Source organism: Glycine max, chromosome 1 (genome assembly GCF_000004515.6).
Source record: "Glycine max cultivar Williams 82 chromosome 1, Glycine_max_v4.0, whole genome shotgun sequence".
In the NCBI taxonomy this organism is placed as follows: domain Eukaryota; kingdom Viridiplantae; phylum Streptophyta; class Magnoliopsida; order Fabales; family Fabaceae; genus Glycine; species Glycine max.
The window spans coordinates 16,049,204-16,121,292 of record NC_016088.4 but is presented as its reverse complement, the minus strand read 5'-3'; the positions used below and the strand labels follow the sequence as shown (position 1 = coordinate 16,121,292).

Below are 72,089 nucleotides of genomic sequence, written 5' to 3'. Positions count from 1 at the left end.
CTCTCATCCACATGGATTGCCATTCTGCTTCTAGTCATCACAGCTTTACACTCCTCCTTGGGATTTTTCTCTATATTAGTTGTAAAAATGCTTGATGATCTATCCGCCAGTTGCTTTGCAAACTATCCCACTTGTACCTCTAGATTCTTTATGGCAGACTCTGTGCTCTTCTGGTTGGACATAGAAACCTGCATGAACTGAGCTAGAGTCTCTTCCAGCTTCGTTGTGTGATCATAGATACTAGGCCCTTGTTGTTGTGGCCTTAGGGATGGTCCACCTTGATCTCTATTGAATTGATTCCCAAGGTGGTTCCTCCATTGTCCTTGTTGTTGATTGTATTGTTGGCCATGTTAGAATCCAGAAAATCCTCATTCATTAAAATTGTTTTTGGGCTGATTTCCCATGTAATTGACTTCATGAGTGGATTGTTCTTCAATAGGGATACAGAGTCCAGATTCATGAGCTCCCCCACAGATGGTACATCCTACAACCTGCAAAATAGAAGCATGTGAAGTATGTGCAAAATGAATTTGAGTTGGCAACTTACTTAGTGTTTCAGTCAATGCCTCAAGTTGCTTAGACAACAACTTATTTTGTGCCAAGAATGCATCATGCGAGGTTAGCTCCAATAAACTCTTTTTAGTAGGAATGTGAGCTCTATCTCTCAAAATAGCAATGTCACTTGCAGCCATTTTCAATGAGATCCATGGCTTCATCAGGGGTCTTCAATTTGATTTTTCCACCTGTAGAAGCGTCCAATAGCTGCTTGGACTGCGGTCTTAACCCATCTATAAAAATGTTGAGATGTGTCGGTTCTGAGAATCCATGAGTGGGAGTCTTTCTCAATAAACCACGGAATCTTTCCAAGGCCTCACTCAAAGATTCATTGGGAAATTGGTGAAAAGAAGGGATGGTGGCTTTGCCTTCTGTAGACTTAGACTCGGGAAAATATTTCTTGAGAAATTTCTCCACAACTTCATCCCATGTCTTAACACTATTGCCTTTAAATGAGTAAAGCCACCTCTTAGCTTCTCCCGATAAAGAAAATGAAAACAAACTCAATCAGATTGCATCTTTAGGCACTCCAACCAACCTAATAGTATTGCATATTTCTATGTAGGTGGCTAAGTGTGCATATAGGTCTTCGTTTGGTAAACCATGAAACAAATTATTTTGAATCAACTGAATCAATGATGGTGGATATGTAATGGTTTATGCTTGAACTTCTGGTTGAGCAATGCTGGTGAAAAATTATGGCACATTAGAACTTGAATAATCTTCCAAGGTGACTCTTCTTGGCTCTTCTACCATGATGTGGTCTTCGATATGATCTGAATGAGAATGTCTTACAATAGGAAAACTAGAAGATGCCTCAGAAGATTGAGGTTCTTCCTCTGGAATTGCTACTGCTTCTAAATCCTGGAAAAAATTTCTAATTCTCTCTTGATTTCGTCTCCTACAAGTTGCCTTAATCTCCAAATCAATGGGGATCAAATCACCTGCAGTATATCTTTTTTGCATACAAGAAAATAGACCAGCAGTTATCCCAATCAAAAGAACAATGAATGTGCTATAACTACTATGTTAGTCAAAAGAATCAATAAATAAAAGAAAGCAAAAATAAAGCAATGTTGCAAAACTGAACTAAACTCTACTAACAGCTTAGTTCCCCGGCAATGGCGCCATAAATACTTTGTTGGATTTCCCCTGTAGTTGCTTTTTGTTCCACTTTTTCTACGTTCAAATATATTCAAGGGAAATCCAGTTTTCCGGAAAGCGCACCGGATCGTCAAGTATTTAAAAATTAAAACGGATGAATCCGAGTATCGAACACAAGGAACTAACGTTAGCCTAAATTAAGTTTAGAAATGAAGCATTGTTGAGAGAACATGTATGATTCATAATTTCAAACAGAATTCAAACTAAACTTTTATGCTAAATCTGTAAAATACAAAGTAAGTAAAAGTGACAGCAATAGGTAGAAATGTTGGGTCTTACTCACAAACAAGCTGATGCATATAAATATATTTCTCTAATCAATCATGCTCTTGTGTTCTATGTTGTAGCCTAAATTACTAAACCTCGATCCCTCGTCAGACCGAATCAATCCAAGCTTCATCCTCAGATCCCTCGTCAGACCGAATCAATCCAAGCTTCATCCTCAGATCCCTCTTGTTACACTAAGCCCAATTGAGACAGCCCTCTTAGGTTTAGACTAACTTAAACTGAGTTTTGTCAACAGATTCCTATTGTAAGACTAGACTCATCTTAAGCAGCTTACGAAAGTTTAGCCTAAGCTTCGTCCGCAGATCCCTCTTGTAAGACTAGGCCTAGACTAAATACATTATTATAACAGCATAATTAAAACCAAAACTTAATCCGCAGATCCCTCTTGTAAGATTAAGTTTCGATCCTGCTTCAATCAAGTTCTAAGGCAACAGTACATTTCCCAATGCTCAAGTCACCTAACTATGCACACAAATGGATGATCAGACCAAAAGCATACAAACATTAAGCATTGAAGGAAGCATTGAACACAGAAAACATAATCAATTACATATTAGGTATTTACATCAGTTTTTCATTAGAAATCCCCAACTAGGGTGCTTAGCCAACCATTACAAAGAAACCCAAACAATAATAATCTTACAAAACCTAGGTTTCAATGCACAAGCTGCTCCTCTTGATGCTTCTATGGCTCTTTTCCCCAAATAGGCATTGTGGTGTGCTCTAGAATCTGTGCCTTTTCTTCTGCCTACAATCTGTCTAAAAGTCTATAAAAGTGTGTGTCAAAGTGTACCCTAATTCTGCACAAGACAGACTTTAAATAGGCTCTGAATTTGTGACGTTGAGCTTAGTGCCACCCTCGTGCTTAGCGCGGGTAAGTGGATTCAAGCTTAGTGCCAGTTGTGTGCTAAGCCTGGCTGAAGACACCTGTTGTGCCTAGCACACTAATCGCGCGCTTAGCGCGCGACCTTGATGCTGATGCCCTACTACATTCTCCTTCACGCTAAGTGCACTGAAGCTGCGCTTAGCGGTGGATGCGCACTTAGTCCAATTGTTGAGCTAAGCTCAACTGTCACTTTTTGCACTTCATGACTTAGCCTTTTTTTTACCTGAAAATGCACAGATTTCATCATTAAATCCATTGGACATATTCTAAAGGCATCTTTAACCATAAAACAAGATTTATTTACAAGATTACTCCAAAACAACCATAAATTGGGGAACTATACAAGTTTTGGAAAATAATTTTTATGCAAAAGTTAGTCGTATAAGGCAACTAAAAATGTTCGTTGGACACTGGTGACATGGGACTTATATATGCTTTTGCAAAGAGGTAGCATAAGGACACTAGCAGTTTACATCTTCCCATCGTTGCTACATCTGTCCATCATAGGCACCTTCCATACCTTTGATGCTCTTCATGTAGACCAAGTCGAGGAGTTGTTAGTTGACTTGCTTGAAGTCAGTTCACAAGAAGCAAGAGATGAGACATTTCAATGTCATGGGACATATGTTCAGCTATCCTGGCTACGAGACATTTATCGTAACAAATGTGACGTAGGACAATGGGTTGTAGCAACTCAAGCATATCTTTTGCATCTAGTAGGTTGCGCACTCTTTGCTAACAAGAGTGCCATACACATGCATGTGGTATTATAAGATGCATTTTGTGACCTCAGCCAAACTAGAAGCTACTCATGGGGAGCTGCTGCACTAGTCCATACGTATGAGAATTTGAATGATGCATCAAAGAGAACCACCAGGCAACTTGCAGGATATATCACACTTTTTACAGGTATTTATAATTTATTTTAAATTTAATTTTTAGTTTTGTAGTTTATATTGAGTATTGTTTTGAATTTTGTTTTGTTTTTTAAATATGTGCAGTGTTGGATCTATGAGCATTTTCCTATTGTGGCCTCTGTTATTGTTGTTGAAGATTATCATTAAAGGAAACCACATGCTTGTCGTTGGAAGTCTAGGAAGGCAACACCATTGTCGATGTATTGTAAGTGGTTGGATAGATTGACGTCGAATGTTGTGTGCTAGATCCCTTATGGTAACCACCATGCATTCAGAGAATTTGAGCTGATCTCATTATTTTGCGGACAAATCAGATGAGGTCCATTCCTCCAACCAGCACACCATAACAAGATCCTACTTTATATCAATCAGTGGTTAGGGCACTGCAGTATGCCACCATAAAAAGACCAAAAATCAGTTTTTTTTGTCAACAAGGTGTGCCAGTTTATGTCAAATCCTTCATAACAGCATTGGACAACTGTAAAAAGAATTCATCGATACTTAAATGGCACTCTTAACTTTGGATTATGACTTCAGCCATCCAGTTCCTTAAATTTTATGTACAAGCATACTATGATGTTGATTGGGCTTCGGGTCCAAATGATAGAAGATCAATATCAGGAGCAAATTACATGCATTACATAACTTCACTGTATTAGGGTGACACCAAAAGATATCATGTACCACATCTTCATCCTTTAATCTATGCCAATGAATATATTGATCCCATTCAATAAGCTTCATTAGATGTTGCATTTCAATATCACTTCTTCTAATGGAAGAACGATATGCACTACTTGCATTGTATATTTGTTTGATTGTTGTACAACTATTGGCATTGTGCTGCTTCAAGGTTAGCATAATGTTTCTTGGTTTAACCATTGACTTTGTCATATCAGCAATAATTATTTTTTCATCCTTAGTCAATTGCTCAGCATATGGATGTCCAACTAATGACTTCGCCAATTCATGATTATGACTTCCACACGTCAACTTCACCATCCAACCTTGCCCTTCAACCACTGGTTTCCCACAAAGCTTGAAGGGACACCCACATTTCCTACTCCCAGTATCTCTTCTAACAAAATGTTTCTTCCTAGACCTATATTGGTCATTCCTTTCACAACCAATTAACACAAATGAAGTTCTTCCTCTAATACCAGTGTTTGTGTCTGACCTCATAATCACTGCCACAAATTCGTTTTCATAAGCAACTGATCGACCCCACTGCAAAATATCATCTCGGGTAGCAAACACCTACAACGTAACCCACACAATTTTAGTCTTCAAAGGGACATTCAGTTTATCAATTTAATAAAAATAATGAAGATTATTACCTAAGAAGTATTGAACGCATCCGAACAATCAACATGTTCATTCACACCACATTCTTGTTCATTTTCATCATCCATATCAACTTCTTCAGACATTATATTGTCATACATCCATTGATCTTCGTCCATCTTAACAATAAATCAAAAATTTCAACATCACAAACATACAACACCTAACCACATTATACATATAATATCATACAAAACTCTACATAATCTTTTACTACATACCATTTTATAAACACTACAATTCATAACCATATATATTAAAAACCCAAAACCCTATATCAATCTACATACAAATTATTTCAAATACACATATAAACAAATAATTTTTTTTACAAATTTACATACAAACATTAATAATTATAAAAAATAAAACTTTAAACAATTTTTACAAATTTCAAAATCTGTAAACCATACGGATCAAGTTGATCCGTATAAACCATACAGATCAAGTTGATCCATATAAACCTTATGCATCAACTTGATCCGTATGTTGAAATTACACATATGAATCAACTCACTCACCCAGCAACGCAACTTGCGTACCTGGTGTACCTCTGACGACGAACCAATCACTGCAACAACCACCACCCACGGGTAACACTTTCACCTCCACCCAAGCGGCACCTCACTCAACGACCAAAACCAACAAAGCACAAAGCGGAGCACAAAAGCCACAATCCAGTAAAAACAACTTAAAAAGGCTAAAAACAACTTAAAAAGGAAGAAGAAGACTCATAGTGGTAATTCTAGAATTACCACAAAATGTTGGGTGCACAAACAATAATGTTGGTGCATCTAGCATCACCCTCCAGTAGCATGAAACCTGGCCCAAAATCTATTTTTTTTACTTTTTTTTTTAAAAAAAAGCACCCCATCTCAATGAGGGAACTTGAAGCCTACCACCAGAAGTTACACTAAGTCACACAAACTGTATAATGAAATGTGTTATTTTATTATTAAGCCTATAACTCCTTTATACAATGGAGATAATAAAATAAATGTGAGTATTTATAAAAAAAATATAGTGTAGTAAGGTGTATAGTTTAAGTTTATACTAACCAGTGAGTTGCTTACTACACCAAAGTTGCAGCATTTGATTGCAACTGATTCGCACTCACTTGGCAAGCTCTCGTTCAGTGTAAAGTGATTTATTGTAATATTTTAAATATTATATGATTATTCTGTATCATATATTTTAAATGATATTATAAATATTTTATATTCATTACTTATTTTGGTGCACTTTATAAACTGTGTTAAAAATAAATAATTTATTAACACATTGTTTTATTATATTCTTTTAGTGCTTTAAAATTCAAGCTCGTGTGAAAGAGAATATTATCAAGGATTTTGAAACTATTCTTGAAGAAGGTCTGGTGATCTTATACAAAAAATTGTTGGCTGCTGATAATGTTCCTAAGTTCCAATAAATTAATCATAAGAACAAGTCGAGTTTTCTAAGAAACACTACATGAATGAAGACTGATGGTATTGGCATTCTAGTTTATTAACTTTATGTTGTAAACAAAGTCCATTGCACAGTCCTTAATTTCTTTTATTTACATGTTTATTTTAGACACGTTGGAAAATTTGATTTAAAAGTGATGGAGAAAAATGGGATAACTAATAAACTGATGAAGAAAATAAATAATTAATAAAAATAGATGAACTGATATGATAAAACATAAAATTATACACAATGAGACATATAAGATTAAACTTACTTATTTTAAGTTCTGATAAACTTGCTTATATACAACATTTCAAGCTTGATTAGTGATATCACATTCCTAAGAAATATCATGTATATGAAGATTGGTGGTATTGACATTGTCTAATATGATGTTTTTTAAGGTTAAAATATGTTTTTTCCTTATAAATATTGAAAAGTTTGGAATTCGTTCCTGCAAAATTTCGATATGTTTTTTGTCCCACAAAATTAAAATGTATTATTTTTTGGCTCGGAACTAGACTTAGGTTATCCGAACCTATGTGTCAATTTTTTTGGACGTTTTATTTGAGAAAGGCTTTGCCTTCTGGTTCATCTTCTTTGACCTTCACCTTCATCTTCTTTCTCCTAACTTCAACCTTTCTCTTCCACCTCCAAACTGCAACTTTCACCTGCCACCTACGACCCGCCAATGGACAGATCTTGAACCCGTAGGCAATGGGGTGCTCCAAGTTCGTCGGCATCTTCATCTGTGACAAATGACAAGTGCCCTGCAAACTACCCATGTTGTTGTTGACTTCAAGGAGCATCGACAATCTCGGAAGACATTTTTGGAGATGTTGGAATTGGGCGATAAGTGTTCTACTTGCTGTATTTTTATGTTCTCCATGTTCCTTTTTTATGTTCTTCATGATCCTGATTTGTTGATGGATATAGAGTTCAAGTACCTACAACTTGTTTTACTAGGCTGAGGGTCCTATCAATGTTGGAGGAGCAAATGTTGATGGAAGGCAAGCGGTTGGTGCTGATCCAAGCCAAGGCACATTTCATAGAACAGAACAACAATAGGAGCAACATTTAGAGGAGCCTCAAAGGAAGATTATTAAATCACATAAGAAAGTTGTTAGTGAAAGAAAGAATGCATATTTGTTGATGAGTCTTTTTGTGATGTGTTTGTCCATGTTAAGGGCGTTGATTTTCATTTTTTTGCTAAATGTAATAGGTTAAGGTGATGTTGTTAGCAATGAACAAGTTGTTCTTTCATATTGATGGAGTTTTACATTCTTCATCTTTAAATACTTTTAAATAAGAGTTTTCAACATGTCTGATAACATCTACTAGATATTTTTAAAATAAACATGCAAATAAAATAAATTATAGATTGTGCTATAGACTTTATTCCCCAACTAAAGTTAACAAAGGATTAGATAAACTACTTATCAAGTAAGTCAATACTATCAATTCTAATATGCAAATGTTTCTTAGGATCTCAGCTTGTTCTTATCATTAATTGCTCTGAACATGGGACCATTATCAACAACCAACAAATTTTGAATAAGAAAACAAGACCCTTCTTCAAGAATAGTCTAAAAATGTTTTCTTTCCCATGAGCACGAATCTTAGAGCACTAAAAGAATATAATAAAATAATGTGTTAAGAAATTATAATGTCAAATACTTATAATATCAATTAAAATATAATATACAAAATAATCATAATAATTTAACACATGATTCATAAAGTATACCAAATAAATGATAAACATAAAATATTTATAATATCAATTAAAATGTTATAAAAAATAATCATATAATAATTTGAATAGTATTTAATTATTGTAGTATAGATAGCAACATGAAGGATCACGAATTTCAATAAAAAAATTATTGTATTTTTTGATACATAAGAAGAATGACTAACTAAATTAATGAAATTGAGTCTGATACACAAATTAAAGTAGACAATTACCTTCCCATTGAAAAATATCATTTCTAATGATCTAGTTATTACTGGGTTATAGTATTTAGGAACTCATCACAAACGTATCAAGAGAACCTTAATATGCTAATTTCACTACTAAAAATTCTTCTTTTACGACGCACATTCTAAGATCGTCTTAGAATGTCACACGATGGCAATTATGTAATTAATGAAAATGAATTTTTTTTATGGCGCACATTCTAAGATGGTTTTACGGAACCGTCTAAGAATGTACGATGGTGTAATTAGAAGGAACAAAAATGACGACCGTTTTATGTGTAAAAACGTCGTTGTTTTTTTCCCGTAATCACAGAATTGCCACTGTGTGTCCTTTGAAATTCCTTTCATTTCTCCCTCCACTCTCTCGCACTTCCTCTTTGACTCACTTCCATGGCTTGAGGTTAGTACAACACACTATATGGTTTCATACGCATGATTGTACTTTAGCGTAGAAGAAGACCTTTCACCACTGTTATTCAACATTCGAAGACATAAACTCACGCACTAATCACTACTACACAAATCACACACACATAGTTGCAAGAGAAAGAGAGCGAGATTCCGATGGCGACTCTAGATTTCGACGTTCCTATGGTTCCTACCGGCGAGCCCTCAAGTAACGTCGGTCCTTCTTCCAAGAAGCCCAAGCACTTCGAGATCAAGAAGTGGAACGTCGTCACTCTCTGGGCTTGGGGTATTTACTTTTTTCTCCCTCCTTAAACCCTAATTTTTCCGATTTTTTTTTTTGAAATTCACTTTTTCATTTTTTTTTTGTAGACATCGTTGTCGATAACTGTGCTATATGTTGGAACCACATCATGGATCTCTGTAAGAAATTTCACTTTTTCCAATTGAAAACAGTTCTTTTATTTGAAGCATTTCGTTCCGCTTCTTGAAAATTCTGGTTCGCTTATTTTAGGCATCTAGTGCTACTAGCGAGGAATGCACTGTGGCATGGGGTATGATCCAAACCCCTCTTATTTCTAATTTGATTTTATGTAAAATAGCTTTTAGAATCCTTTATGCTTATCTGTCTTCTTTTTAGGGTTAAAGAAGATAGATATAAGGTGTCAGAATATTATAATTTTAATTTAAATATATATATAGAATTTATATTTAAAATATTGTTTAGTTAGAATGCTTCAGTCTCAACTGCAAGGTAATGTGTTTGGAGTTGTTGTTCGTAATTAGAGGTTAACTTGTTAGTGCAATGCTTAAAGTGTGTTAATCATGAATATTTTATAAAGTAACTATACTTCCCTTACAGGCTTTAGTATTTGAGTCAAATCCATTGTTTGAACACATTAAGTTATAATCTTGAAGGAACACAGCTTTTTTATCCTTCGATTCTTCCTGGTGTTGTTTATGTATCTTGTGTTGTGTAAGGTTGTTATTGGGCTATGGTGGCTGCCATTGTCTCCGTGATCTTGTTGAGTAAGGCAAATGGGGTGATTCACTATTAGGGTTAGGCTTGGATGTAGTTGCTAGTCTGAGTTAATCTTTTAATATTTCTTTGTTTAATATTATCTAGGACACTTATTTTTCCTCCTTTGTTGTATTTTCCCCTTTTTATATCTTTTTTCATTTCTTCAATTGAAGCAAATTCAGTATCTTATGCATACTGTAGCACTACACTCTACACTTAGTGTTTTCTTTCTATTGGGCTCCTTAACCTTGGGTCACTGCCTCACTCACATTGATGTGGCTTTTTAGGTTATTAGATTTGGTATCTTTTTTCATTTCACTCTAATTGATGTGGCTTCACTCACATTGATTTGTCTCTACCTGGGCCCATCTAGTAATTTCAATTTAAATTGGGCCCATCTATTAGGGATGGAGCAATACTGCAAGAATTACGATGAAACCATAAATTTTACCTTTTTAGGTTAATTTAGGATTTTTCATTTGAAGGTACTAATATAATATTTATTTAAAAGGCTAACATCTTCTATCATATTATCAACTACAATTATGTGTATCAAAATTTAAAAAAAAATACACATATTGTTATTTCATTTTGTTTTTTTTTCTCAAGAAAGTGAGGTAGAGGAACACTCAATTTTTTGCATCAATTTCTAATTCCACTCTTTACTCTTCTACACTCACTTTTCAATTTCTCTGTAGGGCACTGGTCTTTCTCCAAAGGAAATTGAGATATGCGACTTTTTTGGAGGTGGCATTGCTTCCTTGAATGTTACTGTAGTTGCTTTCATTGTTGTCCATCATTTTGGAGGTTTCTTTTTCCCCTCATTAGTGTGTATTAAAATAAGGATTGACTTATTTTATTTATAATTTACCCTTCTTTGAGGCTTATGCCAACCCTATTTCCATTAGTAGGTTAAACTATTTATTTCATCCTTATATTTCTATTCCCATTTTAAGTTTTAGTCTCTATATGAGAATGTATAAGTTTATGCATGTCTAACTAAGTTCTGGTCTCCTTCACAAATACAGGAAGACTTTCCTGCAGTATAAAATGGCTACGAAAATTTTTTGGGTGATAAAGGTTGTTTCTTTTTGTTGAATGCCCTGTTTGGAAAGGAAACCAAAAAAATTGTGTTTATTGATTATGCATGTAGTTTGTATTTGCAGCCACCTCATTCAATCTACCTCTTGCCTGAGTACGTGATCATCAATTCAAAATTTATTTATGTGAAGGACCACCAACAAGGACAACTGGAGTATACCTAGCTTATGCTTATTTGGTGATCTCTTTATGCATGGGTGTTCGAACCCGGCAAGTGCACCGGATCGTGAGAGTAGTATAAAACGGTAAGAATCGAGTATCAAACTCTCGAGGAACTTGTGTTATTTGGTAAAACTATATTCGGCAAATTTCCCCATTTGGGGTCCTTTTGCAAGCTTATTCCCCAAATGGGGTCATTTTTGAACAATTTCTGCCATGGTGCTGTTTTCTACGTGGTCTGCATGCAAAATGCATGCAAAACACAAGCTCCATTGGCGACTTCGTGGGCATTGGACACGTGGAAGGCCAACCCGCCACTACTACTGGCGACTTCACGTGGAAGCGCGTCCCGCCAGGTCTTCTGGCGATTTCAAGCCTCTGCTGAAATTGCAGCTTTGACTGGCGATTTCCAAGGGCTACGAGGCTAGGGTGCAGGACGCACGGAAGCCATTTTCGAGGGAGCTGCAGACTGAAGTTGCAGAGCAGGGAATCGCCAACAGCACCTGCGATTTTGGTGAGGTCCTTAAACCGCCAACAGCACCAGCGATTTGGTTTCGTTAAATCCCCCCTTCCCCCGTAGACCATCACGCGAAAAAAAGGCAGAAAGAACGTGTGAGTGTTGTTGTTGTTCGTGTGTTGTTGTTCGTGTGTCTTAGAGCATCCAACAGGAAAGAAAAAGGAAGCTAGAGGAAGCTGTTGGTTCTTAAGTTTGAGAAGCTTTCTCCCAAAACAAATTCAATTGTAGTAAGTTTGTTTAATTAAATTTTTTTTATTTATATTCTGATTATAATTAGTAATGTATGTTATTAGTTTTGTATCTTAAGTTAGTTTTAGTTAGAAATAGTTTTGTGCAATAAATTTATTTTTAGTTTTAAATAATATTAGGTTTAGGTTTAGTTAAATATATTTATTTTATTTGTATTCTGATTATAATTAATAATGTATGTTATTAGTTTTGTATTTTAAGTTAGTTTTAGTTAGAAATGATAAATTAAGTTTAGTTTGATAATTATAGTTTTGTACAATAGATTTATTTTTAGTTTTAAATAATATTAGGTTTAGTTAAATATATTTAAATTTTGTATGCTAATTTAGGTTTATATGATACATTGTATAAATTTTTTATGTTAGATTACGTTACATTAGTTGTAGGTTTAGTTTTAGTGAAATATATTTAAATTTTGTATGGTAATTTAAGTTTATATGATACATTGTATAAATTTTTTATGATAGATTATGTTAGATTAGTTTTCTATATGAGATTTATATGATATTAGGTTTAGTTTTAATTTTGTATATATATTATGTTAACTTTTTTTGGTAAATATATATATTACGTTATATATTACATTACATTAAATATATATATTATGTGAAGTTATAGTTAGTTAGTTTTTGTAGGTAAATATATATGTTACGTTATATATTACGTTATATATTACATGGTATTAAATATATATATTACTTTATATATTTATATTTAGTTAGTTTTATTTTTAAATGGTAATCTATGTTATTTATTTAAATTTGTGTTTACTTAGTTTTAATTAAAAATGATAAATGATGTTATTTAAAAAAATTGTGTTTAGTTAGTTTTAGTTTTAAATGCTAAATTAGGTTTAATTTGTTAATTTAAATTATTTAGTGTAGGTTTAGTTTTAATTACAAATATTTAAATTTTCTATGCTAGGTTAGTTATATAATTTTGTATATGTATTATATAAATTTATGGCTATAAATATATATATATATGATGTTATTTTTTAAAATTTGTTTTTGCATGTAATTTATTTTATTTACGGAATAGATTTAAATAATTTTTTTATATATTTAAATAAATTTTTGTATATATTTAAATTTTGTTATATATTTAAATAAATTTTTTATATATTTTGTTATTTATTAAAATTTAAATTGTGTGGGATATATAATTAATTATTTTATTGTAAATGTAGTTAGTTTTATTTCTTTATAACTAATGTATAAATTATTATGTGAATTTATTGTTTTTTTTTTTTGCAGTATCAATGGCATCTTCGTCATCATCTTCATCAAATATTAAAATTAAGTCTGGTCCGATTGATTGAGACGTACTATGGATGCAAGCTAAACATGTTTGGAACGGGGAAGAAGACCACAAATTACACATAAGACGAGTTGTCCCCACGTATCAAGGGGAAGAAGAAATTCCAGAGGAAATTATTCCTCTTCTTCGGCAATGCGGTTTTTATTGGATAATCAAGATGGGCTATTTAAAAATAAATGCTTCATTAATTACTGCTTTGATTGAAAGATGGAGGCCCGAAACACATACCTTTCACATGAGATGTGGAGAGTGTACGATTACTCTTCAAGATGTCTCAGTATTATTAGGTATGCGTGTTGGCGGGGCACCATTAATTGGTCAAACGAATCTTGATTGGGCTGAATTGTGTGAAGAATTATTGGGAGTCAGACAATAGGAAGGTGAACTCCAAGGCAGTGTTGTTAAATTAAGCTGGCTGGCTCATCATTTTTCACACATCAATAACCATGACGGGAACGCAGAATAATTACAAAGGTTTACCCGTGCATGGATTCTTAGGTTCATAGGAGGAGTCCTATTTGTTGATAAAAGCAGCAACAAAGTTTCCCTACGGTACCTACAATTTTTACGGGACTTTGAGTAGTGCAGCACTTATGCATAGGGACCTGCCGTGCTTGCCTATTTATATAGAGAGATGTGCAGCGCCACCGATTACAAAATAAAATCAATCGGAGGTATGTGCATCTTAATCCAAATGTGGGCATGGAAACGATGCACGACTTTGGCTCCAAAGAGGACTCCTCCCGTGATCCAAAATAAGCCACTCGGACACAGGTTAGTTGTTTTAAAAATAAGATTTCATTTGAATAGGTCTAATAATGTAACGCGTGTCCACTGATGATTTCATATTTTTGTTAGGTGGTTGCGACGTGGAAATCAGCATATTGGGAATGATGATCTGATTGTATTTCGTCGCAAGTTGGATATCATGAAACGACATGAGGTAAGAAGATCATAATGAATTCGTTAAACAATTAATACAATGTCATGTTTAAGTGAAAATTAACAACTTTGTTATTGTATGCAGTTTCTGTGGGAGTCTTACACAGCAACTGTTATGTCGTCGTTGCCTCTGATATGTTTGGTTGGTAGCGTAGCATGGTGCGCGGTGGTGCCACTAATTTGTTTCCATGTTGTTGAGTGGCACCAACCCGATAGAGTGTTGTGACAATTTGGGATGCAACAACCTATTCCCGAGTGTATACAACATCTATATATTGGTAGTAGTTCATGCTCACGTAACCACAAGCTGCAATAATGTGTGAACATGGATAGTGAAGCGCAAAATACCTTCCGCATTGACAATAATGACCATTCAAGTTAACAGCCCATTTTTGTCTACCACATTGCGTAATAGGATTGAAGGTCTCCTCAACTTCGCACCTTGTCGAGTGGATATCATACACACGAACGACGTGCGAACAAGCTTGTTCTTGATTTTTTCTAAGTTCTTTAACAAGCTTTGAACAATATACTTGTCCTTCATTTAACTGTTTTTGGGCTTGGCGGCCACGCTCAACAAAGTATTTTCGACACCTACTGTACATTGATTTGACCAACGTTGTTATGGGAATGTTGTGACAATCCTTCAAAACCTTATTGATACATTCTGAGAGGTTGGTTGTCATGTGGCCATATCGACGTCCTTCTCTATCATAAGCCATCATCCATTTTTCTTTTTAAATGCGATCAATCCATGTTGCTATGGATGGACTCAGTTCACAAAATTTTTCTAGATTTTGATCAAAAATGTGCTTGCAAGGAGTGTAGGTTGCATAAAATTAGTTATGAATAAAAATTTTAAGTATATATCAAAGTTAAATAAATGTGACCATGAAATATGAAATCTTACCCAATTTATTCAACATATCTTTTTGTTTGGCATTATTGAATTTCCGATTGAAGTTGCTTGCTATGTGTCGCACGCAGTAGACATGATAACCGTGGGGAGGTTGCCAACCAAGTACTTCATTAGCGACAGCAGACTTTATACTCGCGTGTCGATCAGATATTAGACAAATACCATTTTTATCTGTGACGTGTTCACGCAAGTGTGTCAAAAACCATGACCATGCTGTCAATGTCTCACCTTCCACCACCGCGAATGCTAGAGGAAGGACACCACCATTTCTATCTTGTGATGTGGCCATCAAGAGGGTCCCACGGTATTTGCCGTACAAATGTGTCCCGTCAACTTGTATGATTGGCTTACAGTACTTGAAAGCCTCTTTACATTGGCCAAAAGTCCAAAAAACTCTATGAAATTGACGATGTTCGCGACTAACCGTATTCCCAACGATAAAATCGTCATGTAGTATTTGAAAATGTGATCCAGGGGAATGATTTTGCATGTGTGTTAGCCACGATCCAAGTTTCGCATATGACTCATCCCAATCGCCATATTCAATTGCAATGGCTTTTTGTTTGGCCAACCAAGCTTTTTTGTATGACACCTTGTAGGCAAATTCACTGTTAATCCTCTCTTGAATCAAAGAAATTTTTATTGATGGATCTTCTCTGATCATGCCTGTCAATAACATAACAAAATTTAAATGACAATTAACAAAAAATTAACATAATATGAACATAAAATACGTACCTACTACACAAGTGGCGATTAAATCAGAATCAAGTTTCTCGTGATCTTGTGTGATGGTCATATTCAAACATGTGTGTGGTCCACCCCATTGTGTGACTTTCCACGTATCTGTTTTTTTAGATAAAATTCCCCTCATATAGAAAGGGCAAGGACACTCTGCACTTTTATTCAAGCAACAAACCACATACTTGTTCGATTTGCTTTCAACAACTTTGAAACTTTGATGCACCTTCATAACATATTGTTTGATTGCATTTTTTACCGCATCTTTACTATCAAATTCCATGCCAACATATAATTCTTGGCCAATATTAAAGGTCGAAGGCAACTCCAAACCGCAAATGTCCTCCTCATCAGGATAACTCCAGTTGATATTGTTATAATGCATAGCATCATTCCAAAATGGATTTTCAATTCGTTGTGCACCTAACAGTTCAAAATAAAAATTCAAATCATACTTATTTAGCATTAAATAGAATTTCCATCAAATAATAAATGTATTGTCTAATTTTTTTGTACAGCAAATTATACCTTCTGCTAGGTGAACAATCCTTACTGGTTGAGGAATGTTGGTGACTTCATCGTCGGTATCAGATATACCGTCAACACTGTCATCTTCGTCTAAAGACTCTTCAACGTATGAGTTAGACACAAGATCATCATCGTCTTCGTCAATATGTAAATTGCTCATATTTTTTGTCGGTTGTGTCTCATCATTAGATAAATAATTTCCACATGATGTAAGCGAATTTGCAGAATGAAACATTGAACCACCAGCCACATCCTTTTCTATGTACAATTCCAGAATTGACATTTGTTCTTGTTGTTTAAAACTTTCCAACATCGTTTTAACGTCTTCGTCATCACAAATTTGCAAGGCAATATATTTTCCTGACACTAAAAATCTACAACTAATAGCATAAATAATTTCATTATTTTGTAACTTTACCTTGTCTCCAATTTTTTTCTTCAAAGCATTGAAACTAATTCCACGTTTAATCTGAATGGCTTTTTTACTGCCTTCAAATATTACACCATCATTATCTTCATATACCCTTCCATTGAAATACAACACTGTTATAACTGAATTCACCGTGTACCTACAAAAACAATATTTTAACACGTCAAATAATTTATAAAATGGGTATCACAAAAAAAATTTGCTTGAACTTCAAAATAAAACTTTATTTTTTAAAAAAATTTCACTTCAAATCAATTTCACATTAAGACACTTTAAATAATTAAGATGTAGTAATTTTAATGTAGTAATTTTAAACTAATCAAGATGTAATCAAAATTATTATCTTTAAATAAATTAAACATCAACACACTTAAATAAGACAAACAATTTTATAAAACTTTAAATCCTAACTAATAAAATGTAATCACACAAAAGGTTCCTTTATTGGAACTTCACATTCAATTTTTGTTTTAAAAAAATTTAATTAACCATTTCAAGATACTAATTTTAAAGACAAAATAAAATACATCATACTTCATATTGGAATTTTTTTCTACACTAACATACTTACTATAAATAAATATAATGCCAAACAAAATTTATTTTAGACACCATTCAACTTCAACGCTTATAAATTTTTAACACATACCAACAAACCATAAACATAAACCTAATCTAATTAAAAAATTACTACAACTTCATATTTAAAAAAAATTACTACAACTTCATATTAGAAAAAAAAATTACACTCAAAATACTTACTTCAAATAAATATGATGCTATAAATATTTTTTATTTTAAACACAGTTAAAAGTATAATATTCAACAATTTTTATTTTACATACACAAATTTTTAATATTGATAAAAAAAATTTATTTTACATACACAAACGAATAGGCATATAACATAAAACTAATTTATAAAAAAATTAATTCAACAAAATACTGAGCAAATTTAAACGAGGCTAACAGTGCTTGGTTGGGACTTTCAAACCTTGAATAAAACTTTGAAGATTGATAAATTTAAACGAGGCAAATTTGGACGATTTTGAAAACTTCTCAAGAACGCACTGAAACTCGAAGCAATGAATTGGTAAGTTTTATAAACACTGAGCACGTATATAAAGGCCCCAGGAGGTGCAAATCGACATTGATATGGACGATTTCCATGGCCTCAGCAGTGTGCAAATCGCCATTGGAATGGGCGATTTCCATGGCCTAAGTCGTCAGACCAAATGGCAACTCTCCCCTAAGCCCAAAAAGTCAACAAAATCAGCTGCACTGCATCCTGCACGTCCTGCAAAGTTGCCTGCACCCCTACTGCTAGCCTATCGGAAATCGCTAGTCAGACTTGCGATTTCTCCACAGCCATGAAGTCGCCAACACTGCTGGCGGGACAAGCTTCCACGTGAAGTCGCCAGCAGCAGTGGCGGGTTGGGCTTCCACATGTCCAGTGCCCATGAAGTCGCCATTGGAGCTTGCGTTTTGCATGCATTTTGCATGCAGACCACGTAGAAAACAACACCATGGCAGAAATTGTTCAAAAACGACCCCATTTGGGGAATAAGTTTGCAAAAGGACCTCAAATGGGGAAATTTGCCACTATATTCAGTGAATAGGCGTCTTGTATGAAAAGATAAGTGTGGACTATGAACAGGTATGTAAACTAACTATTAAAAAGGAAAATCATGTGAGTAATGATGTGTGAAGACAAGTAGACAATGTGTTGATCTTCCTATTAGGTGCCTGATGTTATAAGGATATTCTCTACTTAACACTGCTCATGTGTTCTATGGTGTCTCTTGAAATGCTAAACCCCGATCCCTCGTGATACTCTAGCCTAATCCTGATCAAGCATCATCCTCAGATCCCTCTTGTTGGACTAAACTTGACCAGAATCGCATTAAGACAAACATACAAACAACTAGGTTACCGTACCCCGATCCCTCGTGATAATATGATAAACTAGCCCTCATCCTAACAAAGCATGCATCTACATGATCAAGGAAAAAGCATACTAAAATGACATACTGATAGCACAGAGAACACATAAAACATCATTAAATAGATATAAAGGTATTTACATCAAGTACCTACAAGGAAGAACCAACAGAGGATTTAGCTCTCCATATCTGGGAAGCTTCCTTTACAACAAAGAGAAGAGAAAAATGAAGGATTGAAGAAATACAAGTAGTGGGGATGTCTCCTCCACCTCTAGAACCTCACAATCACTCACAGACTCATCTCATGCTCTCTGGATGGCTTCCTCTTCTAACTCAGTTATATGCCAGTCTTCGCACAGCAAAAGCTCTCAAAACTCTCTGGAACTTGGACCTTTCTCTCTCTAGAAATCTCTAAACATGCAGAAGCTTCGAGAAATGCCCAAACTCTATTTCCATTTATAATTTCAGGCTTAAATAGGTGGTCTCATTGGTGCTTTTGCGCACATAAGTGAATTTCGGGTTAGCGCGCGTCTTCTCGCTTAGCAGATGCATGCAAGCGGTGCGCTTAGCGGGATGATCCCTCGCTTAGCACGTGTGTCCAGCTCATCCTTCTTCCAGATTCTTCCTCACGCTCAGCCACGAGAGTGGTGTGCTCAGTGGATGGCTCGCTAAGCCGGCAGATTGGCTTAGCGAGAAGCTAAAAATCAGCACTTCACAAACTTGCCTAATTAACCTGAAATTGAAAGGAAATGATTATTATGTACAAAATGGGAGTACTAAGTACTTATTACCTATATTTAACAAAAAGTAATTACAACACTACAAAATAACCATAAATGGGAGGAGTTAGATACAATTTTCACATATTTTTTACACAAAAGTTAGTCATATTCATCGACTAACAATGGGTTGGAGCAACACACAACCTATGTTTACCCAAATAATAAAGTGTCCCCTAATAGATAAATACATAGAATACATAAGTAAAAGGGACATCACAATTATATTTTGTAACCGCAAATTTAAGGGCATCTCATTCTACCCCTTTACATGGATTTTCTTCCATCATAGTATGTAATTTAGATCCTCATATTTAATATGCTATACTTCCCAAGAGAGGTAATAGTATCAATAACAAATGTTATGACCACCAACATGGTGTGACTTGATTGACAGATAGCCTTGTCACTCAACTCAAGCATGTGGTTAGGAATTTGATCCATAGGTTTGTCTGCATTTACCTTAGCAAGCATTGTAAGTTTATTGGTAAATGAAAAAAATATTAATTTTCAGTAAGACCTGTTTCAAAATGTCATTCTATTTGTGGTTTTATTCTTTCCTATTATTTTGACAGGCATTATGCAGAAGGATTGAAGCTGGTCTTCAGCAGCAGATTGCTCTTCCACGGGATTCCTACCTTCAGGTATAAGTTTCTATTTGTTTCCTATGTTCCATTTTGTACTATCCATGGGATTCCTACCTTCAGGTATAAGTTTCTATTTGTTTCCCATGTTTCATTTTTTATTTCAGGGTCATTTCAATAATATATTTGAGTAACTTAGAGTAGGACCACGCTGCTATTTGGTTGTAAAGGATTACAACTACAAGTTGGTTAATTTTATCGTTTTTACTATACTTTCTATATCTATTACTTGATGTAATCGTCTTTTAAGAAGTACCAATTAACTGTATTGTCTGAACTGATTTCCTGTGAGTCTCTTGTACACTTTGGAATCCAAAGACACAAACTAGCTATGCTCCAATATTAGCCGCTATGCTTCAAATTCTCTTTTAAATGAGGTAATTCAATGGTGAAGTTCTTCAATAAATGATTATTATTGTCAACCTTATTATGCACTTGTTCTTACTTTACTTGCATGTGCAGGACATTTTATAATGAGAAGCACACATGTCTCCAACAATGGTGGTATGAAGTGGTGAGAAGGGTGAGACACCAGGAAATCAATATTAGAAAGGAGTGACAAACCACTACAAAAAGTTGTATAGAAACTAAATTTTACAATTTTCTTTATTGGGACTGAAATTTAAAATCAAGACAATTGTATTAGATACCGGTTTAACTATTGTAATATACATCTTCTGATGACTTTCACAAAATGATTGCTTCAGTGGTACATCCCATGCATATTTTTTTAGTTACCGTTAGCTTTTGGAAAATTATATTCCACCATCTTTATGGAAGGTTCATTCCAACTCTAAACATTTGCTTCTGACAAAGAAACACAGACAGTAAGGCAGTTAAATCAACTAAAGTATCTGAACTGCCTTTAATTTGTTACACAATCTAACTGATTTTCGTTATGATATTTAGTTCTGCATAGTACTGTAGTTTCTTAATTCTTTTTTATTTTTTCCAGTTTGGGCAGGTTTTACTGAGAGATCTCGTGATGGAAGGCTTGCATTAAACTAGATGAGGGGCCTCAACAAGTCACTTATAGAAGGCTTGCATGGGTCTGTCCGAAGCTTGTATCACCACATATGGAGCATTTCATGCAATCTTGGTGCACTTCTTTGTCAATGTAAGTTGTACCACTTACGTGTTTTATATAGTAATGACTTCCACAATGAGCACATAACAAATATATTTGGTTCTCTTTAGTTTGTTGCTATAAGAAAATGTTTTTGAAATTCATAAATGATTTTTCAATTTTTGGTGCATGATAAATTTTATGAATAAATTACTCGTCATTATAGAAGTTTGTCTTCAACATAAGATGAGAAATTGGTTTTAGTGTTGTTTCCTTGGGACCGTGATCAATTCAGTTTCAACGGAGGTGGCTGAGATAAGAGATGGATGTTTTTCTTTCAAAAAAAAGATGGAGAATACTTGATTGAGTGGCCTAAAAAGCATTTGAGATTCATAATGACATTGTGTTCTGTTTCTCTGAAACTTGACTTTGGGTCATGTTGAACAGAATTTACAATAAAACAGTGCAATATACTGCAACCATGAATTGTTGTTGAAATCCCATATCCATTATAGATATGACTAAAGTAGAGCTTATTTGGATGATTTTATTTTGGTTCCTTTAATGTTAGTGACATAGTTCCATTGCACTGAGTTATTAGAAGTTTACAACAATATTGGGTTGAAGAGTAAGAAAGGCGTGCTATGTTTGGCTCACATTCATGGAATGATGCTATGATAATATCAATGCATTCATGATATCAACTTTTTAACATACTATTTACTTATGCTCTTGAGTGTCTCAAGTGTGCCTCTCGGGTGTAAAAAAAGACTCCTACCTTCTAAGACGGTTGTCACGAAACAATCGTCTTAAAAAGCATATCTTCTAAGACGGTTATTACATCTGAATCATCTTAGAAAGTCTGTTAGACCCTACATTCTAAGACGATCCTGATGTAATAATCATCTTAGAATGTTTACTCTTCTAAGACGGTTTTTAAACAACCGTCTTAGAATGTCAGCTTTCTAAGACGGTTATTACATCAAAATCATCTTAGAAAGTCTGTCAGACCCTGCTTTCTAAGACGGTCCTGATGTAATAACCGTCTTAGAATGTTTGTTTTCTAAGATGATTATGATGTAAAAACTATCTTAGAAAGTTTACGTTTTCAACGATGATGTTTTTTAAAATCGTCGTTAATTAAACTTCACTTTTAACGATATTGATTATAACGACAGTCAAGAACCGTCGTTAAGAGCCCAATTTAATCGTCGTTAAAAAACTTTATTGTAGTAGTGTTTCTTTAGAATGTATAGAGAAAGAAACAAAGAGTCTTTATCCTATCCTACTGATCCTAACTCAACTCTCCCTTAAGGATAACAAATACACTCCAACAAGATATGATTAGAGACAAGATGACGCTATCAAAAACCTATTGGTTGTTTTCCTATCATATCTTTTCATATCATAGTTGTCAATCCCGTGATAGCAAAACAAAGAAGCTAACCCTAAAGTGGGATAACAAATAGTGGGGTGATCGTATTCTATTATATATATATTATTTAGTATTATTATTATTATTATTATCAAGTTTAATTAAATTTTTAGTCCCTCAAAATTTTTTATACAACTTTTAATTTTTTGTCCACAATTTTAGTTCTTCTAAAAGCTTTTGTTTATTTTTAGTCCCTTGTTTATTTTTATTGCTCAAAATTAGTTCTTATTTTATCAATTTTTAGTCCTTATTTATTTCATATTTTTGAACTACTTTTTAGCAATACAAATAAACAAAGGACTAAAAATGGACAAAAACTTTAGAGGGAAAAAATGATTAAGAAAAATTAATGAATGACTAAAAGTTATAAAAAATATTTTGAGGAACCAAAATTTATAATATGAAAAAATTGAAAGAATAAAAACTTAATTAACCTTTATTATTATTATTATTATTATTTAGTCACAAATAAATAAAAGTTTACAAATAACATTTAAAAACTCACTATCTTTGACTCAAATTTTGGGTACTACTTAAAACCTAAAAACCCGAAACCAACGTTGCACGAAAAATAAAGAAAATTTTTATTTACACCACATCTATATTAAATACATACTCTTCTTTATTTTATTTTTTTATATTTTTTCAACCTTTAACTTACACCCCATGTTAGTCAATCTTATTTTCATCATTTTTTATTGTTCTTTACACCCTAATTTTAAACTTTATCTAAAATCTTATTTTAATCTTATATTTATTATTCTTCATCTTAATCCTATATTCACTATATAATATTGTGCATTTTCCTTCATGTGATAATGCATTTCAAGGCACATACATCACTAACTTCATCTATTATACACCTTAATTGTAATTTGCAAAGCAAAGCTTTTGATAGTAGTTTCTCTCTTATAAGTGCATTCGATTAAGCATTCATTTCTTAATCCATGTCTACAACATCAATGATTACAAGCTGCAACAACTCTTAAGTGCGCTGGTTTGATTTAGTATTACTAAAAATACATAAATCAAGTCTAAAACTGTGTTTTTAAAATTGTGTTATAGTTCTGGAAATATATTTCGAAATAGTATACATTATACCAGAATTACATTTCTGGAACAGGTATACATGTTAATCAGTCCACAACCCATTCTTAAAAAAAAAAAAAAACTTATTCCACTTAGTTCCCGCAAATTCTAAATATTTGATTTAGTTCGATTCTCATCTCCAATTACCATTGGGAAATACGCATATAAAAAGTACAATTGCAGAGATTATAATTTATCCCCTTACAATGTTGATTCAATTTCATATAAAAAGTTATGTTTGATTATATACCTATCCTTGCGAATGAGAGAAACTAAGGAACTCATTGAACAAAAGGACTCCAAAACCCTAGAACCCAACCCATCAAGTTATACTTCTATTAGCCAACGACACTAAAAAATAGAAGATTTGCAAAATACTTTCAATTGTGTAAACTATTTTTATTATATACTTACATGTATTCATAAAGAACCATCTACTAAAACAACAAGTCTTCAACGGTCTTCTTGCCAAAACTATATTTTGAGTCTACAGAGTTAAGTAAGCCTGGAGCCTTAATGTGATCTTCGATAATAATATCTGTAAAAATTTGAAGATCAGTTATATGATATTGTATCCAAATCTGACTATTATGAGTGAGCATGGATGGAGAAAGACAGAGAGCCTTACACATATATATTTATGTTGTAGATGGAAGCATATTTTCTCAGGAGTCGTTCTATGGTGTACCACTCTGAACGATCAGATCCATCTTGATAACCAATTCGTGGCATGTGTATTGATGCTTTGAAGAATGATCAAAAAGATTTTGTATGAGCATGTCTAATCATGCATGAATTTAATTTTGAAGTATTTATTTAATGCATTAAAAGACTGCAATATTAAGTATTAAGGATTTCCTTATTTACTCTATTATTAGGTTTCCCATATTATGTATCTATTCTTATTATAAATAAAGGTATTATCTGTCGTAATCACACACAACATAGTAAATTCCTTTCTTACATGGTATTAGTAGTTTAGGTTTTCTTTTCGATCCCTCTTTTTTTATCAGTCGCGGCCATTTTTTTTCAATCACTTTCTTACCGTAAACCTCCTACCTCCGATGAACCCAACATCGTCGACCTTGTTGATGTTCAGTCCCCATACATCGTCGCACTCTAGCACTTGAAACTCACACGCCTACACCATCATAACACATGATGTTGTTTTCTAGTGTACCCATCGTCGGCAATCATTCCCGCCGCCCTTCCTCTACTCCAACGCACTTGCTTGGACCCGTTAGGCTCGTGTTTGACACTTAGGCTCAACTTCTTCTGTTTGGCTCCATTTGGTGTTGTTTGACCACAATTTGGTGTTGTTCGGCCCCATTTAGTGTTGTTTGGCCTTGTTTGACTCCTACATTTCTCATGCCTTCCTTCCACCCTACTTCCGCTTCCTCTGTTGTGACTTCCACCAACGCATTGTTGATCTCGTGCGAAACATTAACTGGGACAACAAATTATAGCACATGGACTGATGTTGTTCAGCTTTGATTCCAAGGCCATGGTTGTGCTGATCACTTGACGACTAAAGTGAAGGATATTCCCACATCAGAACAAGCTCGTTGTACGCAAGTTGACGCTTTATTGTGCAGCGTCCTCTAGTTCTCTCTTGCTCCCAACCTTCAACCACAATATCAAGCTTTTCCCACTTGTTATGAGATATGGAGTAAGGCTAAAAAGGTCTATTCCAACAATGTCCATCGTCTCTACAACATCATAACCGCCTTGATGACCACAAAATTGGAGAACATGGATATGCAGACCTAACTTAGTAAGCTTGAATGTTTAGTTGCTGATTATAACCCTCACATGCCTTTTACAAGTGATGCAGAGACATTCAATAAGCAGCGCAACCAGTTTTTTTATGGTCCTTGTCCATGCTGGCCTCACACCTTGTAAGTGGATAAGAATAACTGACCTTAGTTTTTCTACTGCAATTAGTTAATAGTTGGCTTTAATTAGTTGACAGTTATAACTGAATCTCAGCAGTATAAATATTGCTACTACTGTAAGAGATTTCAATGGCTTTGTATATTCTTCATGTTCAATAATACAAGTCTTGATTCTCTCTCTCTTTTTATATATCTTTTCTACATGGTATCCAAAGCTATTTGATCCTTTTTCATGGCTTCTGCATATCCTAGTGCTACTCATGTTAACATCGACACAAGTGTTGTTCCAACCGATGAAGCTCCAACTGGCAAGATTCCAGTTAGTTCTAATTTTCCGTTCTACTCTGAGATTATCTTCAATTTTGGCATGACTCCTCACTCTACACCTATCATGCTTATATTGAAGCAATTGTCGCAACATTTATGGTTATATTGAACCAACTGTCACAACAAGGCTCGCGATCAAGCGAAGTTAGTGAATATGGCTCAATTCTCTCCCCTGCCCAGACTGCAAGAGAGGCAACTGCCTTGCTACAGATGTTACAATTTCTACTGTTGAGTACAATGAATTGATCCAAATTCGTGCAGCCCAACCCCTTGCATCACCTATTATTTCTGTGGCTCAATCTAGTAATCATGTAGCCTATATCTCTTAGTCCCTTTTTCTCGGACCCTGGATCCTTGACTTTGGTTCCTCCTATCATGTGATTGGTAATCAAAACATTTTCCTCTCATTTGTCCTTTTCAAATTCTCTGTCATCTGTAACACCTGCAAATAACTCTCAAATCCCAGTTCATGGCATTGGACAAACCCTCTTCCTAACTTATCCCTAAATTTTGTCTTATTTGTTCATGGTTGTCTTTTTAATTTAATCTCAATTAGCAAACTCACTCTCACTCTTGACTATTCTATTTTGTTTGTTAACAATTATGTTCTTGTACAAGATTGACACACTAGGCGAACATTAGAGCAAGACATGAATCTAGAGAGTTGTACCAACTTTCACCGCCAGTGACCTGTGTCTCCACTATCTCTCCAGAACTTGCTCATCAGCATCTCAATCATCCTAGTCTTGACAAACTACGCCCTTTAACTCCCAGTCTTTTATTGTTAAGTGCCTTCAGCGTGAGTCATGTCAGTTAGGCAAACATGCTCGTCATACTTATAGTCCTCATGTCATAAACGTGTTGCATCACCTTTTGCTTTAGTTCACTCCGACATTTGGGGTCCTATTTGTGTTTGTTCAACCTTGGGATATTTCTATTTTGTTACCTTCATTGGATGATTATACTTGGGTTTTCTAAATAAAAAGACGTTCTGATATGTTTTTGCATTTTTCAAGATTTTGCACATGAAATTCATGATCAATTTGGGGTTTCCATTGAGACTTTACGCACTGATAATGCCCATGAATATTTATCTTCCCATGTCTTTGGTTCCACTTGTTATGTCCATGATCTTACACCAAGTAAAGATAAGCTTCCTACTAGGTCCTTAAAGTGTCTTTTCCTTGGTTACTCTCGTCTTCAAAAAGGTTATCATTGTATTTGTCCTCAACTTCCACGATATATTGTATCTACTAATGTTGCCTTCTTTGAGAATACCCCATTTTTCTCAAATTCCACCACTAAAGATATTCCTCGAAGTACACCCTAATGTTCCACCTATTGTGCCAACCCCAATTATTGTCCCTCCTACACCACCACTAGTTGTCTACCATGACCACAACCTCCACCAGTGGTGCCATCTCTTGGTCCTCCAGCATCATCTGTTGCTCCAAACATCCCTCCACCAGCACTGCTTGTACCAAACCTTCCAATTGCTTATAGAAAAGGTATTCAATCTTCCCACAACTCTAACCCTTAATATGCCTTTTCTCTTAGTTATAGTTGTGTATCTCCCACCTATTTCTCTTTTGTCTCTTCTTTGGATTCTGTGTCTATCCCTAAGACTACAGGTGAAGCCATGGCTAATCCACAATGGCAATAGGCAATCCTGGAGGAAATGGATGCCTTAGACACCAACACTTGGAAACTTGTCCCTTTACCTATTGGCAAGACTAGATGGCAGTATTGATCGATATCAGGCTTGCTTGGTGACCAGAGGATACACTCAGATTTTTGGTCTTGACTACAAGGACACCTTTTCCCAGGTGGCCAAAATCACTTTTGTGCGTCTCTTTCTTGTTATGGCTGCCATTCAACATTGACCTCTTCACTAGTTGGACATCAAAAATGCCTTACATGAGTTGCAAGAAGTTTATATGGATCAACATCCAGATTTTACAGTTTAAGGTAACACTTGGTTGGTGTGTTGGCTTCATCTTCTCTCGATGGTTTGAAGCAGTCTTCTCATGCATGCTTTAGTCGCTTTAGCTCTGCCTTTTTCCAGTTTGGCATGACCCATTGTGAGCCTGATCTGTCAGTGTTTTTCATCCATTTTCCATTTGGTCATTGCATCTATCTTGTTGTCTATATTGATGACATTGTCATTGCTCGCAATGATTCTAAGGCTATTCTTTGCCTTAAATCTCATCTCCATAGTCAATTTCAAACTACTAAGGACATGGGTCCGCTCAAATACTTTTAGGGATTGAAGTTTCCCAATCCTCCTCAAGCATTGTCATTTTCCAACAAAAGTATGCTCTGTATCTCTTAACTGAGGTATGCACGATTGTCGCCCTAGTGATACTCCTATGGAGCTAATGTGAAGCTTCTCCCGGGTCAAGGGTTGCCATTGGAAGACCTGGGAAGATAGCATTTTTTGGTGGACAAACTGAATTATCTTATTGTCACTAGACCCGACATCACTTTTGCAGTCGGTGTGCTTAGTTAGTTTATGAAAGAACAGATTGATTATCATTGGAATGATGTAATGCACACACTTCGATATATCAAGAATGCATCGGTAGTGGATTGTTGTATGAAGACAGCCAATGCTAAAGTTGTTTGTTACTCTGATGCTCATTGGAGGAAACTTGATCTCTTGGAGAAGCAAGAAGCAAAAAACTGTTGCTAGATCCAATGTTGAAGCTGAGTATCATGCCATGGCAGCAGCTCCATCTGAGAGATCACATGGCTTAGGTAACTTCTCTAACAAATAAAATTTGTAGACATTCAGCATACCAAACTATTATGTGACAATGAGGCTGCTCTCCACATTGCTTCAAGCCTGGTCGGTCTTTCATGAGTGAACAAAACACAAAGATTGATTATCACTTTGTGCAAGACAACATATTCTCAAGAGAAATCACCATCGAGTTTGTCAACTCCAAAAGATCAACTAGCAGACATGCTCACAAAATCCCTCAAGGGCTCTCGTGTTGATGATATTTTTAACAAGCTTGGTTCATATGACATATGCTCCACTTGCACGGGAGTGTGAAATATACGTTTAGGATATGATTGATATGTTTTAATTGTATAGCTAAAATTAGGGATTTCCTTATTTACTCTTCATTATTAGGTTTTCCTTATTATGTATCCATTCTTATCATAAATAAAGGTATTGTGTGTGACAATAACACACAACCCAGTAAATCCTTTCTTACAAGACACAGATTACTTCACAATAATGAGATTATCCTACACTTTAATACTACTGTAGATATACTTTCCTTTCCAGCTTGTCTCTTCTGCTTATATGATTGATATAATACATGGTAGTAAGTATGCCAGATCAAGGTATTGCAGCAACAAAATTCGGTATTTAAACACAGATGAACCATTAGTATTCATTTGGAATATTATGCTTAGAATAAATTGCTAATGATCATGCATTCACATGCACAGTCCTCAACCATGCATGTAAGAAATAAGAAAAAGGCAATATGATAAATTAAAAGGAAATGGAAGACAAAACATGAATTAAATAAATTTGGAAGCATGTTACCAGAATTCTGAGCAGCTGAGTACGCTGCCTTTGTTAAGCTGCTTTCCAAGTGGGGAAGTGAGATTTCACTGCGACGGATTTTGTGCCTTGGATTATAAGACTGAACCACAGCTAAAGCAACCATTTTGGGAGCATTTCCATCCATTTGTTCACCACAACAATCTACAAGTAACAAGGCAGAAATAAAGAGGCATCAATCATATACAGATATCCACCACATCACAGATTAAACACATGCAAGAAAAGCTCTTGGTAAATTTTTTTACTAAAAGCTGTTTTGAACAGAAAATAAGCTAATCCAAGCTAGCTTATATTTGTGCTTGTGATTTTAGGGACTTTTAGGGAAGAAAAAATTATAGGAGAGGAATAATTTGATTTCATTCTGACCTAAAATAATAACTAAATCAGATCAAATCAGAAGAATAGTCTGACCTAAACAATTATTCTGACCTAATTATTCAATCTTCTAGATTACTAATTCCAAAAATATACATACAGCTGTTGACAGTGTTCAAAACAGTTCATAATGCATTTGGTGAGAACCTAAAAAAGATAAGCATTTTCCCCTTAACATCACAATCAAAAATGCCACTAATCCAAAGACACTAAATTTGGCAATTGGCTAATGTTACATGTCAAAGGATAATTTTCTGATTATTATTGATAGAAGAGCATGTGCTCTTAAATAGAATACAAGGTAATCTAAAAAAGGAAACTCTTAAACTAATGTTCATCATTGTACCCACTGTCAATTCCTATAATTAAGGGTCAATGATTCCTGGTCATAAATACGTAATATGCAGCTAATCAAATCTCCTAATTATGGGATTTAAATCCTATCTATAAACGGAAATAAAATATACAGTGGGGTTCTGACATTACATATTATTTTAATATAAAGAACATGCATCACACATCAAGTAATTTGCAGTAACAGATATAAGCCCTACCCCACCTTTCAGAGGACAGTAAGGTACCCATATACTCCAGAAGATAAAAAGAAAACACCTTGACGGAAGTTTAGCAGTCAGCATTAGATGTTTAGGAGATCAATTGTTCATTAACAACACCTTATGATTACAGAGAATATTAAAACAATATATATTCTTGCACAAACAATGTGGAAAATGGTAATAGGAAATAACATCCCCAAGAAATAGCTGCAGTGGTTGGTAGTGTGGTGGTGACATTGAAAGTGTTATATAATAATTGAGACAATTTCTGTTCCGCTGGTCAAGAAATTAAGATTGCCTGCTTGTAGGTCAGGTTAGTATTGATATTTATTCACTGGCACATAGAGTATGCGGTCAATATATAGACTTGACATAATTATTCTGTCACTATCAGTTCTCACCATCAAGCCTTATAAGATGCAGATCACCAAGATGCAAATCCCCATGTTCAGAAGCCCATTGATATGCATCACCAATGCTTGTAGAAAGTTTGGACAGTGCATCAAACATTCCACCGTGACCCCAATGTCCAGAGGTGTCAACGCAGCTGAAAAACAAGATTTTATATTCAGTAAATAATAAATTCAATGACTTCTTCAACACGGAACAGTTTGTGAATCATAGTTGTTGGAGCTTGTGATACTTCTAATCTTAATTTCTTTATTACCATACTTTCTTTATTGGCACAGATTTATTTCCCTGTAATTTAATATCCTTTATTTCTTGTAATTTCAGGAGAAGAAAATGATATTTTCATTATTGATTGATCAAAACTATGAGTTAATAGGCAGAACTGGTCAGGAGAAATCCTAACCACCCTGGTTACAAAATAAGTATAAGGATAAGATGGGGAGAATCAGATCAGATCAGAATAATCTGATCTCGATCTTAACTACCCAATCCTTACACTTCGCATCAGAAAGTAACATCCTTCATTGCAGGATTCTTCTCTATGTTCGACACCTTCATTGTGTGCCCGTGTCCCTTTTATTTACCTTGGCCATATCTAATCTATAGCCAATACAGGATTTCCACACATCCTTTCAAACCTAGAATTAGACATTTCGAGCTTGGAGACATTGGAGTATTGTAAGAGAACTGCAGTTATTCAACTGCAGTCTCAGGTAGTTAAGATTAGTTAAGTCTTAGTGAGTTAGTGTAGTTAAGACTAGCTACTAAGATAGTTAGTTAGTGACAACTAATTACAGCTGTCATGACTAACAGCTTTGTCCATATAAACAGTTTTGTACTCTTGAGTTTGTTGGGTTAATGAAACTGAAGTTTCTCTCCTCTTTCTTTTGTATTATCAAAAATATCTTCTCTCGAGACTCTATTATGGTATCAGAGCCTAGTGTGATCAACTATGGCTTCTTCGAACAATTTGTCACCTCCTCTTCCGCATTTCCAAACTCCATTGTTGAGAAGCTCGAAGATTCCAATTTTTTATGCGGCAACAACAGGTGGAACCAGTGATCAAATCTCATCGTCTTCAACGGTTTGTAGCAAATCCGATAATTCCTTCGGGGTTCCTCTCTGATGAAGATAGTGCAATCGGACATGAAAATCCTGCGTATGAAGCTAGGAGAAGCAGGATCAGGTGCTGCTCACATGGCTGCAGTCGACTCGTTCAAAGTCAATCCTTTCTCGAGTGCTTGGAAGCATTCACTCTTATCAAGTCTAGGAGAAAATCCATAACTATTTTCACAAACAAACATGAGCAAGAGCTCGTCAATTGCGGACTGAACTACACGTGACAGTGCTTGCAGACAAGCCTATGCATGAATTTCTACTCAAAATCAAGGCTATTTCTGATTCTCTAGCCTCTATTGGAAGTCCGATCTTCGAAGGTCTTCTTCAAGATTATTACTCTGTGAAAGCAAGTTTGAATCTCTTCCGATTGACAAGGTTGAAGCATTGCTGCTCATGAAGGTCGTCTTCAAAGGTTTCAGAAGCATGCTTTCTCTGACTCACCGGCAGTCAACAACACACAGGCTAATCCTAGTTTTCCGTCTGCACATGGATATGAAGGCTAAATGTGCCAAACAAAGCCTCACAACCTAATTCTGAGAATTTTGTGTCTAACTCTAGCAATGGTTTTGATCGCGGAGGTAACTTTAATCGTGGCAGTCGGCGTGGTGGTGATCATAGCTCAGGGACCTTGGTTTCGTAGCAAGCAAGTGTGATCCAATCCTTGTTTATCTACAAAGCTCAATCTCAAACAGTTTATCTTTTGGTTTATGTGGATGACATTATTATAATTGGTAGTTCACCTCAACTAATTCAACATCTCACTGCCAAACTTAACTCCACTTTCTCTTTAAAACAGCTAGGAAAGTTTGACTATTTTTTCGGTATTGAGGTCAAGACTCTTTCTGATAACTCCTTAGTACTTACTCAGAGTACATATATCAGAAATCTCTTACAGAAAACTCACATGGCAGAGGCACAACTCATATATTCTCCTATGGTTACTAACTGTAAACTGTCTAAGTCTAGGGCTGATATCTTTTTTGATCCTACTCTCTATCGGTTTGTAGTGGGGGCTTTGCAGAACTCTACAATTAGTCAACCTGAAATAAGCTTTGAAGTCAACAAAGTTTGTCAATTCATGTCTAATCCCTTAGACATTCATTGGGTGGCAGTCAAACGTATTCTAAGGTATCTCAGAGGGTCCATTTCCCATGGTCTTCATCTCAGACCTGCTATTCTAGGCAGACCTCTCTCCATTCAAGCTCTCTATGATGCTGACTGGGCTTTTGATGTCGATGATCGTAGATCAACATCAGGAGTGGCAATTTATCTGGGTCCAAATTTGGTGTCCTGGTGGTCCAGAAAACAAGAAGTTGTGGCAAGGTCAAGCACTGAAGCAGAATACCGCAGCTTAGCTCAGGCTACAGCTGAAACTTTATGGATTCAAACTCTTCTGGCAGAACTAGGAGTTCCTTTCACCATACCAGTCATCTTTTCTAATAACTGAAGTGCTGTAGCACTAGCACATAATCCAGTTCTTCACACTTGCACCAAGCACATGGAGATTGATGTTTTCTTTGTTCCAGAACAGGTGCTGACAAAACAACTTATGGTTCATCACATTCCTGCTCTTGATCAGTGGGCAGATACATTGACACAGCCTCTTTCTCCAGCTCGGTTTTTTTGTCTCAAGGGCAAACTCAATGTACTTGAGCCTCCCCCAAAAGCCTCAACCACCTTGAGTTTGCAGGGGGGTATTGGAGTATTATAAGAGAACTGCAGTTATTCAACTGCAGTCAATCTCGGGTAGTTAATGTAAAGTTTCAAGCCAAAAGATAAGGTGCATGCATATTGTTTCTTGCTATGGCTGTCATGCGTCATTGGCCCCTCCATCAGCTTGATATTAAAAATGCATTCCTTCATGGTGACCTTGAGGAAGAGATCTATATGGAGCAACCTCCTGGGTTTGTTGCTCAGGGGGGTCTTGTGTGTAAGCTGCATCGATCCCTCTATGGGTTGAAGCAATCCCCTCGGGCTTGGTTTGGTAAATTCAGTCATATTGTTCAATTCTTTGGGTTGAAACGAAGTGAAGCTGATCATTCTGTTTTTTATTGTCATTCATCCCCTGGAAAATGTGTTTATTTGATAGTATATGTCAATGATATAGTGATTGCAGGGAATGATGCTACTAAGATTGTCCAGCTAAGGGAGCACTTATTCAGTCATTTTCAAACCAAAGACCTAGGGTATTTGAAGTACTTCCTTGGTATTGAGGTGGCTCAACCAGGAGATGGTTTTGTGATCTCACAGAGAAAGTATGCTCTTGACATTTTGGAGGAGACAAGCATGCAGAATTGTAGACCTGTTGATAGCCCTATGGATCTGAATCTGAAGCTCATGACAAATCAAAGTGAAATCTATCATGACCCCGAAAGATATAGGAGACTTGTGGGAAAACTAATTTATCTCACCATTACCAGACCTGATATTTCCTTTGTTGTTGGCGTGGTAAGCCAATTTATGCAAAATCCCCGTGTTGATCATTGGAATGTTGTTACACGTATTCTTAGATACATAAAGAGAGCTCCGGGACAAGGATTGCTTTATGAAGACAAAGGTAACACACAAATATCTGGATATTGTGATGCGGACTGGGCTGGATGTCCCATGGATAGGAGATCCACATCAGGATACTGTGTCTCCATTGGAGGACATGTTATCTCTTGAAAAAGTAAGAAGCAAGCTGTTGTTGCTCGATCTAGTGCAGAGGCTGAATACAGATCTATGGCTATGGTTACATGTGAACTTATGTGGGTTAAACAAATTCTTGAAGAGTTGAAATTCTGCAAAGTGGTGCAAATGAAGTTATATTGTGATAATCAGGCTGCTCTTCACATTGCTTCAAACCCAGTTTTCCATGAGAGGACCAAGCACATAGAGATTGACTGTCACTTTATTCGGGAGAAGCTATTGTCCAAAGAGATTGCCACTGAGTTCATTAATTCTAATGATCAGCCAGCTGATATTTTGACTAAGTCCTTAAGGGGGCCTAGGATTCAGTTTATATGTTCCAAGCTTGGTGCATATGATTTATATGCTCCAGCTTGAGGGGGAGTGTTATAATTATGTGTATCTTTTGATAGATTTTATAATTAGAAACGAAGCTATTAGAGAGAGGGTTGGAGTAGCGCCTATTGTAGAGAAGATGGTGGAAAATAGACTTAGGTGGTTTGGGCATGTAGAGAGAAGACCGGTAGACTCTGTAGTGAGGAGAGTAGACCAGATGGAGAGAAGACAAACAATTCGAGGCAGAGGAAGACCCAAAAAGACTATAAGAGAGGTTATAAAAAAGGATCTCGAAATTAATGGTTTGGATAGAAGTATGGTACTTGATAGAACATTATGGCGGAAGTTGATCCATGTAGCCGACCCCACCTAGTGGGATAAGGCGTTGTTGTTGTTGTTGTTGTAGCTTACTTAGTTTCCTGCTTATCTTGTTCTAGAAGACAACAGTATGACTTGTCTTGTCAAGCTGTCTCTTTCCCCCTTGATGTATATAAATATGTTATTTTGAATTCAATAAAGCTAAGCTAGTGTGAGAATAGTTTTTCCACACATAAGTCACAGCTTCAAGTGCTGCAAACCAATCTGAACTTTCTAGGGCCTGTTTGACATTTTTAGGTTCAGAAAGAGTAAGAATCAATGAAGGATGGAGTCTAGGATTATGAATTCCAGACTTGGATCTAGTTTGCATAGGATGAGTGTTAGTAGGAACTGAAGTTGGAGCAGGTATAGATTCATTATGAGACTCTGTATTGGATGACTAAGTGTGAGATGAAGTAGACTCAGATGAAGGTTGATTTGAGATAGAAGCAAAGCCAGAAGGAATAGAGGGAGCAGAAGGTGAGTGAGAGGAAGGCAGTTGTGAAAGTGAAGGTGTAGGAGTTACAAGAGGAGGAGACAGATCAGGGTTAAGACTGAAATAGGAGGTAATGTTTTGTGCTGGGCTAGAAGATGAAGGAAATAGATCCAAATAAGGAAATCTCAGCTCATTAAACAGCACATCCTTAGAAATATAAATTCTGCCAATTGAAGACAGACATTTATAGCCTTTATGAGATGAGGAGTACCCAAAGAACACACATTCCTGAGAACGAAAATTGAGTTTATGAGTATGATAAGGTCTTAACAAAGGAAAACAGGCACAGCCAAAGGTTTCAACGAAATGGAAGTCAGGATCTTTGTTGAAAAGAGTGACAAAGGGAATAGCAAAGTTTAGAGATGCGGTAGGCAGTCTATTAATTAGGTAGACAACAGTAGTAAAGGCATAGTCCCAAAATTGTAGAGGTAAAGCTGCATGATGTAACAAAGTGAGACCTAGATCAACTATGTGTCTGTGTTTTCTCTCAACCACACCATTTTGATGAAGTGTGTGAGGACAAATCAATCTGTGAGAGATACCATAGGAGGTTAGGACCCCCAATCAGATTAAACACTTTTAATTTTGGTATTAAGCTGCAGTTCAACTAAAGATTTAAAATCTTGAAAAACAGATGTAGTCTCAACTTTGGTTTTAATAGGAAATATCCAAATATATCTGGAAAAGGCATCAATGAAGGATACATAGTACTTGAAGCCAGAATAGGAAGTTAAATGAGATGGCCCCCATAAATCTGTAAAGACAAGTTCTAGAGGATAGTAAACAAAAGTAGAAGAATGAGATGACAGCCTGTGAGATTTTCCCATGCAACAAGAAGCACAAAAGTCTGAAAACGTTTTATTAGATGGTGAAATATTACACTGATTGAAAACTAACTTCAATACATGACTATTGGGATGGTCAAGCCTAGCATGCCATAGACTAATAGTGCTAGGAGGTGAATTTACAGAACTAGAAGCTACAACATAACTTTTATTAACAGTAGGAGATGTGATCGAACCAGAAGTGGAAGTTGACAACAACTAAGAAGAGTGATCTTGAAATCTGATGTTATGGAATGAATAAAGACCATCAGCACCAACAACACCCTGAAGGAGTACTTTATTGTGATTTCACAAGACAAAAGTGAGGATGAAACTCAGAAAACAGAGTTATCCCATGCAAACTGACTCACACTTAACAGATTTTTGGAAATTGAAGGAACATGCAATAGCTTATTAAGTTTGAAAGTAATATGAAAGCCATAAGGAGACACAAAGGATGAGGAACCAGTGCTAGAAATATGCAAACCTTCACCATTTCCTATAAATATTTGGTCAGGTCCATCAAAGTGTGCAAACAGTTTGATATGTTGTGATTCACCAGTCACATGGAAGCTAGCTCCAGAATCTAGAATCCAGGTTGAACTAGCTTGACCATTGCCATGAGAAGCTGAGTTTGTAAGCACTAGGTTGATTGGTTGGCTGAGCAGCAAGCTTGGGATTAGGATTAACCCAAGTGTTTGAAGATCTACTCGAACCAAATGAATAAGAAATTGGTTGAAGTGTAGTTGGATTAAAAAGGGTGAGTGACTCATGAGGCTGAAAGCTTATGTCAGTTCGAAAATGACATACATTAGTAGTATGTATGTCCATATTTGAGACAGATTTGGCACTGGAAGTTGGCAAATCTGTCACCACCACGACCCCTTCCGAGACCAGCGCAGCCACCACCACGATCAGAAAAGGCACCACGACCACCAATACCTCAACCATACAACCCTCTAGAGCCACCAGAATCACTAGATTTATATGAACTTGAATGCGAATAACCTTGAGTATAATTCAAGGATGGAAAAGTGAGCAATTAAGTGTCTCTTATGTAACGAAAAAGACAAGTCTCGTGACCGTAAAGCAGAGCTTCAATCTCAACAATGGATGGAGTTCATTTCTTGCTTTCAATCACTAAGATAACTGACGCATAATCAGAAGGGAGACCTTCCAGAATTGCATCAACGTACTCCTTATGGCGAACTGGAACACCAACATCGGCAAGCTCATCGACATAGCCTTTAATCTTATGGAGATATTCATCCATTGATTTTCCTTCAAGCGAAACTGCACGCATCGCAGTTCGCAGCTGGCGCGCTCTTGATTTAGTGTGAAGACTGAAATGCTCGTGAATCTTCTCCCACACTTGATAGGAGTGATTCGAGCCTAAAACACATGAGAGAACAGACTTCGAGAGAGTGGATTGGAGCCAAACAAGGAGCATTTGGTCCTGAACTTCCCAAGCCTCGTATTCTAGATTGATGCGATCGCCAATTCGTTCATCTTCCGTGAGATATCGAGGCGGAACAATCAGATTCACCACAAAACGTTGCAGTTTGTGTGATTTGATTATCGGTTCGACATGTTGTCGCCAGTGTAGGTAGTTGGAATCATCTAGCTTCTGAACTATGGAGGTTGGAAAAGAGTGCGAAGTAAAACCTTGAGACGCGGAAGCCATGAATGTGGAAGAAGAAACTGGAAAAATCGAAGAGAAGAGATTTCACGAAAAATTGGCTCTGATACCATTTTAGATTTAGAGAATAGAGAAAGAGAGAAAAATATTGAGAAATGATACTGATATTATTGGTTCAACATGTTGTCGCCAGTGTAGGTAGTTGGAATCATCTAGCTTCTCAGCTATGGAGGTCGGAAAAGAGTGCGAAGTAAAACGTTGAGACGCAGAAGCCATGAATGTGGAAGAAGAAACTGGAAAAATCGAAGAGAAGAGCTTTCACGAAAAAATGACTCTGATGCCATTTTAGATTTAGAGAACAAAGAAGGAGAAAAAAATATTGAGAAATGATACTGATATTATTGAGTCTGAAGCTTAGTTACAAAGATAGTTACAAAAGAGGTATTTATAGACCTCTAGGCCTTCAGCCTAAGCACAAAACTGAATAACAGAATTCTGTTATAACAGGATAACTGAATAACAGAATTTAGTTAGTGATACATGTGTAGTGCTGTTAGCAAAAGCTAACAGCCCTTGCAAAATTTTAGAGTTATTTACATATACTCTAATAGTTAGTGTAGTTAAGACTAGTTACTAAGATAGATAGTTAGTTAGTGACAACTAATTACAGCTGTCATAACTAACAGCTTTGTCTATATAAACAGTTTTGCACTGTTGAGTTTGTTGGGTTAATGAAATTAAAGTTTCTCTCCTCTTTCGTTTCTGTTTTCAAAAATATTTTCTCTCAAGTGTTAGGAAGTCCTACATTGCCTGCCTCAGTTCTTGGGGTACAGCTTATATATCTATTGGGCAACTTCACTTAGTGCCAATTGGTTTTAAGTTGAAATCAAACATGGCATCAGAGCCTATAGCCCATCTTAGATCTTGCCTATTCTAGTAGACTCGCCTGTATTGGCAGGCCTCTATGGAGAGGGGGTGTTAGGAAGTCCCACATTGCCTGCCTCAGTTCTTGGGGTACAGCTTATATATATCTGTTGAGCAACTTCACTTAGTGCCAATTGGTTTTAAGTTGAAATCTAACATCAAGATTCTATTAGGAGCTTGTAAGACTAGTCTTTTCACACCAATGTTTCTCATCTTCTCTTGCTCAACATTTATGTTATATTATAGACTTATGGTAGAAACTACTTGCCAGAGTAGAGCTATATTATAGGAAGCGAATCTGTCCTATTTACAATAATGCTCAACAATAGTGAATCTTTAAAATGCTTTCAAAAACCTCCTTCAGATTGGGACAATCACGCAGAACAAACAAGAAAAGAATCTACAGTTCTACTATAAAATGTTTAAATTTCATGCAATAGACAATGCTACCACATAAAAGAAATCGCAAACAGAAATAATTTCATTGGTTCAGATGAGCAAAAGCTTGGTGCATCAGAGCAAAAGCTGCAGCAAGGCAAATAAAAAGTTGACCTGAAAATTATAGCAGGTTCAGATGAACAAACATTTGAAGGAGCTGTACAATCTCCATACACAAAATGAACAGACCCAGAAGCTGAAGCGATGTCATTGCCCGTTGGGCTGATAGCGTCTTTTACATTCAATGATTGATATCCAAGAGCTTCCCACCTAGCTAGCTTCTTTTCCTCTGCCTTCTTCCTTGCAGACTCAATTTTTAGACTCTTTTCCTCATCTACATTTCTTCTGCTCCTCAAGTCTGTGATTGAGTCACAACTTGATTTAGACACTTCCTCAAATTTTTTAACCCAAGAAAGATATGAAGCCTCATCAAGACCAAGATCACAAGAGAGAGAAGCAGAATCTCTTTCCTTAACAGCATCCCCTTTTAAAATGTTTGTTGGATTGACCTCAAATTTCCTTTCATCATTATCAAGTATTTGTTCATCACGCATAGCAAGCACCCTGTCAGCCATAGCACAAATTTCTGGTATGTTCATATTCCTATGATTTCCATCATTGATCTCAGTGGGATCAAACATATGTAACCCAAATATGATGGATTTCAAATCACCACTTCCAACTTCAGATGGTTCTTTATTGTCATCTTTGAGAATGTTATCACCTATAACATTGAGGCTCAGCAGCAATTTTCTCTCTGCCCTGCGCATAATTACCTACAATGTAGCACATGAGTTCCTAGAGTTTATCTAAATACCCTCCACTATTACAGAATATAAAATTATAACAAAAACATACTTCCTCCACTGTCCGCTCTGTAACAAGGTTTATACACAATACATGGTTCATCTGGCCAATTCTGTGTGCTCTCTGCAAAGCTTGCTTGTCCACCTGAGGGTTCCAATCTTGCTCGTAGAATATAACCTAGAAAATGCCATGCAATAGTAAATTCTCAAAATATGTTTTAAACAGAGTACACTTACTCTAATTGTTGTGATACATTCCATAATTAGCACAGAATTTATTTTGTAATTAGTACAGATTTGATTAGTACAGATTTTGTTCCATTGTATTTTGATTTGTACTGATTTTGTTTCATTGTATTTCTTTCCTTAATTAGGTCGCTAGCAGCTTATAAATAAGTCATGTATTCACTCTTTGAAATACAGAATTATAATAATATTTAGATTATTATCTTTCAAGTCTAATACTTGCAGGTGATAACATAAACTTACAATAATTAAACCCACCTGTTAAAGAAATGGAAGTCCTATTCCAGTGGATTTTATGATTAACTTAAAAAGCTACTTCTCATTCTCCCATAATTAATTCCGTGAGGGTTTCCAAACATGCAAATGTATATCACATTTTTCAGCTTTAAGATGGAAAACATGAAAATCGTGTATAAGAAAATAATAACAAGACAAAAGGTCTGTTTGGAAGAGCTTATTTACAGCTAGTTTGCAAGGTATCAAAAAAACTGTACACAACTGTGATTTCAGCTACAATGTCAACATTTTAGGGATCCCTGCAACTGCAATTAAGGCCGCATTTGTCTGCAATTTCCAGCAATAAGAAGGATCACAACAAAACCGCGACCACGCCTATTGTTAGATTTCAACTTAAAACCAATTGACACCAAGTGAGGTTGCCCAACAGATATATAATCTGCACTGTGAGAATTGAGGCAGACGATGTGAGACTTCCTAACACCACCACCACCACCACCACCCCCCCCCCCCCCTCCTCCACAGATGCCTACTAGAATAGGCAAGAACCAAGATGGGCCATAAGCTCTGGTACCATGTTAGTTTTCAGCTTAAAACCAATTGACAGTTTGACACTAAGTGAAGTTGTCCAACAAATATATAAGTTGCACCCCAAGAATTGAGGCAGGCGATGTGGGACTTCTTAACACCCCCTCCCCCTCCATAGATATAATTTAAAACCTTTCTTGTTTGAACTTATCTTATGACATAAGCACTTGCGCAAGTTCGAGAGAGCTTATGATAAGTCCATAAGTTGTTTTTAGCTTATTTCAATAAACTCTCCAGGATAGCTTATGAAAACAGCTTATATGAAAACACTTTAACTTTATTTCCTCTTCAATTATAAAAAATAAAAAAAAAAAACTTATTAAAGTGCTTATACGATAAGCACTTATTCAATAAACAATTAATTAAGTTGTTTACCCTAATAAGCCCAAACTATCACCTGCTTACATCAACCTGAACAGCTAGGATGCATGGACCTGACATAGGACACGAATAATATATGAGCCAAATACTGAAATATGACAAATCCAAGAAATCATATGACCTGAGTTGATTATGGTACAACATGAAAAATTAGTATAATCATATAAGCACAAATCTTTAAAAGAGTGAAGCAGACTTTTTACAGTTAGGAATACTTAATACAACACAATTATCAATGCAATACAACATATTTTTAATCACTCTCTACATTATTTGGCACCCTTATTTTTTGTCTCTAATGTTTCAATAAACAGTATAATCATCTCCATATGAACCTCAAATATATGCAATCAAGACAACCAAAATCAACACCCATGGAACCCATGGACTGCCACATTTATATGCAAAACAAGAATGCAACCTTGAACAAATGGAATCCTTAAAAATAATTAACATTTTCTATATACAATATTTAAAAAAAGGCAAGAAATAAATCAGTAGTCAGGTTCCAATTTGATGAAGGTTGAAAGCTTGACAGAACTCACAGTATCAGCAGCCACAAGATTCAAACCAACTCCCCCTGCTCTTGTTGAGATTATAAAAACAAATGCTTCATTTTGGTCAGCTTCAGAATTCAAGCCCATATTAGCTGATGAGCTACTGAAACTTCTTATAGCAGCAAAGCGCTCCTCAGCCCTAATCGATCCATCAAGACGTTCATAAGAATACTTTCGCAACTCCAGAAAATCCTATATTAGAACAAAAAAGTATTTCATCCATATATTCCTTAATATGAGGCACTTAACACAAAGGTAGAAAATCTTACTTGCAAAATGTCAAGTGTATGGGTCATTTGAGCAAAAAGGAGAACCCGGTGTCCAGAGTAATGCAACTTCTGAAGAAGTTGGTCCAGAATAAGCAGTTTACCACTGGCCTGATAGAGCAAAAAGCAATGTGGCAAGCATGAATGGTAGTGCAAGAGCTCAGCTAAGTGTATATTGTAAATAGAATCCTGTGGCTCTCGGACCTGTTATTTTGCCTCTTTAAGAAATTAAGTAGCTAAAACTTAGAATAATAGAAAATCCATGTTTTATTTCCTGCCCTTTGACTTAGTATACAGATTGGACAGTAGAGTTTGACAAGTTATGTCTCGTTGAAAAACACGAGCTACAGAGAGGGAGATCAAACAATGTGATAGAACAAACCAAATCTCTCGTTTATTACTCTTGTGGTACAAATGTACATCTAGGGATTAGAGCCTAGCCTCCCTAACCAACCCCCATGATTACTCCCGAATGAGTAATTCCAGGCAGTCGGTCTCTATTTATAGCTAACGACTAACTAACTAACTGCCTTTAACTGACCTAAACAGTTACAAGGCTAACTACTAAACTGTAACTGATCTTAGTCAGCTACCTAACCCTGGTTCTGGCTGCTGCTCTGGCTTCCTCTTATACTTGCCATGGGTCCTTCCTTCATACACTTGCTTAACAGGTAGCCTAACAGAATGTAAATGTTAAACTCAGTTTAGATGGTGTGAGGTGGCTAATTGGACGTGCCTGACAAAGACTTTTAACCACTACATTGTTTGACTTGAGAAAATATTTATCTATTTCCCATCCTTTTCTTATATTTTTTCCCTTCAAAGTGAGAAATGCAGCATTAAAAACAAATTTAGAGTACAAGATCAAACAGAAACAAACGTATAATCTGACAGCAACCAATATGACTTAAAGACTCAGGGTAGGATAAGTCCAAGGGCCCAAGTTATCATGTATGAAAAAGTTGTAGTTACCTGAACCAGATGTTCACCTTCTTCATACGGTTCGGACTCAATACCTGGAAAGAGATAAGGATGGCTGCATGCTTTTCTTAGTTGTATCACCTAAAAATGTGAATCACATTTGCCAATTGCTATCAGCTTTAATATGAAAGGATTACAGAAAAAAATAACAAAAGCACAAAAGGAAGTTGACATAGAATGACAAAATCAAATAAGAACAGATATAAATCCAAATACAGAAAAATAGAGAACTACTTCATAAGATTAGCAGTATTTGTCATGCTCCAGTCACATTCAACGGTACTGCACACCTAACACAAGATTATGAACTTAATATTCTACAAAAGAATACCATACTTTACAAGTAAATTTCTTTCGGAAAACGTGTGAAGTAGAAAGAATAAACATCTGATGTGTCCCTCCAGTTTCTACTCCTTCCCTCCCCTCATCATGCCACCACTGTCATCACATCATGTTAATCGTACCCATTCCTTGCGTAGTTTAGACGGGATCTCTCTCTCACCCACTCCCTGTTTCTCTCTCTTCCCTTCTCTCTCATCTCTCTTAGCCAGTGTGACCCTTCTTTGTTTGTTTATAAAGACAAAGGACATATCATCTACATTCTTGTTTATGTAGATGACAATATTATTACTCGTACCTCCAATGTTCTGGTTCAGCAACTCACCACCAAGCTTCATTCTCATTATTCCCTTAAACAGTTGGGGAAACTTGACTATTTTCTTGGCATAGAAATCAAGTCAGTGACTGATGGATTTATTTTACTGACTCAAAGCAAATATATCAGAGATTTGCTTCAGAAAACCAAAATGGCAGAAGCACAATCTATTTCTTCCCCTATGACTATTAATTGCAAGTTAACCAAAGCAGGCTCGCATTTACTTACTGACCCGACTCTCTACTGATCAATTGTTGGTGCTCTCCAATACACAACCATTACAAGGCCTGAGTTGAGCTATGCTGTGAACAAGGTCTGTCAGTTCATGGCTAATCCTACGAATTCTCAGTGGACATTTGTTAAACACATTCTAAGATACCTAAAAGGCTCCATTCATCATGATCTGCATCTTAAGGCTGCTCTTCTTCTCAGCCTTTCACTATTAAAGCCCTATGTGATGCTATTGGGCATCGGACCCAGATGATCAAAGGTCTACCTCTGGTGCAGTGATTTATATTGGTCCCAATTTGGTCTCTTGGTCCAAGAAACAACAAATTGTGACTAGATCTTCTGCTGAAGCTGAATACAGAAGCTTGGCTCAAGCTACAACTGAAGTTACATGGATTCAAACTCTTTTAACAGAGTAGTCTATTCCTTTTCAAATTACAGAGATCTACTATGACAACGAAAGTGCAGTGGCTATCACTCATAATCAGCTCTTCATTCTCGGACTAAACACGTGGAGGTTGACATCTTGTCAAGGAGAAAGTCTTAGCTAAAGAACTCAAAGTGTATCATAATCCTGCTATAGAACAATGGGTTGATGCCCTCCCTAAGCCTCTCTCACCAACTAGGTTTCACTTTTTCATTTCGCATCAATGACAGTTTTCTATTTTTCCCTCTCTTTTCTATCTCAAAATCTATTAAGTATGCTACCATCACAAGACCTGAAATTAGTTTTTCAGTCAATAAAGTCTGCTTGTTTATGTCCAAACCCTTTGAACAACACTGGACAGCAGTTAAGAGGATTCTACGATACCTTAAAGGGACTATTTCATGGGGCTTACTCTTTCAACCTGCTTCCTCTAAGCACCCTTTCTCCTTTCATGCTTACTGTGATGCAGATTGGGCCTCTGATCCTGATGATAAGAGGTCTACTTCTGGTGCAGCCATCTTCTTTGGATCAAACCTGATTTCCTGGTGGTCCAAGAAGCAAACTGTTGTTGCTCGATCAAGTACTGAAGCTGAATACACAAGCATGGCGTTGGCTGCAGTAAAAGTCACTTGGATTTTATCTCTTCTTTCTGAGCTTAAGGTCTGCCTCTCCTATATTCCTTTGTGACAACACAAGCACAATGGCTTTGGCTCATAATCCTGTCCTTCATTCTCGAACTAAACATATGGAGCTTGATGTGTTTTTGTTCAAGAGAAGGTGCTCACCAAACTACTACAAGTGGTCCAAATTCCTGCCGCTGATTAGTGTGCAGACAGCCTCACCAAGGCTCTCACTCCTACCTTCTCTACTTTCAGAGACAAGCTCAAAGTGATTGAGAAGCCTTCAACCATATCGGAAAAATCCAAGTCACACATCGGCCAGAGATAAGGCCAAGAAAGAATATATAAGAGGCAACTCTCACCCTATGAGCTAACTTTTGGGGTTGAGTTAGGCCCAAAACCACATTATAAGATGATATCACAGAGCTAGCGTTCGATCCTTAGCTTTCTTCATGGCTTACTGTTTTCTCCTTGGGTTGAATACAATGATCAACTTCACCTCACTTTAGATTTCTGCAATTACTTCGTTTCTCTGCAACTCTTCTAGATTTGTTTATGGTATCAAAGTCTATCATAAATCCATTAAATGGGTCATCCAACATGTCATCCACACATCAAGCCCAATAGTGTTGGGCATGAAAGGGGTGTATTGAAAAACCCAAGTTTCACATCATCTAGAATTATGGCCAAGAAAGATATATAAGAGGCAACCCTCACCCTATAAGCTAGCTTTTGGGGTTGAATTAGGCTCAAACCTATATTATAAGAAGTCAACCCCTCATGAGCTTCCGGGGGATATTAGAGTATACATACTCTGATAGATTTATTTTTCTTAAGACAGACTATTGACAGTTGTTGCACAATTGTAATCAACTGTCGTAACTAACTAACTAACTACAGTTAGTTAATTCTGTTAAGTTAGTTAGGCTCTATATCAACAGAGCTTGTACTCATTTAATGATTCGGTTGAATAATATTCTCTCTCTCTTCAATCTCAAATCTCTCTCTCTCTCAATATCAAACTCTAATATAAATTGTTTCAAAAATTGAAACTAAACATTTTTTTTCTAAACTAACAGGTAATTTGAAATACAGCACCATATATAAAATCAATCTAGCATCAACCTTCAAGAATAGTGGAAATAAAAAATTAGCATAAAATCATATTGGGAAAAACCCAAGTCCCATATAGGCTAAAAATAAAGTCAAGTTAGAGTATATAAATGAGGGACAACCCTCACCCCTTGAGCTAGCTTTTGGGGGTTGAGTTAGGCCCAAACTCACATTCTAAGATGGTATCAGTGTATAAAAACTACGTACCCCATTGTCCAGATTCAAGATTAATTCAAAGGGTCACCCACCATTGTTATCCATGCACCAAACCCAAAAGTGTTGGGCGTGAGGGGGTGTATTGGAAAAAACCCAAGTCCCATATCGGCTAAAAGTAAAGCCAAGTTAGAGTATATAGTGAGGGTCAACCCTCACCCCTTGAGCTAACTTTTGGGGTTGAGTTAGGCCCAAACACACATTCTAAGAAATCACTTCAAGAGAGAGAGAGAGAGAACAAGGGCTTGACTGACAATATTCTGTAGTGACTCATGATTTGAAGTTCCAAAAGATAGTGCAAGTAGCTTATGAAGTTCCTTCCTCAATATTGACATGTAGACCTTTTTCTGCAGGATGACAAGCGGTACTAACCTGTTGTTGGATAGAAATTTAGTATTCAATATGACAACATCTTAGCCATCAGAAATTACAGCTCAAATTGCAATAAAATGTTCAAGGTAGTCTCCAAGTAGAACAAGATAAAACTTACACAGTTGTCACAGTGAGAGGTGGTAGTACTAAATTTCCACACTCGATAAGCTTTGACTTGGTACGTCGAAGCATAAAGGCTCCCAATACACTTCTCAAAATTTTAAGTCTCTCCTTTACCTTTGGAGTATCATGAACTGTTTAGAAACAAAACTGCAACAATTAGAAAGGGATTAAACTTGAAAGAAGTTAATTTTGCATCATCACAGGGACCAGGGTACTCAATGACAAACCTTGTATCTTATGGTATGCTCTTCTAACATTTTTCTAGAATTGCAAGAACCTAACAAGGATATTTTATAATTTCCTAAAGGCTAGTAAAGCCTTTAAACAAATTACATCACTAGTTATTGATCAAGTTAAACTCAAGAATCTAGAGTATTCAGATTCCATAATTGTGCATCAAACTTCAAGAAGAACAACAATAATTCACAATCCAGCAATGCTAAATTAAATAAGAATGACCTGGTGAAAGATCACTGATGTCCTTAAACATAGAGAGGAACTGATCCGGTGTACCAAAAACAGAAGGCATGCAAAAATACATCAACGCCCACAATTCAGAAAGGTTGTTTTGAATAGGTGTGCCAGTCATCAACAACCGTCTTGGCATTATATAGCAATCTTTGAGAACATTAAATAAAACCTGTAAAAGTTTCAGAATTTTAACAAGAACAAATAATCTTAGAGGGAATATTCATAAAATATTCTAGCCAAATTACCTATATCATGTACAAAAAATAAAAGGAAATAGTTACAGCAATCAAAAAAACATTTACAGCTAACTACCAATTAACAAATAATCAAACATAATCTCAGCCTATATCAACCATATTCACAACAAAATCTCAGCCTCAATCTTACATAATCATAATCTAGATAGAATATTTCAATTGGAATTGTGTTCTGTGATTTTAGGGACTGCTGGGGAGAAAAACAATAGGAGAGGAAGAATAATTCTTGTATATTATTCAAGAATATAGACAAGGCTGCCAATTACATACTAAATGCAGAAATAAAAGTAAATAAAAAGGGATCAGATCAAATCGGAATAATCTGATCTTGATCCTAATTATTCAATCTTCTAGAAAATTAATTCCAAAAATAAACATCCAGCTATCTAATTAATTCTTAATATAGACATACAGCTGTCAACACCCCCCCTCAAGTTGGTGCATAGATGTCCAACATATCCAACTTGCTTACAAGAAACTCAAAGTTGGGACTAAACAATCCTTTTGTAAGAATGTCAGCAACTTGCTGTGAAGAAGGAACAAAAGGCATGCAAATTAGGCCGGCGTCCACCTTCTCCTTTATGAAATGTCTATCAGTTTCAACATGCTTGGTTCGATCATGTTGAACAGGGTTCTAGGAGATACTGATTGCAGCCTTGTTATCACAATACAATTTCATTGGAAGAGTCATAGGAAGCTGCAATTCTTCTAGAATCCTTTTAAGCCATAAAATCTCACAAATACCTTGGGTCATTGCCCTATACTCAGCCTCGGCACTGCTCCTGGCCAATACATCTTGTCTTTAACTCCTCCAAGTAACCAAGTTTCCCCAAACAAATTTGCAGTAACCGGATGTTGATTTTTGATCCATAATAGATCCTGCCCAATCTGCATCTGTGAATACTTCAATAGCTTGCTGTCCAGTTTTTTTGAAAAACAATCCTCTGCCTGGAGTACTTTTAAGGTACCTTAAAATTCGGTGGGCAGCCTCCAAATGTTCCTCGTGTGGTGATTGCATGAATTGGCTCACTAAACTGACTGCAAAGGCTATATCTGGACAGGTATGGGATAGATAAATTAACCTCCCCACTAATCTCTGATATCGGGTTGTGTCTACAGGGTCTCCTTTGCCTTCACTCCGAAGTTTCTGGTTGGGGTCTATTGGAGTATTTGCTGGCCTACAACCCATCATCCCAGTTTCTTTGAGTAGGTCTAGAATATACTTCTGTTGAGACACCACAATCCCCTTTTTTGATCTTGCAACCTCCATTCCCAAAATATATTTTAGGGATCCAAGGTCTTTAATCTCAAATTCACCCGCATGAGATGCCTTCAAATTATTTATTTCTCTATAATCATCCCCGGTAATTACAATATCATCCACATAGACAATTAATACAACTATCTTTCCTTCAGAAGAGTGTTTCACAAGCATGGTGTGATCACTCTGACACTGAGAATATCCCAGCTTCTTAATAAACTGGGCAAATCTCTCAAACCATGCTCTAGGTGACTGTTTCAAGCCATAGAGAGACTTTTGAAGCTTGCAAATCTTTTGATTGAGCTGAGATTCAAAACCAGGAGGTGAGTCCATGTAGACTTCCTCCTCTAAGTCCCCATTTAAAAAGGCATTCTTTACGTCAAGTTGCTGTAATGGCCAGTCTAAATTTGCAGCCAATGATAAGAGGACTCTAATGGTGTTAAGTTTTGCAACAGGAGCAAAAGTTTCTGAGTAATCAATACCATAGGTTTGTGTGAAGCCTTTGGCAACTAGTCTGGCCTTGTACCTCTCAACAGACCCATCTGCGTTATACTTGATAGTAAACACTCATTTGCATCCCACGGTTGTTTTTCCTCTTGGTAGGTCCACCACTTTCCAAGTCTGATTTTTTTCTAGAGCTCTCATCTCCTCCAAGACAGCTTCCTTCCACTTAGGAACCCTTAGAGCTTCCTGTATATCTCTTGTTATTTCTATTTTTGTCAATTCACAAGTAAAAGCTCTAAAGGTAGGAGACAATTTTTCATAAGATATAAAATTAGAAATAGGATGATTTGTACAGGACCTTACACCTTTTCTAACAGCAATAGGAAGGTCAGAATTGTCAAAAATAGGTTCAACAAGGTCAGGAACAGTAAGAACAGATTCAAATTCCACAGTATTTTGAATGGGTTGAACAAAACTAGAAGGATTCTTACCTGATGGATCCTCGGATGACTGGCAGTTTCGAGAATCATTTGGTTCTATTCTTTGAAGTCTTTTTTTCCTTAAGTAAACACAGTCAAAGGGTTGAATACCTTTGTTACCAACTCTAATTGTCTCATTTTCAACTTTTGGTTTTGACAATACAGTTTCTAAAATATCATTTTCATGGCTGTCTTGACTTGACTGGTTTGATTCACCCAAATTTTTTGCTTTCCCAATGTCTGCCTCTTCTAAATTTTCTAAAAAAATCCAAACTTTCTGAGAAATCTAAATTTTGTATTTGAAAATATTGAACATCTTCCTCTTGTCTCCCCCCTGAAGACGATCACTAAAAAAAGGAGTTTTTTCAAAAAAGGTAACATCCATAGTAACAAAGGTTTTCTTGGAAGTGAGATCAAAACATTTGTATCCCTTTTGGTTGGGAGCATAGCCAACAAAAACACATTTTTTTGCTCTAGGCTCAAGTTTCCCTTGGTTTGGTTCATGAATATGTACAAAAACAGTGCACCCAAATATTTTAAGAGGTAGAGTACACGAGAGTCTGTTATTTGGAAAAGCACTTATGAAAACATCTAATGGAGTTCTGAAATTCAAGATTTTGCTAGGCATTCTATTTATCAAATATGTTCCAGTGAGAATTGCGTCACCCCAAAGATATTTTGGTGCCTTATTTTGAAACAATAATGTCCTAGCTACTTCAAGAAGGTGTCTATTTTTCCATTCAGCCATTCCATTTTGTTGTGGAGTGTCAACACAAGAGCTTTGATGAATTATCCCATTTTCAAGAAAGAACTTGCTTAAGTGCTTGTTAAAATATTCCCTTCCATTGTCACTACGAAAAACTTTTATTTTCACTTGAAATTGTGTTTGTATCATTTGAAAAAAAGTTTTGAATATGCTTTCAACCTCAAATTTTGTTTTCATCAAGTAAACCCATGTTATCCGAGTATGATCATCTATGAAGGTTATAAACCTCTTTTTCCATTTGGTGTAGGGTCCCGACAAGGTCCCCAAACGTCACTATGAATTAAGGTGAATGGATTAGATTGTTTATAATTCTTAGGGGAATAAGAGGAACGATGATGCAAAGGAGATTGCAGGATAGAGAGAGAATGAGGGTTAGAGAGAGAAACAGAGACAAAGATGGAGAGAGAAACAGAGACAGATACAGAGATGGAGAGAGAGACAGAGAACGAGAGGGAGACAGAGATCGAGAGAGACACAGAGTCAGAGAGAGAGATAAAGAGAAAGGGAGTGAAGGAAGAAGAGAGGGAGCTTGTGCGAGAGAGAGGCCGTTCGAGCGCCAGAGACCTGAGAAGGAACCTATATGGAAGGGCTCGATACAGTTTGAGTAAGGAGTGTAGGGGGAGAAGATGTCAAGTCATGGCTGAAAGAAATTTCACCGGAGAAGATGACAATCACAGAGTCACTGATAATAAACACCAGGAGGATCCTTGGATCGAAGTAGGAGGTAGGAGGAAGCCTTGGAGACAGACAAAAACTGAACAAGGAGCTGATTCATGTAGACAGAGACAAACTTACGTATACCAGACAAGGGGGAAACACAGACCCCAATCATGGAGGAGTAAAAAGGACATAACCTCCTTTTACTTCTCCCATTTTCCAAATTCCGTTAGTGAGTCATTTCTCTGGAAGTTATTCCAGGAATGGGGAAATGTATGGGAGATTTTCGTACCTAGGACTAAGAACAAACAAGGCCACAGATACGGCTTTGTTCGTTTTAAAGGTGTAGAGGAGGAAGGTAGATTGGAGAGACAACTTGACAATAACATATTCATAGAAGGTATGAAGTTGTTTGTTAACAAACCAAAGTTCCAGAGAGGAGGAAAAAGAGACATCCAGAACCTGGTGGGAGAAGGTAAAGGAGATAGGAAGCAACTCACGATCCCCATGGAACCCAACCAACGGAGACCCAACAGTTTGCCATCCACCAACATGAAATCATATGCGGAAGCTGTTAAGCGCAATCCGGCGATGAAAGAGAAGGAGTCTATGATGCCTTTGTCGGGGAAGTATAGCTCAGAACCTCCTGTTACATCTGTAACTTTTCATACTTCAACGGAGGACAACAAATGGTTGGACCAAGCTTGGGTGGGTCGTATCAAAAACAGAGGTATGTTTGAGAGGGTGGTGGAAGAGGTTCAGGAGGTGGTAGGAGAGGAGATGAAGGTATCCTACTGGGGGGACGACATGATTATCCTTTTTGACATGGATGAAGCCAAAGCAGGAAAGATCAATCTCAGAGAACAATCTAATGGAGAGACACCCTTATACTCAATCCAGAAATGGACACCGGAGATGAAGACCGAATTCCGCTTAATATGGATTCACATTTGGGGTGTTCCCTTGGAGATATGGGGTGCGGAACATTTTGCGACTTTGCTATCGACATATGGAGAACTTATCGAGCTCGACGAGGAGACGGAGGATCGCTCGAGACTCGACGTCGCGAGGGTTCTGTTACGTACGGAGGAGAAGCCATTTTTCTTCAAATCCATGGTGGTTACGGTGAATGGTACAGAGCATCAGTTGGTTTTAAGGGAGGACATGCCTTGTTTTAAAGGAAAACGGCAACGGCGACCGGAATCGGAGATTTTTCTGCCATCGCCGTTCACAACAGCGGTGGAGGATTCGGACGACGGCATGACAGTTTTCACTCCCGACGGAGCTTCGTCAAACTGCCTCAGGGACAGACGCCGCCGACGGTGGACCAGGGCCATCAACCTGTGGCGCACGGAGTCCGAAGCCCATTGTGACGACGACGCGTCACTGCATCGTTTGGAGGCGCCATCTGCTGTGGGCCTATCGCCTCTCCCCGCGCGACACGTGGACTACAACGGTCCCCTCCATAGCCACTTGCATGGACATGGTATTCTGGAACGTAGGGATTCCTCCCTTGGCCAACAGTAGATGCTTCTTAAGGAAAAAGCAGGTGAAGGTCCCAATGAAGTTGACTCTGGTAAAGGGGCTGACCTTTGGGTCGTACAGCATGATCCAGAGGATATTAACCTAGTGTCATACCCCCTGGTCAAACCAAATTCAAATCTCTCATACAAAGAGACTTTTGAAGTAAACAACACCGTTCAGAAAAAGGCATGTAATGCGGAGTTACAGGATTTGGGCCTCATTACTAATGGCCCAACATCAAAGGGAGAGGAATCTGTCCTCAGCTTAAAGGTCTACTCTAGAAGAAAGGAGGGTGTAGGAAGAAATTTCTTGGCCCATTTAAACAGCAACTCTGCTGCAAAGGCCAAAAGGGACGTATATAACACCTTTTCCCTGGATCTTACAGAAAATGACACGCTCAATAAAAAAGATGACATGGCAGGGGATGTTCAGGTAGCGGAGGTGGCTTCAATTCAGCACCAGCATTGTCTCAGCCCTATTCTTTCCAGTAGTTTCAACAAAGCTCCTCTAGAAAACGAGGAAGACTTTCATCTTCAATTAGCCAGAGATTTGGGCCTTTCTTTTGAAGAGCATAAACACAGTTCTGTAAACATGAAGACTGCTAAGGTTGCTAGTGAACATACAGCAGAGGTAACAGCTGTGATGGGAAAGGATAAGATTGACTCATGAATACTCTATCCTTTAATTCTAGAGGGCTGAGTAGTGGTGTCAAGTGGTCAGCTATCAGAAAACTGACCTTGACCAACAATCTTGATATTCTATGTATCCAAGAAACAAAAATGGAAGCCATTGATAGGAGGACTTGTCAGTATTTATGGGCTGACTGTAATGTTGCTTCGGAATGTGCCCCTTCAATTAATGCTGCTGGTGGCCTCCTCTGCATCTGGAATAATGATTCTTTTTCAGTTGATAGAAAGGTAGTGGGGGCAGGATTTATTTTGTTGGAAGGAATGTGGATCAAAGACAATAAGAGGATCTCCATTATCAATGTGTATGCTCCGTGTGACATCCATAGGAAGAGACAGCAATGGGATGAAATTCTGCAGCTGAAGACATCCTCTCAAGAAGGTCTATGGTGTGTAGTAGGTGATTTCAACTCTATAAGACACCAAGATGAGAGAGTGAGTGCAGCTCAGTTTGTGGGTCCTGACCCCAGCATTTCTGAATTCAATTCTTGGATTTCAGAGATGGCATTAGAGGAGGTTAGGTCCATTGGAAGGAAATTCACTTGGTTCAGACCCAATGGCAGTGCCATGAGCAGATTGGACAGGTTCCTCTTATCTGATGAGTGGTTTCTGCAATGGCCAGATTCAACTCAGTTTGTGCTTGATAGGGATTTTTCTGATCACTGCCCTATTCTCTTGAAGTCAAAGAACATTGATTGGGGGCCAAAACCTTTTAAGGTTATGGATTGGTGGTTGAAGGACAAGGGGTTCCAGCAGCTAGTGGAGCAGAAATGGGGCAATTACCACCCTCCTGGTTGGGGAGGCTTTGTCCTCAATCACAAAATAAAACACCTTAAGCAGAGTATTAAGAGCTGGAGTTTGACAAATGGGGAAGCTAATGCTAAAAAAGTCCAGAATATTAAAAAGGAGCTGAATGATTTGGAGACTGGCCTAATTGATAGAGCTCCATCTCAGGAGGAATTGATTCTTAAGAAATCCCTTCAAGATCAATTGTGGGATGCAGCTTATGCTTATGAATCTATGCTAAGACAAAAGGCTAGAGTAAAGTGGTTAAAAGAAGGGGACAGCAACTCTACTTATTTTCACAGATTGATCAACCATAGAAGGAGAAAAAATGCCATCCAAGGTATCTTCATAGATGGTGTGTGGGTTCACGAACCCTGCACTGTTAAAAATGCAGCTATCCTTTATTTCAAGGACAGATTTTCAGAGGAAGCTCCTAGAAGACCAACCCTTGATGGTGTCCAGTTCTCTACTCTTGATTCAAGAGATAAAGAAAGCCTTGTGACTAGATTTTCTGAAGTGGAGATCAAATCAGCAGTTTGGGACTGTGGGGGGGACAAAAGCCCTGGTCCAGATGGGCTAAATTTCAACTTCATTAAACATTTTTGGGAGATCCTGAAACCTGACTTCATCAGGTTTATGGATGAATTCTACATCAATGGTTCCTTCCCCAAAGGAACTAATGCTTCATTCATAGCCCTCATCCCAAAGATTAATGATCCTCAATCTTTTAATGATTATAGACCCATCTCCCTCATAGGGTGCGTCTATAAAATCGTGGCTAAAGTTCTGGCCAAGAGGCTGGCCCTTGTTCTACCTCACCTTATAGATGATAGACAGACAGCTTTCATGAGAGGAAGACACATTCTGCATGGTGTCTTGATTGCTAATGAGGTTATAGCTGAGGCTAAGTGATGCAATCCTACCCCGCAAGGGCATTGGATAGAAGACTCCAAGTAGAATGGGCCAAAGATGCAAGAGAAGGCCCTAGGGTTCTTATGAGCCTTAGGGTAGATTACGGGCCCATGGGCTAAGTACGAGCCCACTTATTTTTGTACATATTAGAATAAGGTTTCATTAATTTTGGGTCTTGTATTTTGGGCTCCATAATGTAGGTAGGGTACCCTAGAAATATAGGATTTTTCAGCCCTTGTATTTTAGGGCACCTAGACTAGTTTTTGTATTAGGGGTAGTTTTGTAATTTCACATGCACTAAGTGGATATTTGATGTGTGTGGTTGGAAATAAATTTAATTGAATTGGTAGAAGCCCAATCCAATTAAATTTTAGAGGGGAGGTGAGCATTTGCTTACTACACCCCATTGCCACATCATATAGTCACACTTTGTGCATGTCCTTCACGTTTTTCATGCCTCATGACACCTAAGCACACTTAGTGAAGAATCTTGGAATTGATCTTGGATTAGTGGGCTGAACCATAACTAAAATTCACTAATCATAATTAGTGAAATTTTGGCTCCAAAGTTTGGCTCCACAAATTCAATTTCAAATTCAAGTGAAATTTGAATTTCCCTCCTATTTTGTGTGACACTTAGGCTATAAATAGAGGTCATGTGTGTGCATTTTTTTCAACTTTGATCATTTGAATATTAAACTTCAGATTTCAAAGCTCATTTAGAGCACAAAATTTCGTGCTCTTTTCTCCCTCTCCCTTCATTCATCTCCTTCTTCCTCCAAGCTCTTATCCATGGCCTCCTATGGTGGTAAGCTTCTTCTAGACTCATCTTCTCCTTGAAGTGGCGTCTCCTCTCTCTCTCCCTTTCTCCATTCCGCTGTCATTCATCTTCCAAGAAGCAAAGGAATCCATTGATGAAGAAGATCCTAGGCCTACAAGCTCCAATGGAGCTTGCATCACTAAGGCTAGAAATAAACCTTGCTTGGTTTTCAAAGCGGATTTTGAAAAGGCGTATGACTCGGTTTCATGGGGATTTCTCGACTACATGCTCATGAGGATGGGCTTTTGTGATAGGTGGAGGAAATGGATTAATGGTTGTCTGTCTACAGCAACCATATCCATTTTAATTAATGGAAGTCCTTCTAAGGAATTTGCTCCTAAGAGAGGTCTAAGGCAAGGTGATCCCCTTGCACCCCTTCTCTTCAATATTGTAGCGGAAGGCCTCACAGGTTTGATGAGATCAGCTGTGTCCAAGAATCTATTCAGCAGCTATAGAGTTGGAATTTTAAAAGAAGAAGTGAACATCCTCCAATATGCTGATGATACCCTGTTTTTTGGAGATCCCACTCAGCAAAATGTTAGATCTTTAAAATGCATTCTGAGATGCTTTGAAAACGTTTCTGGCCTCAAGATTAATTATTCTAAAAGCCATCTTGGCTGTCTGGGCAAATCTGGAAGTTGGTGCAGGGCTGCAGCTCAATTCCTTAACTGCAGTCACATGGATTTTCCTTTTTCTTATCTCGGAATTCCTCTAGGGGTGTCCTCGAAGAGCTGGAGTGTGTGGCAGCCTATTATAAGGAAGTTTGAAGATAAACTTGCAAAGTGGAAGCAAAGAAGCCTATCTATGGGGGGCAGAATCACTCTCATTAACTCAGTTTTAGCTGCCTTACCTATCTATCTTCTTTCTTTTTTCAAGATTCCCAAAAAAGTGGTGCACAAGATTGTCTCCATCCAGAGAAAATTTCTGTGGGGAGGTCAGCAAGAGGCCAGCAAGATACCTTGGGTAAAATGGGGTTCAGTTTGCCTCCCCAAGAACAAAGGGGACCTTGGGATCAAAGATTTATCCATCTTTAATGAGGCTTTACTTGGCAAATGGGGGTGGGAGCTGGCCAATAACCAGAACCAGCCCTGGGCTAGAATTCTAATCTCCAAATATGGTGGGTGGAAAGAGATGATCTCTGGCGGTAAGAGTAAATTCCACTCTCAATGGTGGCAAGACTTAAAGGCTATTTTCCAGCAGCAGCACAACAACTGTTTTGTTGATAACCTCAAGTGGAGAGTGGGTTGTGGCACCAAAATTAGCTTCTGGAAGGACAAATGGCTGGGGGATAATTATAATCTTCAAACAAAATATCCTACTCTTTTTTTAATAAGCAATCAGCAGACCTCTTCAATCAATTCTATGGGGAATTTTGTGGAAGAGAGATGGGAATGGAAGCTAACATGGAGAAGGAACTTTTTTGACTATGAAATTGACATGGTAGCTGACTTCCTAGCTGACATTGAGTCAGGCAACATCAATCATTCCAGCAGGGATTTCCTTTGCTGGAAGCCTGATCCTAATGACCTATATTCCACAAAGTCTGCTTATAAAATGCTGCAGGAGGCTCATGATAATGCTAATGAGGACAGGGTTCTTAAGATCATGTGGAGCCTGAAAATTCCCCCAAGAGCTAGTGCTTTTTCATGGAGATTATTCAAGAACAGGCTCCCTACTAGGGATAATCTCAGAAGGAGGCAAGTGACTCTGCATTCTTATAGCTGTCCTTTATGTGACCTTGAAGAAGAATTTGCCAATCATCTTTTTTTCAACTGTTCCAAGACTAGGAGTCTCTGGTGGGAGCCTATGAGATGGGTTAATAGAGTGGGTCCTCTCTCCACTGACCCAAACAATCATTTTCTGCAATTCTCTCAATGGAATAGACCAAGCAGCACAGTCAAGAGATGGGAATTTCTCTGGATAGCTCTGTCATTGTCCATTTGGCACCACAGAAACGGCATGATTTTCAATAATCAGCCTTTCAATCCAGAAAAGGTCATGGATGAGGCTTTATTCCACACCTGGTCCTGGCTTAAGTGTGTGGAGAAGGGTTTCCAATTGCACTTTAATTTCTGGTCAACTAATCTGAAGGAGGCTTTTTCCTAAAGGGGTTGGGTTGGCTTTGTATTTCGTCCTATCTATCGATTCTCCCTCGTGGGGTTTAGGCTTTTTATGCCTTGTATTCATATCTATATTTTCAGTACACCTAGTACTGAAGTTCATATATAATATTTGATTTTTGCTGTGCAAAAAAAAAAGAGGAACGATGATGTTTTGCAAATTGACAAATTTCACAAGAAAACAAATTTGGATTTTTATTTTTAAAGAGGTCAGGAAATAAATGCTTCAAATACAAAAAATTGGGGTGACCTAGCCGATAATGCCATAGCATTATTTCTTCATCTTCATGAATCAGAATTGAATTGAGACAATTTTTCTGGAGTTTCTCCTTAGGACCAGACTCATCTTCAAAGGGATAGAGGCCATCAACCTCTTTAGAACTGCCAATCATCCTCCCCGAACTCAACTCCTAAAATTTACATGTAGAGGAATCAAAAATAGCCAAACAATTTAAGTCATGTGTTAATTTACTTATAGACAACAAATTACATGATAAATTTGGAACATGAAGGACATTGTGAAGGGTTAAAGTTTTAGATACAGGAATAGAACCAACACCGGCTATAGTAGAAAAGGTACCATCAGCTATTTTGACCTTTTTGTGACCTGCACAAGGACTATATGTGGAAAACAATTTTGAACAATTTGTCATATGGTCAGAGGCTCCAGAATCGATGATCCATGGAGCTTTGGAATCAGGTTTGGAACTAAGGAGAGCAGCAGAGAAAGAGATACCTTTTTGAGCCAAAGAAGAGGATGGAGTCACTGACATTTTTGTGGTAAAGAGTTTATACAGGTGCTCTAGTTGTTCCTTAGTGAATGGAGATGACTCGGAGTTGCCTTTCTGCTCCACATTTTCAGCATTTGAGGTTTGGAAAGCCCGACCCTCTCCAGTTGGTTTCTTTTTTGAGTTGGGTGGTTTTCCATGGAGTTTCCAGCAGGTTTCCTTAGTGTGCCATGGTCTTCTACAATGATCACACCAAGGTCGCTTCTTTTTTTCTCCTTCTGGTTCGTGTCCCTTTGCAATCAGGGCTGAACTTTCAGCTTCTTGCATCCTTATACCATCAGAGTTTCGCAGCATGATTTTCCTCCTGGATTCCTCCCTCCTAACTTCAGAGAACACTTCTCGCATTGACGCCAGTGGTTTTCTGCCCAAAATTCTATCACACACCTCATCCAGTTCTTGATTTAAGCTTGCTAAAAACACGTAAACTCTATCATTCTCTTCTCTCTTCTTGAACCTGGTTGCATCATTAGGATTTTCCCAATCATCCTCATAGCATTGGTCCAACTCCTGCCAAAGAGTAACCATGAGATTGTAAAAGGTTGTCGCATCCTTGTCTCCTTGTTTGGATTGCCACAGCTGAGTCTTCAGTTCATAAATCTGAGAAGAGTTTTCTAGATCAGAATAGCAATCGCGGACGGCCTCCCACACATCTTTCGCAGTTGGGAGGAATAAGTATGGCTTCCCAATGGAAGAGTCCATTGAGTTGATCAGTCATGCGATGATTAGTGAATTTTCTGACTTCCATCTTGGGAGAGAGGGGTCGGTCACTCCTGGTTGAGAAGCGTCTCCTGTCAGGTAGCCCAACTTTCCCTTGCCATCAAGGGCCAGTTTCACGGATTGAGCCCATTCAACATAATTTTACTATTCAGCTTTTGAATCACAAGCTGTAAATTGGTACCCATGGACAGAGAATCAGATATGATAGGGGATGATACAGTTTCATGGCGGGATACCACAAGATCAGAGTCGAAGCTCTAATACCATGTAATTTTAGGGACTACTGGGGAGAAAAACAATAGGAGAGGAAGAATAATTCTTGTATATTATTCAGGAATAAAAGATTTACATATATAGGCAAGACTGCCAATTACATAATAAATGTAAAAAGGAAAGTAAATAAAAAGGGATCAGATCAAATCAGAGAGATTTGATTCTGACCCAAAATAATAATCAAATCAGATCAAATCAAAATAATCTGATCTTGATCCTAATTATTCAATCTTCTAGAAAATTAATTCCAAAAATAAACATCCAGCTGTCTAATTAATTCTTAATATAGACATACAGCTGTCAACATGTTCCTAAATTTTCTTGTGTCAAGAAGCTTCAAGAAGTTGTTCTTGATGAACTTGGAGAAGTTTTAACCAGCTCTTCAGGTTGGTGACTGGTGATCACTCCAGCCATCTTGCTAAGTTGTCATCTAGCAATGCTCATCTCTAATCTCTTTGATGTCTCTAGCATCCTTAGGTTTCCTTTGCAACCATGTTTTGTGGAGAACACATTATATTTTCTAAAGGGTTCATTTGTGACAATCTTAAATAGTGAGCTTTAAGGGGGGTGTTAGAATACATGAAAATTGAAAATTATCTCATAATACCATTACCATTATCTTTGATTATCCCTTTGAACTGGCTTTTATATTCCTTATATTTCACAATTTGTTTCCTTACTTAATTAGGATTTGGAGTCGATTATTAGTATAAATACTTAAATAGGCATAAGTATTTTACATTTTGTATCTGATCATCACATTGAATCAATATTAGTTTCACATTATTCACTTTCAGCCTCTATTTTCTCTTTCCTCTTTCCCTACCTTAATCCCTATAGTTTCTTACAATACGTACCAACTACTGCTTCACTGAAAAGAAAGTAATTAGACAAGTTTAATATACAGAAGCATTCTTAATTGAAAACTACAATACATGGGGCATTAAATATTCAACGTACACTTGATGGGTTTTTAAGTCTCTGAGCTTCATCAATAATTGCATACTGCCATGATATTTGAGAAAGAAAATCCTGATCCATCAGTGCAATGTCATATGAGGTTAACAGCACATCAAAAGGCAACAAGACCTGCCAAAAAGTTCCACCACAACTAAAATTAGTAGACAGACATTCGTATGACAACAGAAACATGGTATTTTATTAAAAGCCATCCAGATTCAATGAGTGTATGAAAGTATAATGCACTCACATTCAGTGTTGATGACTGCCCTGTTACATATTCATGTATTTTCATGCGTAGATTGCGCCTGCATTCTTTATCACCAACATATTTGAAGACTTTGAGTTTAGGGGTAAATTTGACTATCTCTGACACCCAACCATCTGTCACACTTAGAGGACATATAACCACTGAAAAAATAAAATAAAAGCATGAAAGAGACAAGTATTTATCAGAATACACATTACAAGAAAAAATTAAAATTTATCAAATCAAATCAAGCAAAGATTCCTTCACTCACAAAATGGCCCAAGTGACAACCGGCATACTTTTAAATAGCTTAAAAAGGAGATAGCTTGCAAAGTCTTGCCCAGTCCCATCTGTCCATATCAATAATGAACACATCAAAATAAACAAATCTAGAATCACATTTGATTTTGCATTCCAATGACAATATTGTGAACCTTGTATCCAGCTCTATATCTGCTGAATTAGCGAAAATCAAAACTTGGGGAATATTCAGAAGCATGTACACTGCTTAGCAGTTAACCATTTTTAAGATAATGCAGCTCTTTGTATATGAAAAAATGAGAGACAATTATTTACGTGACATGAGTAAATTCACCCTCAATTAGTTCATAAATACAGATTTTTACGTGACATGAGTAAATTCACCCTCAATTAGTTCATAAAAGAATACTGAAACTTTATAAGCAAGTAAACAGCTATTTCGAGAAGCATATGATATCTAATAAACATGAAACAGCCCTTCTGCTGGGTGCAATATGCTAATTTCACATAACAATAGGACAATATTACAGGGAACGAAAATGTCAAATAACCAATTTAAAAAGGTGAATTTCATGACTGTAATACCAACTTGAGTACCAAGAAGATATTGACTGAATGCTTGAGGAGAGTGATTCCTCAGCTCTTTATTTATAATAATCAGAATTATACAATCAGAATCAATTCAATAAAAACAGTAACTAAGCAACAATGTAAATCTGGAAAGTAAAATATATCTCAACAATGTAAATCAGGAAACTAAATCATAACAATGTAAATCGAGAAACTAAATCATATTGCAACACTCTCCCTCAAGCTGGAGCTTATAGATCATATGCATCCAGCTTGGAACAAATGTAGGATATCCTCTGCCCTCTAAAAGTGACATGGTAAAAATATCTGCTAGCTGACCACTAGGGTTGACAAAAGAGGTGGTGACTTCTCCAAAAATTATCTTCTCTCTCATAAAGTGACAATCAATTTCAATATGTTTAGTCTGTTCATAGAAGACAGGATTAGATGCTATATGTAAGGCTATTTGGGATTCACAAACAAGTTTCATGGACCCAATTTTGCAAAATTTGAGCTCACTAAGGAGTTGATTCAACCAAATCAGCTCACACATAGTAACTGACATAGCTCAATATTCAGCCTCCGCACAAAACCTTGCCACATTATTCTGCTTCTTGCTCTTCCAAGAAATGAGATTACCACCAATTAGGACACAATATCCCGAGGTTGACCTGCGACCACTCGGTGAACCAGCCCAATCCGCATCAGTATATGCAACTATATCAAGGTGGCCTCTGTTCTCATAAACTATCCATTTTCCGGGAGACCCTTTTATATACCTCAAGATTCGTATGACAGCATCCCAATGACTTTTGCAGGGAGAATTGAGGAATTTACTTACAACATTGACTGCAAAGGTTGTCAGGTCTAATCATGGTGAGATAAATCAGCTTCCCAACCAATCTTCGATATCTTCCTGGATCAGAGAAGGGCTCCCCCTGATCTGGTATAAGTTTGGTATTTGGATCCATGGGAGTGTCAACAGGCTTACACAATTTACCATCCCAATGTCTTCCAGGATGTCACGAGCATATTTCCTTTGGGAAATGGCAACACTGGTCTTTGATTGAGTTACTTCAATCCCCAGCAAGTATTTTAGCTGACCCAAATCCTTAGTCTGAAAGTGCTGAGACAAATGATTTTTAAGATCCCGGACACCCCTGTGGTCATCTCCTGTAATAACAATATCATCTACATACACCACAAGATAAATGCGCAGGTTAGTGAATTAGCTACCACCTGTTGTTTCCATGACCACCAAGAGATCAGATTTGGACCTAAGAAGATGGCTGCACCTGAGGTGGATCTTTGGCCATCAAGATCAGCTGCCCAGTCAGCATCACAGAAAGCATGCAGACTGAGAGGCTGATGAAGAGAGGCTGGTACAAATCTATGTCCAACGTGCAGAGTACCTTTCAGATATTTGAGGATTTGCTTTACTGCAGTCCAGTGGGACTCCAAGGGTTTGGACATGAACTGACAGACTTTGTTCACAGAAAAGCTAATCTCAGGTCTGGTGATAGTGGCATATTGAAGGGCCCCCACCACTGACCTGTACATAGTGGATCTGGGAGGAAGATCATTACCAGTTTTAGAGAGCTTCAAGTTAGTCACCATAGGAGAAGAAATGGGTTTTGCTTCAGCCATGTCAGTTTTGTGCAGTAGATCATGAATATATTTGCTTTGAGTGAGTAACACAGAACCAGTAGGTGTATGATGAACTTCTATGCCAAGAAAGTAATCTAGTTGACCAAGTTGTTTTAGAGCAAAGGTGGAATTCAGATGACTGACCAGAGACTTGATGAGATAATTGGAGCTTCCAATGATGTTGATATCATCAACGTACACTAAAAGATACACCACATTTCTGTCCTTTTTGAGGATAAAGAGAGAGGGGTCACATTTGCTGGTGTGAAAACCATAATGCAGTAAGGTGCTTTGAAGCCTTTCAAACCATTGCCTGGGGGCTTGTTTAAGCCCATAGAGTGCCTTATCCAGTTTGCAAACAAGAGATTTATCTTGGGAGGAAAAGCCAGGAGGCTGTTGCATGTAGATGGTGGACTGAAGCCAAGCAAGAAGAAATTGGTCCTGTTCCTCCCAAGCACTATACGCATCAGTATCTTCGACAGAAGCATATTTCTGTGGAATTATTGGATTAACGAGAAAAAATTGAAGGTGATGACCCTTGATCACAAGTTCAACTTGTTGAATCCAGAGAAGATAATTTTTGTTGTGTAGTTTCTGAGAAATCGAGTGCGCGAAGGTTTTCAAAGCACTCGCTGTCAACACATTTGTCGACATAGTAGAGGCAGAGGGAAGGAGGAGAAATTGGAGTTGCGGAAGCCATGAAAAAAGGTTTTGTATCGACCAAAGCTCTGAATGCCATAAAGAGGTAGGAGAGAATTTGATAGAGAAGAGATTGAGATTGAAGGAGAAGAGACATTATTCAACCCATCAGATAACGTAATACAGTTTGGACTATATGGCAGTTACAGTTGTGAAACTTCTTAGTTAGTGACAGCTGTCACACAACTATCCAAACTACATTAACTAACTACTAACCAATAACTAACAACAATAAACTAACAATACTGACTAACTATGGACTAACTACTGAGTACAGTAGGAAGTAAAAATATACTTCAAGTAATGTATACTCCATATACAAACAAATCCACTAGACTCCCCCTAAACAACAAACCCAGGAGGTTGCTCCATATAGACTTCCTCAGCTAAATCATCATGTAGGAATATATTCGTGATATCCAACTGATAAAGAGGCCACTAGCGCATAGCTTCCATGGACTGTAAGAGGCGAACAGAGGCCATCTTGCCAGCCGAAGGTGTCACTGTAGTCAATTCCATAGATCTGAGTGAAGTCCTCGGCAACAAGTCAAGCCTTTAACCAATCGATTTGTCCATGGGGTCCAACTTTAATGGTAAAGACCCAACAGCAACCAGCAAGAGATTTCCCTAGAGGTGGAGGGACAAAAGCCCACGTCTGATTAGTTTCTAAAGCTTGCATCACATCAATCATCGCTTGTCGCCATCCTGGATGTGAAAGTGCTTCCTGGACAATTTTAGGTATAGAAACAGAGGAAAGGGCAGACACAAAGGCATAGTAGGAAGGTGAAAGACGATGATAACTTGAGAAATTATAAATGGGATGGGGATTGCGAGTAGTACAGTAACCTTTGTGGATGGCAATGGGTAAATCAAAGTCAACCGCAACAGGATGAATGATTGGAACAAGAGATGATGCACCGCTTTCTTCAATAAGGGATGCGGGGTCGAGGGTGACGGTGATAAACAAGAAAGGGAGGTGTTGAGGGAGGGGAAAAAACTGTTTGGTGAGGCATGACAGAAGGAATAGGTAATACCTAAGAGACAGACTCAGAGGAGATGGGTGAGTTGAAAAGGTCTATCTTCGAAGAAGGTGACATCAGCAAACATGTAAAACTGGTGGTTGGCAGGAGGGTAGCACCGATAACCCTTTGAGGTGCATGAATAACCAAGAAAGATGCACTTGAAAGCACGAAGCACGAGCTTTCAACTTATCAAGACCTGGATGCACAAAAGCAAGTAAAGCCAAAAACATGAGGAGGAATATGAAACAAAGACTCGTCAGGAAATAAAATAGAGTGAGGAACTCTATTACTGACAAAAGAAAAGGGCTTTCTATTAAATAAGATACCCAACCGTGAGAACTGCATCCCCCCAAAATTTTAAAGGTGCATTTAAGCGAATTAAGAGGGTACGTACAGTGTCAATAATATGTCAATGCTTGTGTTTAGCAACTCCATTTTGTTGCAGTGTATGTGGACAAGAGGACTAGTGAATCATACCATGAGTTACCATAAAATTGTGAAAAGATTAAAAAAATACTCTTTTGCATTGTCACTATGTAAATTATGAATTTTATTGCCAAATTAAGTATGAATTTGAAGACAAAACTTTTGAAATACGGAAAACAACTCTAATCGTTCTTTCAATAAGAAGATCCAAGTATTCCTAGAAAAATCATCAATAAAAGTGACATAATACCTAAAACCTAACATAGATGGGACATGACTAGGGCCCCAAACATCTAAATGGACAAGAGCAAAAGGAAAATTTGTGTGGTGAGGAATGCTGCTAGGGAATGTAGCCCGAATGTGTTTGCCAAGCTGACAAGATTCACACTCCAAGGACTGAAACTGGGAACCATCGCCTTCAATTTATTCAGACTAGGATGACCTAAATGACAGCAGAGAAGATTGGGATACTCAGTAGTGGTGCACGCAACAACTGTTGGTGAGTGGAAGTAGTAGAGACCAAGTGACTCATATCATGTGCCAATCATTTGTCCCATACTCCGGTCCTACAAATAGAATCAGAAAGAAAAGTAATAGAGCAATTAAGAGTTCAGGTGAGTTGGCTAACACAAACACGGTTAAAGGGAGACTTAGGCGCAAAAAGAACAATGTTTAAGGATAAGGAGAGGGTGGGGGTGGCCTGTCCTATAGCAATAATAGGGGTTTTAGATCCATCGGTTAGGGTTATGTGGTGAAAGGATTTGGTTTCTTACAAATTGAAGACAAGTGAAGGATTACTAGCTATGTGATCAGAAGCAACAGAGTCCAATATCCAAGATCTAACAAAAGGTGAGTGAGAGGCAAGCTGTAGAATTACCAAAATGAGCAATTGCAGCACAAGCTTGTCAGGTTGCCTTGTATTGGAGGTAGTCTTTATATTCAACATTTGACAAAATATTTTGTTGGATCTTGGTCTCTAGTTATTAGGCATGACAATGGGACCCAAACCCAAGGGGCCCACCCCGGACCTGCCCCGCTTTTAACGGGGAAAACCCGAGTTGACCAGGGTCGGGGTCAAGTTTTCCCTGATAGCCAAAGTCGGGTTTGGGGTTGTAGATGGGATTATTAATACCCGCCCCTAAACCCGATCCGCTAATAATTAATTTACAAAAATATCATTACATATATATAACACACTAAAACATGAAACTATTGAATTGAATTTTATGTTAGTGTTGGATTGGATTTTATGTTGTCATGTACAATCTAAAAATATGTTATAATTGCTATTTAAAATTATATTTTTCATTCTACGAAAAAAAAAAAAAATTTATAAAATTTTATAAGCATGTCGGGGTGGGGCGGGGAGGGGAAAACCTGATCCCATCGGGAGCGGGAATGGGGTAAATCTACACCCCCGTTGGGTTTCGGGGGTGGGGGTGGGGTAAGAAAAACCCAACCCCGACCAGCCCCGTTGCCATGCCTACTAGTTATTCAGACTCTAGGGACTAAGAATAAGCAATGGCTGCAGACTAATCAAGGAATCCAATCAAATGATAACATGTATCTTTGGTGTGTCCCATAAGTTTGCAGTATGAACACTATGGGCATCCACCTTTGCCACTATGACCACTTCCTCTACTAGTATAACTGCCTCAACCTCGGTCACATTCTGCAGCAAAAGCTGAAGATTCTCCACCTGTGGAAGAACCAATACTGATACGGTTTCTTGGAAAGGAATCCAAAGAAGTCATCCCATGAGTTCCTCTAAGATGGGAACACTGGGATTTGTCAAGATCTGATTGCAAACAGACTCAAACTCTTTGTGGAGGCCATGGAGTTCATACACCATACGCACATTGTCCAAATTGTTGATCATCTTCTTTGGGTCATCGGAAATTATAAGTGTCTTCAACTCATCAATAGTAGACTAAGCTCTACAACAGTAAGAAGGAAGATCATTGTTCATGTTCAGTGTAGACAAATTATGAATGACATCATAGTGGTGTTGGACATTGTTTGAGTACAAGTCTCAGGCTTTCATCCATATGCCATAACAAGTCTTGTAGTTGTAAAAGTAGGCCATGAGTGTAGGATCGATAGACTGTCATAGGAGAACAACTAACTGCGCATCTACCTTCTTCCATAGGCCACAATCTACATCAGGAATTGCATCGGGTGTCTTTATCAAGTAATCTGATAGCCCCATAGCCGCTTGCCACTGCATATAATTCTTGTTGAGTTTTGCTAACGTAATAGAGGGAGAACCAGAAAAGACAAAGGAGACCGGATTTTTGGACTAGGGATCAGTCATCAGAATTATGAACAGTACCAAGACACGAGTGAATAGTGGCAGAGAAGCCAAACAGGTCAAACAACACTCATGGGGATAGTAAAAGTGTCAAACCACCCCTGAAACAAAAAGAAGGAAGCCCGACAAGCAGTACGGAGGAAACCGCGTCTAAAAGGGTGGCGCATGGGCTTCACGCGCCAACAATGGAGCGTCAAAAAATGAGTGTGTGGAGGTGCATGGATGACCGAATGGAGCCATCGGTGCCAAATCTGAACAGATCGGCACTATCTGTCCCAAGTGCCGGCAGTTCACCTAGATTAGAAGTGGTCATCGGGACAACCCACGTGGCAGTGACGTGCTTGGATCGGAACCAGGCTCTAATATGAACTTGATTACCAAGAAGATGTTGACTGAATGCTTGAGAAAAGTAATTCCTCAGCTCTTTATTTTATAATAATGAGAATTATACAATCAAAATCAATTACATAAAAACAACAACTGAGCAAGTAACTGAGCAAGAATGTAAATCTGGAAAGTAAATCATATCTCAACAATGTAAATCAGGAAAGTAAATTATATCTCAACAATGTAAATCAGGAAACCAAATCATATCACAACACCAATAAGATAACAAAATTTTCCCTTTCAATTTACATAAGCTCTGTCACAGAATTGAAGAGTGTACCTCATCACCTGCAAATAATAGAAATATTATAATCATAACCTAATAAAAAATTGTTGCTTCACAAATACTATCGAACCCACCTAGACTAAAATCTTCAAGAAAGAATTATGAAAACAAAAACATATTATCAGTCCACACTGGATATTATGTTTTCATTGTTACAAAGAATTAAAACAATGAAGGGTGAGCCTTGATGCAATTAGTGACTTGTGGCTTGGTAATGGGTATCAAATCCTGGAACCAGCCTCTACCTTACAAGGGTAAGGCAGCGTATATACACCCTCCCTAAACCCCACCAAGTCAAAACCTCATGCCCTAGGCCACTCCCATTGTTACAAAGAAATGCGAAACAACTAAACAGCAACATTGCCTTATTGTATTCAAGCATCAGAATATGGCATTGCACAATAAAAAGTTCCTCCTCACCAAACACTGAGAACACCATATGGATATCACTCAAACTCTTAAATTAATTGAATAAAAGAAAGCCCATAACCACAATTCAAATAATATGCCACAATCCACATTACCCTGGGTCCTGCATTCATAAGAAATATCAAGTTTGGTCCTTCAAGGATAATGTCAATAGTTTTAATTTGATGGCATAAATTGACATTGAAGGACAAATTTGATGTGTTTATAAAAGGAGACCTAAAATGATGACATGGGTGATTACAAACTACAGGAGAAATGTTAGCAAGCAAAACACTTTTTTCAACAGTCTCTCTATTATCAAGTGAAATTCATCTAGTTCCCACAAAGAGAGTAATGGGAGCACATAAAATTCGTCCCAAAGTATATTTTATAGTAATTTATACAGTTTTGCAAGATTATGTTTCTCACTTATTTTTCATAATTTTTTATAATTATTATATACACACACATCAGGCCGGACCAAAATAACTACCCCAAATCCCAAATTTTCTTAAAAACACTCAGACTTTCCACGCAGCTAAACAAAGAGAACTGAAAACCAATAATTTCACCAAGGATAACGAATTTCGGTTTCCGCCCCAAAGAAAAAAAAAAAAAAAGAACCGGCACCACCATAGTTCTTTCAAATTCTGAGACATTCAGAGCAACCAAACACAATCAAAAGGGTTATAGTCTCACCGAGGACGACGTTGACACCGAGTTTGTACCTCCGTATGAGCCACGAAACCCCTTCCACCTGGTGCGGCTTGAGGGTCACCCTCAGCCCAAGCTCCTCCTGGTAAAGCGGCGCGTCTCCGGGGCGTGAGTCTTCGTCGAGAATGAGTCTGGCGACAACCTGGAGCCTCTGCTCATAGCTAAGATTCATGGCGTCGATGGTGAGAGCGAGTCCGAGTGAGTGGCTTCGAGTCGGTGACTCGGTGTGGTTGGGGAAGCTTTTTGAACGAAGTAATCAAGGAAGTTGCGAGGGAATGAAATGAGTTCCTAGAAAGAACTGTTTTTACACGTGGACAAGCACGTAATTTACTTCTTTTTACTTTTACTATTTTTTTTGAGTAAATTAGATATGTCATGATAGAGATGTAAAGAAATTGACTATGTCTAGCATGTCCCACATTAAACCTACACAAATCTTTTAAATATTGTCTAGATATTTGACAATAATAAATCATATGTCTCGATAATTTTAATTAAAAAAGGCTAAAATATATTTTTAGTCTCATAAATATAAAAATATTTAAAATATGTCCCTACAAAAAAATTATCTATTTTTTGTACTCGCAAAATTTAAATTTGTTATTTTTTGCTCAAAGTTAGGTTCCGATACATATGAATCTATATGTATGTTGTTGTTGTAGTTTTTACATCATTTTTTTAGCCTTTTTTTAATAAAAATTGTCAATGGACATGACTTTTAGAGGGTTTGTGTAGGTTTTAAAAAAATAGGAAGATGTATGTAATTTCCTTAAACCTTAAGGGAAGCATTTGTAATTTTCTAAATCTTAGGGAAAACATGTGTAGGTTTTTTAAAAGGAGGGGAGGCATGTGTAATAATTATCTTAAACCTTAGGAGAGGTATGTGTAATTTACTCTATTTTAATCCCTGAAAGTACATCGTAGTGACAGATTGATCTCTAAATGATGGAAAATTAAAATTTAGTTTTTAAATATGCAAAAAGTACAACAAATTTATCATATTGTTGCATCTTCTCCGTTAATTCAAACATTTTTGCCTATGTGGCATCTCTAGACCCCATTATCATAAAAAAAAAAGTCACATGTGTTGCTTATTCTAATTTGTCAGCATATTGTCGATGGTCTAATTTGTCAATTTTAAAAATTGATGTTTTTTTATTTTAGTCTTTGAACATAACTTGTCATTTTAGTCTAAGAAATTAACTACTTACTAACATTTTGGTAAAGGTGTTTAAAATCAAATCAAATTGTTGTTTGAACACTGTCAAATCGATCCAAAAAAATCTAAAAAGCACTTAAACTAAAATTGTAAAATCCAAAATTTTAAAAAATCGCATTTTTGTGGTTTGGTTTGTTTTCAGATCTACAAGTGGGACCTACAAAAAATTGTGATTTTCAATCAATTTCAATCAATCATAAAGAATGTGTTAGCTAGAGAGTGTTTTGCTAACATTTCTCATTTTAAATTTAAAATGTTTATAGTATGTGATTTGTAGTGTACATTTTCTATAATAAGTTTGAACTGTGATTTTAGAAAATTATAAGTCTT

The 72,089-nt window shown here is 37.1% G+C and overlaps 1 protein-coding gene across 1 annotated transcript; it reads right to left on the bottom strand.

Annotated features, from left to right (window-relative positions):
- Positions 1-24,063: 24,063 nt before the first annotated feature.
- LOC100797182 (probable helicase CHR10) lies at positions 24,064-70,842 on the bottom strand. Its single transcript, XM_006573152.3, has 17 exons — positions 70,526-70,842; positions 69,413-69,420; positions 62,081-62,159; positions 61,810-61,970; positions 61,560-61,688; positions 48,098-48,278; positions 47,634-47,769; positions 47,398-47,515; positions 43,879-43,968; positions 42,910-43,017; positions 42,629-42,832; positions 40,684-40,809; positions 39,940-40,601; positions 31,013-31,158; positions 29,659-29,820; positions 24,500-24,614; positions 24,064-24,409 (listed from the first exon to the last, which is right to left on the bottom strand). The coding sequence occupies exons 1-17, from the start codon at positions 70,710-70,712 to the stop codon at positions 24,385-24,387; spliced, it is 2,637 nt and encodes an 878-aa protein (XP_006573215.1). The 5' UTR covers positions 70,713-70,842; the 3' UTR covers positions 24,064-24,384.
- Between the last annotated feature and the right edge of the window lie 1,247 nt (positions 70,843-72,089).

Excerpts from the sequence above, each read along its gene's own strand:
- LOC100797182 (XM_006573152.3), bottom strand. The coding sequence starts at position 70,712 with ATGAATCTTAGCTATGAGCAGAGGCTCCAGGTTGTCGCCAGACTCATT. Across the intron at positions 61,689-61,809 it reads GGCAGTCATCAACACTGAAT|GTCTTGTTGCCTTTTGATGT; the intron begins GTGAGTGCATTA and ends ACTTTTTGGCAG. Across the intron at positions 43,018-43,878 it reads AAGGTGAACATCTGGTTCAG|GCCAGTGGTAAACTGCTTAT; the intron begins GTAACTACAACT and ends TTGCTCTATCAG.